Source organism: Garra rufa, chromosome 23, assembly GCF_049309525.1.
Source record: "Garra rufa chromosome 23, GarRuf1.0, whole genome shotgun sequence".
In the NCBI taxonomy this organism is placed as follows: Eukaryota; Metazoa; Chordata; class Actinopteri; order Cypriniformes; family Cyprinidae; genus Garra; species Garra rufa.
In genome coordinates, this window is record NC_133383.1 from 29,086,488 (window position 1) to 29,158,576 (window position 72,089).

At 35.6% G+C, this 72,089-nt stretch overlaps 2 protein-coding genes across 2 annotated transcripts in view; both read right to left on the reverse strand.

The window, feature by feature from the left end:
• LOC141298998 (ephrin type-A receptor 5) overlaps positions 1 to 9,328 on the reverse strand; it is a 64,766-nt gene extending 55,438 nt beyond the window's left edge. Inside the window, exon 1 of the mRNA XM_073829281.1 lies at positions 9,208 to 9,328. Coding sequence (XP_073685382.1) covers positions 9,208 to 9,328 — 121 coding nt within the window. The remainder of the gene's footprint in view (positions 1 to 9,207) is intronic.
• A 6,856-nt stretch (positions 9,329 to 16,184) lies between these two features.
• LOC141298999 (ephrin type-A receptor 5-like) lies at positions 16,185 to 50,054 on the reverse strand. The gene is made up of 5 exons (XM_073829282.1): positions 49,803 to 50,054; positions 45,803 to 45,867; positions 25,704 to 26,367; positions 17,897 to 17,981; positions 16,185 to 16,329 (listed from the first exon to the last, which is right to left on the reverse strand). Exons 1-5 carry the CDS (start codon positions 49,891 to 49,893, stop codon positions 16,185 to 16,187), a joined length of 1,050 nt encoding a protein of 349 aa, XP_073685383.1. The 5' UTR covers positions 49,894 to 50,054.
• Positions 50,055 to 72,089: the final 22,035 nt, after the last annotated feature.

Genomic DNA, 72,089 nt, shown 5'->3' on the forward strand with positions numbered 1-72,089 from the left:
AATAAATATCAATCATGTGTTAAATGGAGCTGAGCACATGCACCCTTAATAAAAAAATGGATCTGCTTTAAAAGGTTCTTTAAAGCGATGCCATAGAAGAACCATTTTTGGTTCCACAAAGAACTATTCAGTTAAAGGTAAATCTCTTTCTTACCTTTTTGTAATCTGAAGAACATTGTTTCACCATAAAGAAAACAGTTTTGTGAAACAGAAAGGTTCTTCAGATGTTAAGCGATCTTTATGGAACCATTTAGACAAAAAGGGTTCTTGCATCGTGAAGCACCTTTATTTTTTAGAGTGTAGTGGTAGTTAAAGAATGGTAAAAATGTTAAGGCGAGACACTACAGGTGAATAGGGTAAAATTTTTAGCTAGCAGATATCACCATGAAACTTTCCCAGTTGATTACCTACATTAAGATGAGAAAAAAATGTATTACAAAGTTTCTGTAATTTTATGTTTAAATATGCAAATTAGGCATTATCTAATTAAATATGCGCTAATTTGCCTATATTTAAAAAAACGAAATCTCAGAATTGGATAAAGCCAGGTTCAAAATTATTTTTTCATTGTGTTCACATATTAGATGGGGAAAAAAATTACAGAGGGATTTATGGATATCTACTTTTGTTATCCTGTAAATCAGAATATACTGTCAATAGCCTTAAAAAATGTATTTTCGCCATGTTTTTTTGAATAAAATGTTATATAAATCAGGCTAGGAATAATATATTTACAAATCCCTCTGTAATTGTCTTCATAATATAACTAGGTACAAGACTGGAAAGTTTGGTGTATATAGGTGCTACTGAAGTGGAGATTTCGGACTTGGAGTATGAGAGAAAAGTCATTTTGAGAAAATGGGCTTTAAAGATTTATATTGTAAAAATTCCACACATTTTTATATGAAAACATTGCTAACAAGCAAAACAACTGGCCAAGTAATTATTTATAACAATTTAAACTGAATAAAACAACATTGCCAAATAAGACCTTCAACTAACCACAGAGAACCACAAATACATGAACAAGCAGCCACTGTCGTGTAGAGTGCACTTTATTTATAGGTTGGCTTATATCTAAACCACCCTGGTTTCCCATCGACAGTTTACGTTCAGATGCGCTTCCCGAGGGCATTTCACTGGGTAATACATTACTAATTTTCCTTTTCCCCCTTGCAAGTGACAACTGCTGTACTCTTTTCTATGATTGACGCGAACTTATATTTTCATTCATTCACTCAAAGATACCGCGGAAAGCTAAACCAAACAAGGAAGCGTCAAAGCATACCATGTGACGATTATCTTCAGCCAATGAGATTGCGCCTTTAGAGTTAAATCCCCTCTTTTACTTTCACGATTGGTTGCTGATAAAAAGGAAATAACCATATTTGGATCCGACAGCATTGTACAGAAGAGAGAGAGCTTTCCATCAGTGTACGTGATGAATGGGTACAGGCAGAGATCGCGGAGCAGCATGTTGATTTAGAACGCCAACTTTTGTTGAATTTATGAGAAATCTACAGACGCAAACAGACAAAGTGCAGTAAAATAAAGACCTAAATGTGTATTTCGGACTTTTTTTCACCACAAGTCTAAAAGAAGACATGTTATTGAAGACAAATATCCAAAAATCTCAAAATTGACCAATTAAAAAAAAATGTTTTTGCCTGCCGTGTCTCGCCTTAAATAAACAAAATAAATATAAATAATTTCTAACATTGACAGACAAATACAGTACAATGTAAAAATGACTGTGCATTTAACAATAAAAAACTGTAAAAATGCTACGGTAAAAACCTGTGAAATGGTTAACGGTAAGTTCCCCTTCTACATATACAGTGAAAAACTGTGTTGGACATTGCATGTAATTGACGGTAGTAATCCGTTTTTTGAAAGTGAAAAAGAATGCAAAATTTACAGTGAATAACCGGAAATTGACATTCCCAGAATTCCCTGTGTTTCTTTTTTTTTATTTGTTAAAATAACTTTTTCTTCTTATTTTTTTTCTTGGCAGTTTTGTACATTAGAGTTGTATCTTACATCTAATATTGTTAAATTAATGTTTTTTGCATTATTTCAGTTTTATGTGTGTTACCATGATGGTGTTTAGTGTTTGTGTGAATGACACTGTGCACCTTCTATATATGCTATTATTTAAAACATCCTTGTGATGGGCTTTTGTTCATCATGTGATGTTGTCAACACCACCTGCTCTTGGTGGTTATCAGTGTATTACAAAGGTTAAAAACAGATTTCAGTACTTCAAAAGGTTGGTTCATTACCATTATATCAGTTAGTGAAATTATGGTATTTACCTGTAAATTAAAGTGAAAACTGTAAAACATAAAACATTGCTACTGTATTTTTACGGTAAAATTCTTGTAACCACTGCTGCCAGTTTATTTTTACCGTAAATATATATATATATATATATATATATATATATATATATTTTTTTTTTTTTTTTTTTTTTTTTTTTTTATACAGTGCTGAGAGTCTGTTCTATGATGAGCTCTCTCTGATATGACCCAGATATCTTTAAGAAAATATTCTTGGCACAGATTGTTAGCCAACAAGCACCTGTGAGCACAGACACACACACACACACACACACACACACACACACACACACACACACACACACACACACACACACACACACACACATCTGATAGCCAGCCGCTCTGTTTATCACCTCTCAAAGGCTCAGTCTTTTGTGAGACCTGCTCACAAGCTCGATTCATCACTGTCATCAGGCTCTTTCAATGCTGACACGAACACACACACACACACACACACACACACACACACACACACACACACAAGTGCGTGCTCTTATCACTCTTCAGCTGGGTGGTAACTCAATCATCACCTCTGTGTCTCTCCAACACAAGAGAGCCAGAGATGTCACAGCAAATCTGTGTTTTGCCTGTGAATTGAGAAAAATGACTTCATTGTTGTCATTCGTTCACTGGTCTGACAATGGCAGCAGAAACGTCAGCTATTTTTGTTTCATGTCGGAGAACTTCGTTGAAATTTGCATTTAAAAAAGCTGTCAGTCAATTAAACAAGTTAATCACATTTTGTACATTTTATTATGATTATTCAATCAAATTAATCAATATTGTTTCAATTTATACAAGAGTATAAAGCGATATCAGAACTCTAAACAGCCGTTTCACAGTTTGTAATCACTTCACTCCGCTTGCGGTACTTCTTACAGCGAGTGTCATGGCGGACGGCCAATTCAGTATAATTTTATAAACATAACTGTTTTTGTGTCACGGAATGTAGTTTTAACCCTTAAATGCATACCTCGGGTCTTTAGCGACCCGGGATGTCATTTACTACCGTCTCCCTCTTTAATTTTTTTTTTTTTTTTTTTATATATATTTGGCATAAGCTTCTTAGTATTCCTCAATCTATTCATTATGAACAATAAAACAAGAAAAAAAATATATAAAATGTAAAATAATATAGGATTATTATTATTATTTTGTTTAAGTGTATAGGGTCGCTAGAGACCTGAGGTGTGTAATAGTGTAAGTATACTTTTTGTGCGCAAAAATGTTAATATCTGATGACTAAATACATGCAATTCACCTTTAGTCCTCGATGTGGCACTGTTTGATAAACAATAATGATGTGATGTTTCACTTGTAATTGTCACAGGCATAAAACAAAATAATTTAATTAGCAAAATCTGAATTGCAGACCAATTACTGTAAAATAAAATATAATTGCCACTGTCATTTGATGGTGGATATGGTGAATAGGCTGCCAGCAATCAAAATTTTTAAGTCACTGAAAACGATAGTTTTGCAAATATGAGCCAGATGCTGAACGTACTGTGGAAGTGCGCTCTGAGGATGATGGCGATGGTACAATCATCTGCTCAAATTGAAACCTTCTAAGTTTCAAAAGGTAACCAAACATGCTCTATTTTATTCTTCTGTAATAGTTCTTGAATATCAAGAGAGTTTTTTTTTGTTTTGTTTTGTTTTTTGTTTTTGTGGCAGTTGAAGATCCATCTATGCTCGATATATATGTCCAGGTCGCTAAAGACCCGAATATGTAATAATTATTGGCGAAACAGTCATGCATTTAAGGGTTAACATGTTTTCAGGTGAGAATGTACTTGTTTATAGTTCAAATATGCAGTTTGCTAATAAAGCTAACATCTATATATTTGAACATTTGTGTCGAAGTTTTTGGACATGAGATCTCTGAAACATCAGCAGCCGTTCAGCGCTCATGAATCTGCATAAGAGCACCTAACCTTGGCCATATCTTCTGTACTGTATCACTGGCTCTGATGTCTCTGTAGTGGTTACACATGAAATATAAATAGTTTTGGGTAAATCTAACGGTAGTCTTTGATCTCAAACTATTACTTGTTCCAGAGAAGCTAGTTTCATGTTTATGTAAATTTAATGCTGTATATCAGAGCGCTGCCTTTGTACTTTTGACTGATTTCCCTTGCAACGTTTATGATGACTGTTATTGTGTATTGAATATTTTTATTCAATAAATAATATTTTATATAAATAATAATTTGTAATAATAGTGTTTTGAATTAAGAAATGGTGTGTGTTCGTGGTGGTGATTTTAGTTACATGGTTCCGCTATTAGATGGTGAAAAGAGACCATATTTTTATAAGTCAGCAGTAAAGACTTTTACATTGAAAAGTTGACACTACTCTCTAAAAAGTGCTGGGTTATTTCTGTAAACACATTGCTGGGTTAATTGTGCTGGGTCAAAATATTGGGTTGTTTGAGGTACTGTAAACACACAGTTGGGTTGATCATGCTGGGTCAAATGGACTGTAAGGGGTTCTTTCACTATGAACACCTGGGTTGGGTTATTTTGACCCAACCGGTTTGTTTATTTTTTTCACTTCATCGAACATTCTGGATTCTTCAGTCGTCTCGTCGCCAGGCGGTCACGCACCTTGCAGCAAGCAGGATTATAAGGTAACTTAAGTTTATAATTTGATTATATAATTATTTACCTTTATTTTTAATAAGTTGTGTTTAAGAGCACACTGATTTCACTGTTTAATGCAATATTTGATCTGTCGCTGTGCGGGGTTCGCATTTTATTCCGTGAATGACGATCGTTAAGTAGCAGCCTAGCGAGGTAACGTTAACTTACTATTTTTGCCTCAACAACAGTCGCTTTATCGTTATATAAAAGTTGTGTGTGTGTAACGTTAGTGTTATTTATAACTTACAGTATACATGGCCTTTATTTTAACGTCTTATGGAAAGAGTAGGTCAGAAATACGGGGGTAAGTTCTGTTTCTGTCTGTGTAACTGTTACTGTATGGCTTTGCAATGTTTTGTCAAAATTCGTCAATCAATTCGTACAAAAATTGATCTTTTAAGGGCATATTTTTACAAGTAAATGTCTGCGACGTGCCGAATCCAACGATAGATCCATCATTTGTATGTTGAGCATTTTCGCGCTTTTTCCCCTCAGGTATCTGCATTAGCTAAAACGCCCTGCCCCTTACTTTAATAACGTTAAACCATAATATGACTGGTACTACTATGTGTTACTTAAATGTAATGTTGTCTTAGCTACAGTATGTAAAGTTAGACTTTCTCTCTCTTGGTATATGCGGTCATTTAGGGGCCGTTCACATGTTATTTCAAATGTAGATGCGCCTTATGTATGCGTGCTCATAATAGAAGCTCGTTTTTTCCAGGCGCGTCCGCGCACCACCGCAGGACATGTGACAAGAACCAATCAGCTTCATCCTTAACAGCCAAGTTGGAGGAACAGCTTAGCATAACTGTACAGGAATAACCATTTTTAAATACATTTAATAACAGAACAAGCGATTTTTTTTTGCTGAAACTTCTGCGTCTTCTGGAGAGTGCAGGACATGGTTGCTTAGCAACGGCAGACGCCAGAGCATTTTGGAAAGGAGGAAGCGTGCCCTTTACTCTTCCTCTATTTTAGTGAATGCTTGTGTTGCTTTACAAACTAGGAGACCAGTATAAAACTAACTTATTTAACCAGATCGGTCTTTCTTTTTCAATTTTTACCAGATTTCACAAGACTTGGAAGGTAAATCCAGAGAGGCAGATTGAAGACTGGGCTACAATTGCAGACCTAATTCTTGCCAATGCTCAGCGAGGTGGATAGGTGCATTTAGAGCTGGGTGACATGACTTAAGGTAAGCTTTATCTTATAATATGTCAATATATAAAAACAAAATGCAACTGTATCTGACACATATCAACTGGTTAACTAGTTAGTTGCTTATTAGCTTGTATATTGGCTGTTAATTAGCACTTATAAAGCACATACTGATGCCTTATTCTGCATGAGCATATTCTACATCCCTGAATCTTACCCCATATCTATACTTAACCTGCAGTAGTTGAATGAGGGTGGGAATTAATTAGCATTATTTAAACAAATGAAGAAACTTTCACATGAAAGTGCTTCAATGTGTGATTATAAGATAAGTTTCACAGTTTGCATATTATTCCTATGTTTTAGATGCTAAAGAGGAGAGTGAGGAAGTCCTGCCCTCTCTGGAGAAAAGGTCTTCAGACCCACAACCACGGAAATCCCGGAAGCCATTCATTGACATACAACCTGTAAGTTTTGTTTTACTTTTTCTACTCTAATAAGGGTGTATATATAAACACAGAGGTGGCCAAAATTATTACAACAGTAGTATTTTCACCAGCTAAAAATGGCTTTAAGTCTGTGATTGTTATCTTTTGCCGTAGTGTGTCAGTAGGAAATATCAGTTTACATTTCCAAACATTCATTTTGCCATTAATTGTGATAATCCAGTGAGGTTTTTGTTTGCACAACAGTCAATCCTCCACAGAGATCTGATCTCATCATCATTCAGTCTGTCTGGAATGACATGAAGAAACAGAACAAACTGAGACAGACTAAATCCAGAAGAACTGTGGCAACATATCTAAGATGCTTCAAGAGACCTACCTGAAAAACTATATGCAAGTGCACCTAGTGTAGGGTAAAAGCTGCTTTAAACGCAAAGGATGGTCTCACCAAATATTGATTTAATTTAGTTAATCGAAGTTAATTGGTAAAGAAAATCTATTTATGCTATTATTTTTGACAGCATCCTCATTTTACAACATTTTTAGACAAGTGCTTCACACTCTTAACAGTACTGTTTCTTGAAGCATCTTGGAGACGTTGCCACAGATCTTCTGGATGATGATGAGAACAGATCTCTGTGTGGAGGACTGGCTGTTGTGCAAACAAAAATGTCACCTGATTATCACAATTAATGGCAAAATGAATGTTTGGAAATGTAAACTGATATTTCGTATACTGACACACCACAGCAAAAGATAACAATCACTGATTTAAAACCATTTTTTTAGCTGGTGAAAATACTATTGTTCTAATAATTTTGACCACCACTGTATGAAGAGTTCAGATGTAAAAGACTAAAAGTGCAGTTTGAAATTTTCTTCTGAAATGAGCATTTATTTCACACCTCTGTGTTTATGTTCATAAAATACACTAAACTTAAAATGTTAGTTATGTTGCAAGACTAAATGTCGTATAATTAACAGGTGGGGATCAACATGGTGGATTTGTGCCTTGGGGATGAGACAACGACTTCCCAGACCTTCGCCATTGTTCCAGGCCATGCCATTGAAGCGGACTTGTTGCCTGGGAATTTCTCCAGCGTGCAGTATATCATATTGATGGACATAAGTCTTCATGTGTGAAGTTTTTGAGGGCAACTGTTTTTTTCTGGCCACTTAACATTTAAACACTTACATGTTTTAAATTGTAAGTATTGTCTGGTGGACTCTTTGTTGGGCTTAGGTTTAATGGCACAATGTTTGGAATGATTCTAATGTGGTAATAATTCATTTTTGAGTGTTCTTCTGCTGCAATGTCGACATAAAGAATAGGAATGTACAGTGCCTAGTTTACAGTTTTGTGTTTTAAAAAAACTGATCTACTAAAACCGCTATTTGTGTCTATATGGGTTGGACAAAATGTGTGACAGCTGTACCCCTTTTGAAAATTATATTAAAAAGAAATGTGAAAACCCATTAAATTGATGTTTAAAGTTGCATTTTTTGTGTTGTGTAAATGTATTACAGAAAAACAATAATAATTTTACATTCCTTTGTGATTTAGATATTATTATTGGTAAAAAATAAAGGTAGCAAGGCAATGAGACAACAAATAACCCAATGTTTAGGTAATCTTTAACCCAGCAGCACAGTTAATCTGACCCACTGGTTGGGTCAAATAAACAACCCAGCATTTTGGGTCAAATGGTTCAACCCAGCACTTGGGTCAAAACAACCCAACGCGTGTTCTGTCCCATAGTTACCCAGCAGCTGGGTTATGGTTGGGTTATTTTTTAACCCAGCACTTTTTAGAGTGTATAAACAGAAGATATTTTTAGTTTAAACACACCAAACAAATGCACTGAACAGCAAAATCACACTTACCAGATACAATGATATTAATGCTACGACAAAAATAACGCTTTCCTCAGCAGTTATTCAAACGGATGTTTATTGTGAATACGAGACCAATCTGAAGAATGAATGCTGTATCAGATGCAGGTAATCACACTCGATCAGTCCATCTCTCTCTCATAATACTCTACATAATACAGTGAGCTTTTAATACAGTAATATAATAAGCTTTGAAGGAACTCAACATTCCTTCGTTACTAGTTCTAAAGTGACGTTTTCGAATTAGTAATGGAGGCTTGGGCTCAGCTGTTAATTTCATTTATTTAAGTTAATAAAGAAAACGCATTGGCAGCATCCTCATTTTATAGCATAGTATGTTTCAAATAGTATGTTTATTTTAAGTAACAAAATCATTTTTTATGGTTTTACTACACTATACTACGTTAATATAGCATTTCTAATATAGTTGACCTCTCCCTTTTTAATGTATTTTTTTTCTTATTGTGCATTATTCATCATTGCATTTCAGTTCAAAAAGTCCATGTCATAAACCTCAATGCAAATACAAAATAAATAAAAAAATCACCCTTACAGTTAAACATCGAACCAACTGAGGTCTGCTTCATTACTCCAGCTCCCACAATTTTACAACATCACCCCAGATCTAACCCAAACAACAACCCATGAACAATGACAGATGCTAAATATTATCTCACAACTCCTTCAAGCAAAACGGTGGCCATGAAATGTGGAAATCACTCTGGTGCACTTTGGCCTTGACTAAAATGTGATGTGATTTGGACATGCTCGACTGCAGCGTCTCATTGGCGATGCAGGGATGATCACTGCTCACACTGGCAGGGAGTCTAGCCAAAGTCATAATGCGCTGCGCAAAAGGCTAATAGGTAATTAATATGCAGCAAACAGTGGTGGGCCTGGCAATTATCGAGCTGCGAGGATCTCAATATGTGCGCCTTTAATAGAGAGACATTCTGAGACAAGGACTGTTGATTAATAAGCCTTTATATTTACCAGAGGAAAAACATGTTTCAAGCAAGCTTTGATAGCAGATACGTCCAATAATTGAAACCACGATGCTCGCTATAAGAGGCAGAGTAGGTTAACGATAGCTAATTGGCTGCTGAACATCATGATGAAAGCAGCTGATAAATGCCCTGACAAATAGATTCAATGCTAATTAGAACAGGAAGTGAGTGTTTGACATGCATTTAATAAAGGGCACATTCAGCTACATGTTAGAATAGATAGTCTGTTTCTTAGGGTGCTTTCACATCTGTGGTTCGGTTCATTTGGTCCGGACCAAGGGCAACAAATGATACATTGTAGCATTTTTCTGCCGTTTTGGGTCCTTTTCACACCACACTGATTGCTCTGGTCCGAACCAGTTGAAACGAACCAAAATGCAGTCATGTGACCACATCCACATCACATCATAATAGAGAATTATACAGATCAGTATATTGAACGTATTTTCTAAACTGTTAGGGGCTATTCACATGTCGCGTCTTTTGCGCGCTCAATCTCGTTATTTCAAATGTAGACGCGTGGTATGCGCGCTCAGAATGGAAGCGACGCGGTCACGACGCGCAGGCGGTGCGACGCGCATGTTTTTTGTGATGTTCTTGTGAGTTTTCGAAAGTTGGGACCTATATGATCATCAGACCAAATTTATGAAGCTCCGCACCTCCTCACAACTTTGTCCGCGAGCTGTCATGGGGCTATGTTGCTAAAGCGCTAACTGTCAACAAATATTTGTCCTCATCCCATAATGAACAGCGCAGCGGACTACGGCAGCTGGATTAGTCCAAAAAGGCGCAACTACTTTTTGCGGTTGGGTCTGTTCTAGTTCGGTTCATGTTCTCACCACAAACGAACCGCTCCAGTGTTCGTTTGAAAGCGTTCCGAGACCACCTCTTCAAAGACGTCTCGGTACGCTTTTTTGGTCCGCTTTTGGTGCGCACTCGAGTGCGATTGCTACATTCACACCTGCCCAAGACAGTTAGCGAAAGCTAAAGATTACAGTTTATAAAGTTTTAAATAAGGATATTTTTCTTACACAAACACATTGATTAACTTTGAAGGCCTTTATTAACACCCTGGAGCCGTATGGAACACTTTATATGATGGATAGACACAGGTTTTTTGAGTTTCAAGATCTCAACAGCCATTCCCTGCCATTTAAAAAGCTTGAAAGAGCCAGGACATTTTTAGTATAACTCCAATTGTATTCGTCTGAAAGAAGATGGCTTGAGGGTAAGTAAATCATGGGTTAATTTCAATTTTTGGGTGAACTATTCTATTAAAATTCCCATCTCTAGCTGAAATCTGTGAGATATTATTCATCATAGTCAGGAAAACATCAATATGTCAAACAAAAAACAGTCAGAAAACATAAACTTGCTTTTCCAAGAATGCATTTTAAAACAAAACAGACAGCAAAGTAAACCCCAGAGGGCTACTGAGTGCCGCCAATAAACATCCTTTTCCTATGTTTAACGTCCTGTGAGTGAACGCCACTGTAAACCAATACATTCAAATGACAATATGCAAACATGTGATTGGCAGAGGCCAGTGTCGCCCTTTGTGCTGGGCTATTGTCGAGGCCAATCTTGTGTATTTTTCCTCAGTGCCGTGTTTGAATAGCGGGCCGGACTGAAGCTGATTTATGGCATGGCAAATCTGCTATCTAAATTCCATTATGTCAATGACATCTAGTTGGACGTCTGCTAATACCCACAGCGTGTCATCTCTAGCCGATGCCCGCTATAGGCAGGCCTGAAAACGCATCAGAAATGCCATTGTTGGGTTTTGTCATTCATTGTGAGATATGAAAAGCGTGATGCTACAGCATTTATTGCACAAAAATGGGAATAATCAATTAGATTCTCTCCATTTTCAGCGCAAACCAAGTGAAAATGAAGCCCTGCCAAAATTATACATCATAAAATAATCAGTCTGAGTGTTAATGTTGCGTTCCATTAAACTCAGACATCCAGAATTTACAGCTTCTTTCTTGAGAAATTATGAGAAGAGAACATCACTTACAGTTTTCTGAATGCTAATCACTGCTTTTTAACGTGTTTTTGGGTGTTTTATCAAAATGGACAATGACAACCTGAATCAAAAGCTCGATATTTGTTAAATCATACAAATGTTGGTGAAAAAATAAATAAATAAAATAAATAAATAAAATAAAAAATAAATAAATAAAAATACATTTTATTTTCATAATTCTTTCAGACTTTCATGAAACCATATATATGGTTAAGAGTATAATGAATTTCAAATAATGTTAAAAATTAAATGTTGGTACCGGGTTGAGTCTTAAAGTAATTTAATACACTTAAAAAAAAAAAAAAAAACATTTTATGTTCATAATCTAGCATACTGATGAATTTCAAATAATGTAAAAAAAAATGTACTGGATGGAGTCATAAAGCAATTAAAAAAAAAAATAAATAAATAAATAAAATAAAATAAAATAAAATAAAATAAAATAAAATAAAATAAAATAAATAAAATAAAATAAAATAAAATAAAATAAAATAAAATAAAATAAAATAAAATTAAATTAAATTAAATTAAATTAAATGCATTTATTTTCTTTATTCTGCATATTGCTTAAAAATGTGCCAAAAAATAAAAATAAAAATAAAATAAAATACATTTATTTTCTTTATTCTGCATATTGCTTAAAAATTTGCCATATGTATTTCAATTTCAAATAATGTTAAAAATTAAATGTTAGTAATGAGTTGAGTCATAAAGCAAGTTAAAAAATAAAAATTAAATTAAATTAAATTAAATTAAATTAAATTAAATTAAATTAAATTAAATTAAATTAAATTAAATTAAATAAAAAAATTTTCTTAATTTTGCATATTGCTTAAAAATGTGCCATATGTTTGGTTAAAAGTATAATAAATTTCAAATAATGTTAAAAATAAAATGTTAAAAAATGAAATGAAATGTTGGTACTGGGTTAAGTCATAAAGCAATTTAATAAACTTTAAATTAAATTAAATTAAATTAAATTAAATTAAATTAAATTAAATTAAATTAAATTAAATTAAATTAAATTAATAAAATAAAATACATTTCATGTTCATAATTTAGCATACTGATGAATTTCAAATAATGTAAAAAAAAAAATGTTTGTACTGGATGGAGCCATAAAGCAATTTAATACAAAATAAAACTAATAAAATAAAAATTTAATTAAATTAAATTAAATTAAATACATTTTATTTTCATAATTAAAAAGTATAATGAATTTCAGATAATATAAAAAAAAAATGTTAGTAATGGGTTGAGTCATAAATTAAATTAAATACATTTTATTTTCATAATTCTGCATATTGCTTAAAAATTTGCCATATGTATGGCTAAAAGTATAATAAATTTCAAATGTTAAAAATTAAATGTTAGTAATGGGTTGAATCGTAAAGCAAGTTAAAAAATAATATTTATTATAAAATAAAATAAAATAAATACATTTTATTTTCATAATTCTGCAAATTGCTTAAAAATTAGCCAAATATATGGTTAAAAGTATAATGAATTTCAAATAATGTTAAAAGTAAATGAACTGAGTTGAGTCATAAAGCAAGTTAATACAAAAGAAAAACGAGTGAAAAAACACATCATAAAATAATCAGTGTTAATGTTGCATTCCATTAAACTCCAGAATTTACAGCTTCTTTCTTGAAAAACGATGACAAAGGAACATCAATTGATGTTAGATTACAGTTTAGAAACTGCAAATGAATGAAATCTTAAAAATGGGTGTTTGAAATCACACTACACTGCAGTTTTGTTGACTGTTTAAGCAAATATCATGCATTAATAAGTCAACGTTCCCACATTTGCATGACAGTTAAACCTGTTTAGCAAAGAAAGGTGTGGAAAATGCAGTAAATGATCTCCTATGCTATGTTTTTACATGCGAAACAGATGCTAGAATTGCCGTGTCGTCTTCTGATGAAAAGTCTGAATCTGATTTGAAAGAAACGCAGCATAAGGATCATGTATTTTGACTTACAGTAGTTAGCCAGTAAAAGCTAAAATATCGATGTTTCACCAACATTTGGATGATTTAACAAATGTTGAGTTTTTGATTCAGGTTTTCACTGTTCGTTTTGATAAAACCCCAGAAAAACGTGTTAAAAAGCAGTGATTAGCATTCAGAAAGCATGCGGTCGCGTGTTGCTTGTGAAAGGAATAAAGGGATTGTGTGCAGGTGCTGCAGGTATTCATAGGGAATATAATAGGGACAGAAATTGGACATAATTATGCATAATTGCAACATTTCTGTCATTTTATCTAATTCAGTTATTCTCGACTGGTGGGTCGTCACCCCAAAAACAGGCTGCAGATCTATTCTGATCAAGGACAGCAGGAAGAGAGAGGGAAAGAAAAGTAAAGTGCTAAATACAAACAATAACATGCCGCTAATTTTACAATATATAATTATGCACAGTGAGGATAGCCTTATCAAGTTTTCAGAGGTATGAGAAAATGCTTTCCATTTATTTTTTATTTTTTATTTTTTATTTATGCCTTATGCATATTAGTTTAAAAAAATGCCATATATATGGTTAAAAGTATAATGAATTTCAAATAATGTTACAAATTAAATGTTTGTACTGGGTTGAATCATAAAGCAAGTTAATACTAAATAAAATAAAATTAAATTAAAAAAAATCATGTTAATAATTCTGCATTCTGATTACAATTTAGCCATACATTTAGTTAAAAGTATAATTAAAATTCAAATAATGTTTAAAAAAAATAGTACTAGGTTGAGTCATAAAGGAAGCTAAAATAAAGATTAATAAAATAAATACATTTTAGAATAGAATAGAATAACAATTTTCATAATTCTGCATATTGATTAAAAAATAAAATAAAATAAAATAAAATATTTTATTTTCAAAATTCTGCATATTGCTTAAAAATGTGCCATATGTATGGTTAAAAGTATAATACATTTCAAATAATGTTAAAAAATGTTAGTACTGGGTTGAGTCATAAAGCAAGTAAAAAAAAAATTAAATTAAACACATTTTATTTTCATATTTCTGCATAATTCTTAAAATTTGCCATATATGAGGTTAAAAGTATAATTAATTTCAAATAATGTTACAAATTAAATGTTAGTACTTAAATTAAATTAAATTATAAAATAAAATGAAATAAAAAATAAAATAAATACATTTTATGTTAATAATTGTACATTTTGATTAGTAATTAGCCATATATATGGTTAAAAGTATAATACAATTTAAATAATGTTTTAAAAAATGTTAGTACTAGGTTGAGTCATAAAGCAAGTTAAATTAAATTAAATAAGTTTTATTTTCATAATTCTGCATATTGCTTAAATAATTTGCCACATGTATGGTTAAAAGTATAATAAATTTCAAATAATGTTAGAAAAATGTCAATAAGCAAGTTAAAAAAATAAATAAAATAAAATAAAATAAAATAAAATAAAATAAAATAAAATAAAATAAAATAAAATAAAATTAAAATTTATTAAAATTAAATTAAATTAAATTAAATTAAATTTAATTTAATTTAAAAAATGATAAAACTGGTCAATTTCATGTTATAATTCTGCATATTGCTTAAAAAATTTGCCACATGTATGGTTAAAAGTATAATAAATTTCAAATAATGTTAGAAAAATGTCAATAAGCAAGTTAAAAAAATAAATAAAATAAAATAAAATAAAATAAAATAAAATAAAATAAAATAAAATAAAATTAAAATTTATTAAAATTAAATTAAATTAAATTAAATTTAATTTAATTTAATTTAATTTAAAAAATGATAAAACTGGTCAATTTCATGTTATAATTCTGCGTATTGCTTAAAAATTAGCCATATATATGGTTAAAAGTATAATGAATTTCGAACAATGTTAAAAATTAAATGTTAATACTGGCTTGAGTCTTAAAGCAAGTAAAAAATAAATAAATAAATAAATACAATAAAATGATAAAACTGGTCAATTTCATGTTCATAATTCTGTGTATTGCTTAAAAATTAGCCATATACATGGTTTAAAGTATAATGAATTTCAAATAATGTAAAATAAAATAAAATAAACAAATAAATATTATGTTTTAATAAAATTATAAATCTATATAAAATATAATACTTTAAATAACTAATATATTATAAAGTCAGACTAATAATAACAATAATCAAGAAAATTTTGTTCTGGTGATGTTATTGAATTTTTTTTACAAAAGTCACTGAAACACACATGTAAACAACAATAGCTTGGTTTGTTTGAATAAGGCAAACCCTGTGGTTGATTTGCATTTGACTGCAACTGCAAAATAACCTCCAGGGACCTTGCATTTCTTTAGTGTCAATGCAGACCTAGTTTGCTCATGAACAGCCTACATACCACACTTCAGTGTGCTCAGATCAATGTTCACCCACACATAATCACATCAGAAACGCTTATCCCACACAGAACTGCCATCTAAAAATAAGACGAATCAAACCACGGACAAGTTAGACACGTCTGACCTGTGAAAAACCTGCAACCGTGAAAGTCGGCGTCGACTAACAAGATTGTGAAGTAACTGTGGAAGGGTATGAAGCACACACATGGTGTGCAGGAGGAAATGCTGAATTAAACACAACCCGGGCGGCTTCACGCGCAGCGGCGAGTGTGGACGGCTCAGGCTGTGTCATTTTCACTTGTGTGTGTGAAGCTGGGCTTCTTTTGCCAGCAGGGCCCACAGACGGGGTGAGAAGACTTTCTGGATGAAGCTGTCATTTCCTGAGTCTCGAGAAGAGCCGGCGTACCGCTTTTTCACAGCCACATTTCTGCACTGCAGTCTGCACCGGTGGGTGAAATCACAGGTAGAACGGCTTACAAATGAGCCCATAAAAAATCCTATTAAATTCTCATACTGACGGCACTGGGAAATGTAGTCAATCACTATAAAATTACCATCCTACTGAAGGAGCAAGCCGTTTATGAACAGTGCATTGAAATCAATCAATCACTAATTGGGTTTCTATAGTGCTATGATATCACATGCCACAAATGATTGGGAGATTGTCAGCTGATATGAAAAATATGAAGAATAATTCATCCAAAATAGAAAATTCTGTTATGTACTTTCCTAAATGCCGTTCCAAACCTGTATGAATTACTTCTTCCATGGAACACAAAAGATGTTTAGCAGATTTATTTTATTTTATTTTATTTTATTATTTTATCTTTTCTTATTTTATTTTATGCAGACAACAAATCCCCTGAAAGTGCCCTCAATAATAATAATAATAATGAGTTTTTCAAATGTAATAATTTTTTTTTCTTATGTGGAAGTCAAGTGAAAAGTGAATTTTTTTAAAGGTTTTATTTATTTATTTATTTATTTATTAGTATTTATTATTGTTTGTTTGTTTGTTAAAGGTAAAACTATTTATTTTATTTTTGTTTGTTTGTTTGTTTGTTTGTTTCCTTTAGGTAAAATTATATATTTATTTTATTTTATTTTATTTTATTGTGTTTATTTTTATTTTATGCAGACAAAAATTCCCTTAAACTGCCCCAATAATAATAATAATAATAATAATAATAATAATAATAATAATAATAACAAATAGTTTTTCAAGTGAAGTGTTTTTTTTTTCCTTCATGTGGCCTTTGATAATTCTGTCTTATTTTATTTTATTTTTATTTTTTTATGCAGACAAAAATTCCCTTAAACTGCCCCAATAATAATAATAATAATAATAATAATAATAATAATAACAAATAGTTTTTCAAGTGAAGTGGGTTTTTTCCCTCATGTGGCCTTTGATAATTCTGTCTTATTTTATTTTATTTTATTTTATTTTATTTTATTTTATTTTATTTTATTTTATTTTATTTTATTTTATTATTTTATTTTATTTTATTTTATTTTATTTTATTTTATTTTAAATAGGTGCCCTGATAATAATAATAATATCTAGTTTTTTTGTTTGTTTGTTTTTTCCAAGTGTAGTGTTTTGTTTTTTTTTGTTGTTGTTTTTTTTCTCATATGGCCTTTGATCAGTCGAGTTGAAAGTGATTTTTACATAGTGATACATAAATAAATAAATAAATAACACATTAATACATAAAAAAATGCCAGTTATTGTGCAAGTTGGAGATAGTATGAATATTCTCCAAAATCCCTTCTAATGTGTGTCATAAAAACAAAGAAAGTCATGGATTTGGAACGAAATGTGGATAGCTAAATAATGACATATTTTCATTTTTGGGTGAGCTATCCCTTTAAAAATCTGTAACAACTTATTAATATGTTTTCTTATTGCCAGACACAGTGGAAATAACACCCTCCACATTTCACTAAAGCCCAGCCAGTCCTCGTCTCCCGATGCTGTTAACATGATGTCCTCTCCAAAATACCTTTGTCTTTGGTATATTTCCACAGTAGCTCGATCCTTTGGTATGTAGCGAGTGACCGGATCGAGTTTGACATCCGCAGCAACGGCTGAGAGAAATGAAAATAGAGGGAGATCATTGGAGATCCAGCTCTTTCAGAGAGCTTCCGCCCCGGAGAGCCGACTCAATCCCACGGAGAGCCGAACGCCGCACCATTCACCACACTCCTGTACCTCAGTCCATCTCTCCCAAACTCACACCTCCACAGGCCCAGCAGGACAGTCTTTGCCAATTAGTTTGTCCAGCGCTGTTCATTTGTATGAGACACGGACTGGCACTTCATTTGGTGCAAATGACATGAATTCTCAATTCAGCCGTGTGTGATATGAGTACATCGAAACAGCAGATTCCTTTCTCTACCATATCAACTGCTTTATTAATCTTTGTTCTGACATGCATTGAGGATTTTAAGAGGACATGGTGATATTAAATTATACTGAGACTCTGGATTTAGTCTAGATAATTTGTTCTTGCTGCAGGTGAATAGGGTAAAAAATTAAGAGTTATCACCTTACTTACCCAGTTGATTGATTACATTGATAATTGCAAACATTTTTTCTATCACAAGTTTTCTAAAATGTTAGGTTTAAAATGTGTATCCATTTCTAGTATAAAAATCTAAACACTGGATAAAGTCAGTTCTTTTTTTATTTTATTTTTTATTTTTTTTGACAAATTAGAGTCAAAAGTTTTTACAGAGGGGATTTTGGGTATCTCATTTTGTTACATAATTCAGAAAAAACTTTGAACAGACAGAAAACCATGTATTTTTTTTACCATTTTTGGGGGAGTAAAATGTTGTAAAAAATCAAGCAAATTGTATATGAACAAATCTCTCTGTAAAAACAGGAATAAACATGTAAAGTTTGGTGTGTGTAAGTGTTACTGAAGTGGAGATTTCTGGCTCAGTGTAGGAGATAAAAAAAAAAGAAGATAAAAATATGGATTGTAATTGAAATCTATTGACACAAATAGATAAAGTGCTATAAAATAAAGACTTAACAGTGTATTTTGGGTGTTTTCTTTCCACTAGTCTGAAGAAACACTTTATGAAAAAGCAAAAAGCCCAAAATCAGGTGCTGTGTTTTTGCCTGCAGTTTCTCTCCTTAAACAGAAAACGTTTTAAACGTTAACCGAGTGTTTTAAAAAGATTAAAAAGGGTTGAACAAAACTAACATCTGTCATTCAAATCTGTTCGTTTTTAACTGTTGGTAATGATATCAAGCAGGTGGTAAAGTGATAACTTCTGCTAATTAATCAGCACGAGATGTCAGATTATTGCTGTAAATAGCAACTTTTCTATTTTTGTTCTCTGTTCAGTTTATTTACGCAGGTTTCTTGGTTCCAGTGCAGGTACAGTTGAGGTCAAAAGTTTACATCCCCCTTTCAGAATCTGCAAAATGCTCATTATTTTACCAAAATAAGAGGGATCATTTATCATCTATCAATTTTATCATCTATTGTTTATTTAGTACTGATCTGAATAAGATATAGAAAATAATTGATGAATTTATAAAAATGACCCTGTTCAAAAGTTTGCATACACCTTTTTTTTTTTTTTTTTTTTTTTTTTTTTTTGTGATAGTTAGAATTCTAGGGTACGAATCCCGTGAAAAACATGACTCACAATGAAAGAGCTGAAAGATGAGAGATCAAAAAACAAACTAAAATGGCAATAGCTTGCATTTTTACGACATAATTTATTTTTCTCATATTATCGGCTAGGTTTAGGTGTAGTGCAGATGGTTCGTTATTTTAAAACGTCATAGAGCATTAGTTATAGCGCCACTCAACGGACATTTTAAGAACTGCGGTGACACGTACAAAACCAACGTCACATAAAACATACCATATGTACGTTCTATCTATCTATCTATATACATATATACACATATATACATATATATATCGGGGGCAGCCGTGGCCTAATGGTTAGAGAGTTGGACTTGTAACCAAAGGTTGCAGGTTCGAGACTCAGGTCCGGCAGGGATTGTAGGTGGGGGGAGTGAATAACCAGCACCCTCTTCACCCTCAATACCACGACTGAGGTGAGTCCCCTGAGCAAGGCACCGTACCCCCAACTGCTCCCTGGGCGCCGCAGCAATGGCTGCCCACTGCTCTGGGTGTGTGTTCACGGTGTGTGTGTTCACTACTGTGTGTGTGCACTTGGATGGGTTAAATGCAGAGCACAAATTCCTAGTATGGGTCACCATACTTGGCCTCACTTCACCTCCTCCATATATATATATATATATATATATTTGTTAATTCAATTCATTTAACACTACCGTTAAATTCACCTACTGTTCCTGAAAAATAAATCACTGTTTGTTTTATTTGTATATTGTGTACATTTGTAATGTGCATTTTTGTTCTTGTTTTTTAATAGATTAAATAATGACAAATGTTTTTATCTTCAAAATAGGGAAAATTGTTTGGCTGTACTTGCAAAATAGTAAAACCAACATGACAAAGAATCATGATAAAATCGTGATATGATATTTTTGCCATATCGCCCACCCCTATGTTTTTCTCCCAGCTGATGAGCAATAAAGTAAATGAGCATTTAGAATAAACAAAACATTATCATCTGTTGGTGTGGAGGCTAATATAGTTATCACTACAGTTGGCTTTAGCGTTCATGGTGTAAAATGGCCCTTAAGGCCTTTCCTGCTGGGTAATTGCAGATTTTTTTTTTGAATACCACAAGCTGTTGTAGTTTAAAACTCATAAGGTCTATTGTATTCTAATTGCAAGAGGCACAAACTCTCATCTAAGGCATCAGTCTCTGTATTATTTCTTTTCTACTCTGATAAAATGTGACAAACAGAATGCATTCAGCACGTCTCCCTAAAGAGCAGTCAGACAGCCCCTTTCCTCTTTATCTCAGGTGACTGTCATGTTTACATTAATTTTATAATTGCCTGCACGAAACATCTGAATAGGAACAGCGCTGCACACCCACACCCACAGCTCCGACTACTCATTGTACCATTTTGCCTACTGAATTGCCGCCCGTCCTCCAGACAAAAGCCCTGAAAGCGTTTCCGACACTTTGTCGCCTGGTCTGCTTGGAAACCTGGCCAACTGCACAAACCAACTCCCTGTAAAGCTCACATTGCCGAGGCACCGGACATTCCCTCAGGACAGCTCAATGGAAATTAATTCGCACAGAAATATCACACTGTGCTCAAAAAGAATCCTTATCGCAAAGCGCCAACTCTGGCAGCAGACAAAGGAAGCAATCTGAGGAGAGGAGGAGGAGGATGAAGGCACCGTTTCATTCACAGGACACGCTGCCCTCCTCCAGCACTGAAGCGTTTACCCCTTTATCACTTCCTGTCTTCTCTATCCAAACCATCATTATGTTCTCTGGGCTACAGTGGTGTGGATGGGGGTTGGGTAAAGCCATCAAAACTAAGACTTATATGACACAGAAGCAGCACCTCATTTATAAATGGTCGGATAATGATTAAAAGGTGAATGATTGCTACTACTTTGTGCAAATTTGTGCATTATTCAGTAGCATTTAAAAAGAGAAATTTATTAGAATATTCACGTCGCTCTTTTCCATATAATAACAGTGTATATAACAAGTGCTCATGTAAGCTCCAAAGACAGTATTAAAGGGGTCATCGGATGCAAAACTAACTTTTACATGTTGTTTGAACATTAATGTGTGTTGGCAGTTTGTGTACACAGCCACCCTACAATGATAAAAATCCACCCAGTGGTATTTTTTTAATCTTTAAAAGTAATATCCCCTTTTTAAAATCAGGTCATTCTTAGCTTTTTGTCAGTGTGACGGCACACAAACAGAGGCCGCTCCCACGATAGTTGATTGACATGAGCACCTTACCTTAGACCCGCCCTCACCGAGCTCAAACAGTCCGGCTCCGATCGCCATTGACTCAGGTGCAGGGGAAGACAAGAATGTCTCTGACTGAGCGATTGAGGTGTTCTGTTTTTAGATGTAATAATGAACATAGCAGTCGTTATTAACATCTGAGCCTCTGAAGACGCAGAGGATAACGTTACTTTCGTTTTTAAAAGGAAAGCGCTGATACCGATCTACATATGCGCCTATGTTTGTGCGAATTGTTCCTGAAGCAGCTTCACCAACAGCAGAAGTGAGTATACAGGTTTTTTATGCATCTTTGCAAACAGCCTTTCTTAATAATGTGCTTGTTGGCAAGTTTAGCCGTTAAACGCGGCTAAATGCAGCTAAAGTAAACATTACGGCTCATAATCCAACAGCAGAGAGGGGCGTGGCGAGCAGAGCTCATTTGCATTTAAAAGACCATGTAATAAAATGAGTTGATTTTTTTGCAGAGCTGATTTTGGTAAAAGGGTGTTTTACACTACTATTGAGAATTTTTAACCAAAGTATATTATAGACTTTTCATTAAGACCCTAAATAATCATATGAACTTGTGGAAAATGGGCATCCAATGACCCCTTTAAAGTATGATAGTCCATACAATTTATGTGTAGTGCATCAGTCAGAAATCACATGATAGGTTTATCTAAGAAACAACTTGAAATTTAAGATATTTCTGATATTTCTTAAAGGGGTCATCGGATACCCATTTTCCACAAGTTGTTATGATTCTTTAGGGTCTTAATGAGTCTATAACATACTTTGGTTAACATTTCTCAATGGTAGTGTAATAAACACAAAACACTCTTTTTATCTTGTCAAAATCAGCCCTTTTTAGAGCGAGCTATTCTGTTGCATGTACCTTTAAATGCTAATGAGCTCTGCTCGCCCCGCCCCTCTCTGCCATGGGATGGCAAGCCGTAATGTTTACTTTAGCCGAATTTAGCTGCAAAACTTGCTAACTAGCACATTATTAAGAAAGGCCATTTGCAAAGATGCATAAAAACCCTTATACTCACTTCTGCTGTGGGTGAAGCTGCATCACAAATGATTTGCACGAACATAGACGCATATGTAGATCGGGATCAGCGCTTTCCTTTCAAAAACAAAAGTAACATTAATCCTGTGTCTTCAGCGTCTCAGATGTCAGGAGTAAATAACGACTGCTATGTTATGGCGGAATATCCTATGATGTCCACTTCGAAGGGCAGTAACGTTGGAATAGAACAAACGTCTGAAGCGATATGCGAAACACACAAAATATGCAGAGCGGTGGGGCGCGAGGACTGGAATTGAGAACCGCTGGTCTAAGGTAAGGCACTAATGTCAATCAACTATCATGGGAGTGGCCTCTGAAGAAGCTGAGAATTACCTGATTTAAAAAGGGGATATTACTTTTAAAGATTAAAAAAATACCACTGGGGGGATTTTATCATTGTAGAGTGGTTGTGTACACAAACTGCAAACACACATTAATGCTCAAACAACATGTAAAAGTGAGTTTTGCATCCGTTGACCCCTTTAAGATATTGAGATGAAACCGAATGCTACTAAAAATGGCACTAAAAACAAGTAAGATGTGTGTTAGTATTTCAAGAAGGATGATAAAGAAAGGGTAAGAAAAACAACAGAACATTCATCGTCCTGCAGCTAGCTCGCTAATTGATGAATCACTTTAAACATTAAAACCATTGATGATCAAAGACTGACTGCGGTTGGTGCAGAAGAACAAAGATTTAAAGGCAACATGAAATTTGTTTTGCACAGCATCAAAACAATATAAGACAACGGCTACTAAAGAGATGAAGAAATAAACAGGCTAATAGCGAAAGACTGGTAAGTCAACTGGATGTTTGATTACTGAGCAGACATTGTGGATTTTTTGTTTGTTTGTTTCTTGTAAACATCAATTTTATGTAATTTTATGTATTTACTATTATTGAACGGTCATACTCATACTGCCATTATATATGTCACTGTTATATATGTTATATACTGCCATTATATGTCAACAATTACAGGCAACTAATGTCAGCTAATCAGGAAGAATATAATTCATAATCTATCTTTGAATGATTAGTTATTGATAATAATGATTAATAATTATGATCTATTCATAATTTAATTTTGTGTACATTCATATTGTAGTGCAAATGTAGCAAGGTAATTGTGACTTTTTATCTGACAATTCTGCCTTTTTTCTGAGTTTGTCACACAAACTTGCAATTCAGACTTTGCAAGATACAAAACTCACAAATGTGTTTTTTTTTCTCTCGGAAATGTGAGCTTATATTTCACACTTCTGACTTTATAACACACAATATATAAACTCGCAATTCTGAGAGCATTTTTGTATTTTTTTCATAATCTAGCATAGCAAGGAAAAAAAGTCACATTTGCGAAAAGGGTATTTTTAAAAAAAAGTGTTTATTTCCACGTTATTTCTCACAATTATGAGTTGATATCTCACAATATTGAGGAAAAAAAGTCAGAATTGTGAGTTTGCATCATGCAATTCTGAGAAAAAGATCTGAATTGTGAGATAAACATTTGCAATATTTTTTTGTAAGTTATGTCAGAATTGCTAGATATAAAGTCCGAACTGCAGGATATGAACTCACAATTGTGAGAAATAAAGTCAGAATTGTGAAACAAACTTGAAATTCTGAGTTTTTTTTTCTTGCAATTGCGACTTTGTATCTCACAATTCTGACTTTTTTTCTGAGAATTGTGATATAAACTTACAATTATGAGTTATTAAGTCCATTTCTGAGGAGACAAAAAGACTGATATGTTCACAGACTTGCGAGTTTATATCTCGGAATTTTGACTTTATAACTCAAATTGCGAGTTTATATATCACAATTCTGACTTTATTTCTCAGAATTACTAGTTTATATCACGCAATTGCGACCTTATTTCTCCAAATTGCGAGTTTATATCTTGGAATTCTGACTTTATAACTCAAATTGCGAGTTTATATATCACAATTCTAACTTTGTTTCTCAGAATTGTGAGTTTATATCTTGCAATTCTAACCTTGTTTCTCAGAATTGTGAGTTTATATCACGCAACTCTGGCTTTATAACTGAAATTGCGAGTTTATATCACGCAAATGCGACTTTATTTCTCAGAATTGCGAGTTTATATCTTGGAATTCTGACCTTATAACTCAAATTGCGAGTTTATATATCACAATTCTAACTTTGTTTCTCAGAATTGCGAGTTTATATCTTGGAATTCTGACTTTATAACTCAGAATTGCGAGTTTATACCTCATGAAGACTTTCCTGTCAAATCCTAAAGACATACCCTTCCAAAAGGTATTATTTGTGAGACACAAACATTTTGCACACTTTCCGACCAGATTGTCTCAACGCAGGTTTACTTGCAGCGTAAGTAAATGGTGTCTTTTAAAACAACATCACTACAATATCCAGCATGAAGTGGGCTGCTATCCAGTTAGCTTCATTGTATTGTTCAACTCAGTGAATCATCTGCCTGTCATTCTTACACTATCTGACAGCTGTTTCACTACCAACCCACTTCTACCATTTCCTCCCTGATTAGCGCTGCCTCTCAGCACTGAGTCACGTAAACCCTTCTGAGAAAGTATCCTAAATACCTGCTGAGGGCTCTAAGTACCTTAAACATGCACACAACCATTATAAACATCTTAAATATAAACTCCATCTGCCATTATACATGAGAAATGAAAACCGTAAAATCACTAGATTGTGAAATGAATGTCACAGTCTGCCCACGCCACACAAAGAGGTCAGGTTCTCATCAGCGCATGTGACATTCAGAGACGCAGTTCAAGGGGATACGTCACACACGTGCGGCATCAGCAGCGCTCGCATTTGCATAATAATGAAGATGTTCACCAACCTTGACAGGAGCCATTAACTTCCTCATGGCCCGCCTGGCACATGCACCTCCCAATGGGCACCAGCCACTCCCCCTCCGCGCTGCAATGCATTCTGGGAAGTTCATCAGCCAGTGAGTTGTTGACGCAGGTCCCTGACACCTCCAGAAGCTGGGAGGAATCTGCCCCAGTTATAGTATCCGGGAAAAGGGCCAAATTCCTGACAACAAAAGGACACTTTTTGTAGAAGACCCGCACGGACACCAGCGCGATGCACGCGCCCAGGTCTTGGAAAGCCAGGTAGAAGCCTTTCTTTGTCAACGGACCCAGATCCCGAACTTCCGTGTTCAGCTTCATGACTCTGTCTCCCAGATCAAGCTCCGTGAAGCTCTCGTCGGCCGCGATGGTGTCGATCTTCGTGTATTGGCTTTCCCGAATGTTCCTCCTCTCCTCGTCGTTGGTTTCATAATAGTAGACGTTGAACGTCTCCTTGCACGTACCCAGACCTCCGGGGAGACTGTTGCAATCCCGTAGAGTGAATTTGAGCTCCACGAACACTCGTTGGGCACCTTGGTTTAATATAAAGTTTGTCTGCAACCAGTTGTTCTGGTTGTGCTCCATCACCTTACACACCTGGTACGTGTGGATGGGTGCATAGTTCTCATCCACCTCTCCAATTTCTTCCCACTGAAATATAAGATAGGAAAAAAACAGATCAAAAAGAGTTCATTTCTAATTAATTTTTAACATGACTCTATGCAGACTATTAGGTCTTGGCGAAATAGATGTACTATGCTGCTGAATTGCAGCTGCTATTATTTACCTACTGTGGCATAGTGCTGCAGCACAAATAGCACATATAATAATTAGGGATGCACCTAAATTAAAATTCTTGGGCAAAGCCTTTTTTTTTTTGCGTTTTCCCCCATGTATTTCGCCTTTCTTTTTTTCAACATTGCATAAATTAAATAGCCAAAATTTGCTTTTTACAGTTTTGTCTTGCTTTTCAAAGAAAAAAAATAAAAAATAAATAAATATATATATATATATATATATATATATTACAAAACAATTTTTAAATATTTAACACTGAACATTTTTAACATTCTAGTTGACATTATAGCCTACTAACAAAGCATAATTTAACTAAAATTAATAAATTTAAAATAATATTCTTTGTCCGTTTTTAAGATCCCCTTCTTGAATCAAGCATGTGTTTTTATTGTATAACTAAATGCCTTGCTGAGCAAAGGAGAATGTTATAATAAATGTATTAATAGAGATGTTGTAATGATTGTCATTATTATTTTTGTGTTATTTTTAATTTTATTTTAGAGAAACTAGCCTAATCTCATTTCTGCAGGGATCCTCTATCGCTAAATAGTTGGGCGATAGATCACTTTAACCCATGACAACAGTGTAAAAGTACCCCAATTCTGGGTGAAAACTGCAGACTTGGCAACGCACTGCCCAGAAAAACATCCATCTTGACATAATTGCCACCATCACTTTTTCAGTCCAATCTGCCCACTTACATGGCAGACACAAATGCACATGTTTGATATGAAAGAGGCCTAAAATTGATTTGAGAGTATCGGAATCCATGTGCTTTTTTTTTCCTACTTGCACATTCGTGGGTCATATCCAATCTGTGCCACATGGGAGAAAAACTCTTGAACCATGTATGAAATGTGGCCAAAAAGAGACAGGAAGCAATAGGTGAGGAGCGAGGGGAGTGGAAGCAGAAAAGGACCTCAAGTCAGGACTCGAAATCTAGTCACTCAAAGTGCCATTTCACTATCTTTTGGAGCACTTTCCACAAGTCATGGCGCTTACAAAAACAGTTCTGACAGAACCTCAATGAATCTCTGTTTTAACACATTCTCGCGTCCAACTTGGCACATATTGACGCTTGGTCAGGACCCCTTGGCCTCACTTTTTGATGCTCAGGGTACCCCTTTAGCATCACTTTTGGTTATCAGGGTCCTCCATTGCTTTTAGTTGTTTGCATTATGCATCAAATTTGGTTTGCATGCATTTGCAAAAATAGAATTTTATATGCATTTATACTTTCATAGATATTTGGAGTACCTAACCCCACCTCTAACCTAAACCTACCCACTTCTGAACAATATAAAACACGCAATAGGCAAATAAGTACAGAAACAGGTATTAATTGCAAAAACCGACCATAAAAAGCAGTATTAACATGTTACAAACAAGTCTCGCTGCATTCCAAGTCCTCCAAAATGCAAAGAACAGAGTAAATCATAAGGGTTTAATCGCTGAAGTTCATCTCGTTTAGCATGACACAATCAGTCACGAGACACAAGATCCAATGGCATTTCACAACCAAAGCTTACATACTTCTTCTGGTGGCAATTTTTAAATTTGTCCACAAACTGCATACAGGATGAGCTTTATGGTGGATAGAGACAGCGATTGCATCTATTCCCTCTTAGAAATCAATCATTTTGCATCAGAAGACTTGGGATATTAATATTTTTTTTAAATAAATTGTGACTGTAGTTGTATCTACCTGTTATATTTTGTTTTATATTGACTATGGTTAGGTTTAGGGGCAGGGGTTGGGTTATCTACTCATAAATGTGTAAATAGTGTAATGTAAATAAAACTGTTGTGACTGTTTACATTGAAAAATAACAACATATATGCAATAATGGCAATATTATTACCCAATATGTAATTTAATCATGACAATAAAATTCCCAATGTATTTCGCGTCAGCATATTGACACCAAAGGTTTCTTATTTAAAGCAATAGAGGCTCCTGAACGTATCCTATGCGTCAAAAAGTGATGCCAAGGGGTCCTGACTAAGCGTCAATATGGGAGTTAAGAGTGAGAATGTGTTGTCTGTGTAGAAAAGTAGCTGTTTCCAATCCTAATCCAGAAGTAATCCCAACATTTCTCCCTAATCAAACTCTCCTGAATCTACTCATGAGCTCATTAGTAGAGACTCCAAGACCTGAAATGGCTGTGGATCTATTGTTGAGGATACTCAATCCAGGACCACGGTTTTAGAAGAGTATAGCAGGCCCCGTCCCAAATACAGGTCCTAATTTGGGTGCTTGGCAGAGGGGTACACTGAGGGCACATTATTATTATGCCTGCTAAGGGTGTATTCGCCCATCTGAATCATGAAATTACAAATTGTACACCCTGCGGTCTAGTGGACTTCATGGACATGTCATTTGGGTCAAGTGCAGTCTGGGAATTATATATTACAATATATTCAGTGGCTGATGCAATATCAGTGGAACTGGGTGCTTCTTCAACTATGTGCACTTTTGGCGCTGTGGACTGATCCTTAATACTTGCTTTTATACCCTCATTAGGGAAATTTAATTTATCTGAAGGATCAAAGGTGAATTCTGTTATTTTTATTTATTTTTTTTTTTTAATCAACATTTCTAAAGGATGTGAAACTGAAGATTGGAATAATGTCTACTAAAAATTTAGCTTTTTTAATCACATTTTAAAACTGCCCTGCTGAAAAAAACTGCATATGCTGGTTAGGTAGGTTTTGGTGCCAGGATGCTGGTTTTAGCTGGTTTATGCTGGTCCTTAGCTGGTTAATGCTGGTCCTTTGCTGGTTTATGCTGGTCCTTTGCTGTCATGTTGCTGGTCAAGGACCAGCATAAACCAGCTAAAACCAGCATCCCAGCACCAAAACCTACCTAACCAGCATATGCTGTTTTTTTCAGCAGGGTGGGTGAACAATTTTTCTTACTCTGAGACAAGGGTAAAACAATAAAATCTATACATAAAAGACATTTTAAAAATACTAAGTCTTTGTAAAGAGAACCCTGCTGAAAAAAAAAACAAAAAAAACAGTTAAAACCAGCCTAGGCTGGTTGGCTGGTTTTAGCTGGTTTAAGCTGTAAGTAGCTGGTTTTAGCTGGTGGTTTCCCAGCCTGACCAGCTAAGGCCAGGCTGGAAAAGTGGCCAAAACCCCTCTAAAACCAGCTTGCTGACCAGCTAAAACCAGGCTGGTTGACCAGTTAAAACCGGCCAACCAGCCTAGGCTGATTTTTTTTCAGCAGGGAAAAACAAAAAAAAAAACCAAAATAAATATTTTGCCAGTGAAATTCCATTAAACACTATACTGAGTACTTTTACATTATAAGCATGTCAGGGAATGTTATACTGTAACATGAGTATGAAACCCCTAAAGCCCACTGTGGCACATTCACACACCACAACCGCCACATCAAACAAAATATGGCTGCTATGTTTTGCTGTCCGTAGAGATGCTCAATAACAATACATCAGGTGGCAGAGAGATTGGAAAAACAATCTGCCAGCTATAATCTACGCAGTCAGGAGGCTTGTAACATGGCAGTTAACAAAGCAAGACCTCAGAATGCACCCTGAGGGCCCGAGCGGCCCTTCAGCGCTCTTCAAACGCACAGTCAATGACCAGAGAGACCCTCCCGAGGCCTCATATTACCTCTGCCTGACGCTCTCTGAATGTGAGCGACTGTGAGCTGTGTGGACAGTAGAAGAACTGAAGTCTGGACCGCTGGGAGTCATTCAGTGTGTGCTAACAGTCTGAGTCTCGCAGTGTACACACTCAAAACACACTGCCTATATTTAGTATAGCTTAAGGTATGGTCACAATGCACTTTTTGTTAAATTGACTTCTATACGCATACGAATGCAGGAGAACAAAATGGAGGCTCATTGAAGAAATTAGCTGTTTCCAGACTGTATGTTTTTATATTTGGATTAATTAAGCTGGCTTGAGAAAGATGGATGAGGAGGATCGTTAACTTCATCATCACTGACTCGGAAAACACTAGTTTATAAATAAATAATTTAAATATCTCCTTGCTATTTCACAGTCATGGTAATTACTTTTGCCGGTGCTTTGTGGCAAGCTTTAGCCTATTACATGCACTTGAACGCAAAACACTTCCGGCTGCGCTGAAGATGCGCTCAATACTGCTGACAGGACCGTCCGAGCCGCTCTTGATCATATTCATTGTACAGTAGTCATGCTAACATGGTCTGGTGTTTCCACCAGCGCTGCAATTTTTTTTAATCACCATTGAATGTCTAAACTATAATTTTAGCCCGCATTTGATCTATGACGGGCTGAATGCAGGGCTATAATACGTCTTAAAAGTGGAACATGGAAATATAATGGATGTACTGCGAAAAAAAGTTTTATATACTCTGTATTGTTTCCTAATAGTTAAATGTGAGATTCTGGAAACGAGAACTAAATTTAGCGGGAATGGTCGGGTCGGGAAGAAAATTATTCTAAGCGGGCAGCGGGTGATCAAAGCGTGAATATATAGCGGGAGCGGGTGGGTGCGGAACAAAACCTCGCGGGAGCGGGACTAGAAATGCAGTCCCGCGCAGATTAAAAGTGGAACATGGAAATATAATGGATGTACTGCGAAAAAAAGTTTTATATACTCTGTATTGTTTCCTAATAGTTAAATGTGAGATTCTGGAAACGAGAACTAAATTTAGCGGGAACGGTCGGGTCGGGAAGAAAATTATTCTAAGCGGGCAGCGGGTGAACAAAGCGTGAATATATAGCGGGAGCGGGTGGGTGCGGAACAAAACCTCGCGGGAGCGGGACTAGAAATGCAGTCCCGCGCAGACCTCTAATTTAAACTTCTACTTCTGAGACTACATTTTCTGACTGTTTCTCCTGTAAAGCTTTTTACAAACTCCAAACTCAGCCTAGATCTTCAGACTGACCTGAAGTTAGTTGCTATATCTTTTCTAACTGATCAGACTAACGATTTTCGAATTTCAAAAAATTACGATTAAAACTGGGGAAAATCTCATAGACTTGCATTGACTTGCATAGATCTATCTATCTATGCCTATAGCAACTAGAATCATGCTAGTAACTTGCTAATTTGCTAATCATGTTAGAAATATGTTAGCAACAGACTAGAAGCTTAATCATGCTAGAAATATGCTAGTAACATACTAGCAACTTGATAATCATGCTAAAAACATGCTAGCAACTTGTTAATCATGCTAAAAAATGTTAGCAACATGTTAATCATGATAGCAACTTGCTAATCATGCTAGCAACATGCTAACAACTTACTAATCATAGAAACATGCTAGTAACTTGCTAATCATGCTAGAAACATGCCAGCAACATGCTAACAACTTGATAATCATGCTTAAAAACAGGCTAACAACATGCTAGCAACTTGTTAATCATGCTAAAAATGTTAACAACATGCTAATCATGCTAACAATTTGCTAATCATGCTAGCAACATGCTAACAACTTACCAATTATAGAAACATGGTAGAAATTTGCTAATCATGCTAGAAACATGCCAGCAACATGCTAACAACTTGATAATCATGCTAGAAACATACTAACAACATGCTAGCAACTTGTTAATCATGCTAAAAAATTTAAGCAACCTGCTAATCGTTGATAGCAAATTTGCTTATCATGCTAGAAACATGCTAGCAACATGTTAACTTACTAATCATGTTAGAAATATGCTAGCAACAGACTAGCAACTTGTTAATCATGCTAGAAACATGCCAGCAACATGCTAACAACTTGATAATCATGCTAGCAACTTGTTAATTATGATAAAAATGCTAGCAACATGTTAATCATGATAGCAACTTGCCAATCATGCTAGAAACATGCTAGCAACATGTTAACTTGATAATCTTACTAGAATCATGCTAGTAAATTGCTAATCACGCTTGAAACATGGTAGTAAGTTGTTAATCATGTTAGAAATATGTTAGCAACAGACTAGCAACTTGTTAATCATTCTAGAAATATGCTAGCAACAGACTAGCAACTTACTAACCATGCTAGAAACATGCTAGCAACAAGCTAACAATTTGCTAATCATGCTAGAAACATGCTACTAACTTGCTCATCATGTTAGAAACATGGTTAACAACTTTATAATCATGATAAAAACAATGCTAACAACATGCTAGCAACTTGTTAATCATGCTAGAAACATGCCAGCAACATGAAAATCATGATAGCAACTTGTTAATCATGATAACAACTTGTTAATTTTGCTAGCAACATGTTAACAACTTGCTAATCATACTAGAAACATGCCAGTAACTTCCTAATCATGCTAGAAACATGCTAGCAACATAATAACAACTTGCTAATAATGCTAAAAACATGCTAACAACATACTAGCAACTTGTTAATCGTGTTATAAACATGCTGGCAACATGATAATCGTGATAAGAACTTACTAATCATGCTAGAAACATGCTAGCAACTTGTTGATCACAATAAAACATGCTAGCAACATGTTAATCATGCTAGTAACTTGCTAATCATGTTAGAAAGATGAAATTACAGTTTAGTAGCCTACATTTAAAATATAGCATTAATTGTAATATTACATAACACTACAGTTAAAATTACTATCAAGTGCTTTGCGTGTGCTTTAGTAAGTTAAATAATTGCACTGCTTTGACTGATTTTTTAAACAAAATGTACTTTGAAGAACAAAAAAAACTTTTAAGTTGACATTATTACAAAGTGCATTTTATTATTTTTTTAAGTGTACTTAAGTGTGTTAAGAAACACAGTCATGAAAGTATATATTCTAAGTACACCTAAGTGGCCTTATTTATTTATTATAATATATAGTACACTACAATTATACTGTTATACACTTCTTTTTCATTAGCTTATATAGATCATAATTTACTCTATTTGTCAGAATATGCAGTATACAACAGAACACACTAAATATTCTAATGTTTTAGCTAAGAAATCAGTATATGTGTTATTCAAAGCACATCTAAAACACATTCAATAATGAACTGGTTTTATGAACCATTCAAAGCACTTTTAGTTTAGTATGAATTCTCTGAAATGGGTTCAAAGTCATGCTGCAACTAAGAATTGCTTGTTTTACTCTTTGTCCACTAATGTATAATACTGTCATGAAGTTATATGTGACCCTGGACCACAAAACCAGTCATAAGGTTAAATTTTACAAAACTGAGATGTATATAGAATATGGAAGCTCAGTAAATAAGCTTTCTATTGATGTATGGTTTGTTAGGATAGGACAATATTTGGCCGAGATACATCTATTTGAATATCTGGAATCTGAGGGTGCAAAAATATCAAAATCCTGAGAAAATCACCTTTAAAGTTGTCCAAATTAGGTTCTTAACAATGCATATTACTAATCAAAAATTACATTTTGATACATTTACAGTAGGAATTTTACAAAAAATCTTCATGGAACATGATCTTTACTTAATTTCCTAATGATTTTTGGCATAAAAGAAAAATCAATAATTTTGACCCATGCAATGTATTTTTGGCTATTGCTACAAACATACCCCAGCGACTTAAGACTGGTTTTGTGGTCCAGGGTCACATATACGCTGTTTTGTATTCTTAATAAGGTTTCAACATGAGCTGTATCCAGTTTCAAAGTCACAAAGCTGAACCATTCTGAAATCCATTTTACTGTACCATTCCCTTTTCTCTCCCTCACGTTCGACAATCAAAGGACATTCATGGCATATTTTAATTTCATTCCAATCAGCCAAACGTCCACATTACCATCTGAATTTTACTCAAGGTGATAATATTTAGCGAAGAGCCCTGTGGTGATACATCAGGACCAGAATGATACAGAAAAGTGCGTGTCACAGATTTCTCCAATATGAGTCAGTGTGGCCACGATCTGGTAAATTGCATTGGCAAAGCTGCAATTTAGGGAAAGCCGGCATTTGAAATGAAAATGGGCCTGTGCGAATTTGGATCATGCAGATATCCAAGGGCGTTTGGATATTCGTTTCAACCTCTCATGTGAAAATGCATTACTAATACCAGGCACTCTGGGACGACAACATTTCTGACACATGGATGAAGACGAATAGATAATTCCAAAAGGCTTTCATTACAAAAACACACTGAGAAGGGAGATTGCACAAGGATGTGTGTCACATCTGTGTAGTGATGACATGAATCATCTCAAGCCAAAGATTGAAATGGCACACCTGGACATCGGTCTATATTTATATTCCGTGGCCTTTGCGCATGCTAATGCCATTTATTAAAAATCTGACAATCCATGAATCCATTGTTTGTTACATACAATATGAATCTAAAATGACTTTCTTGTGACTGATTTCAAATACACAAATAGGTCAAAAGTTTACATCCCCCATCAGAATCTGCAAAATGTGAATTATTTTTTTACCAAAATAAGAGGGATCATACAAGATGCATGTCATTGTTTAGTAAATTTAGAGAAAATAGTAGTTTTTTAGAATTTATAAGAATGACCCCATTCAAAAGTTTTCATCCCCTTGATTCTTAATACTGTGTTGTTACCTGAATGATCCACATCTGTTTTTTTTTTTTTTGTTTGTTTGTTTAGTGATAGTTGTTCATGAGTCCCTTGTTTGTCCTGAACAGTTAAACTGCCTGCTGTTCTTCAGAAAAAATCCTTCAGGTCCCACAAATGCTTTGGTTTTCCAACATTTTTGTATATTTGAATAATTTCCAACAATGACTGTATGATTTTGAGATCCATATTTTCACACTGAGGACAACTGAGGGATTCATATGCAACTATTACAGAAGGTTCAAACGCTTACTGATGCTCCAGTGTACTGTTTAGTACTGCAGAAGAAAACAAAAGTTAAATCTTCAAATTTAAAAAAAAAAAACATTGTTCTTCTTAATGCATGTTTTTTTCCTTCTGGAACATCAGTAAGCATTTGAACCTTGTGTAATAGTTGCATATGAGTCTCTCAGTTGTCCTCAGTGTGAAAAGATGCATCTCAAAATCATAGTCATTGTTGGAAAGGGTTCAAAAACACAAAAATGCTGGAAAACATTATAATTAATTTAGAGTGAAAACCGTGGCTTTGTGGTGCTATCAAAACATTGCTCTGTTAAATTAAAAATTTCTAGAGCAACAATGTTTCAGGCAATAGCATGAGTTTAGGGTGGAACTATCTAATTACAGGGACTAATACTACTAATTTTCAATAATAAATCAAAAAAATATATTGAAAAAAAAACTCAGAAGCCTTGCCTATTAAACGATGGTCACGTCTGCTTTAATGTTAAAAATGAGGTGGATAATTATTCTGCAGTTCTATCTTTAACTCCTTCACAAATACTGCTTGTGTAAAAACAGTGTAATTGTATGAGAAGTTCAGACTTGTGTTGGACACTGGTCCAGTTCTTGGGTGAGGGAACAAATCTAATTAGTGCTGGTAAATCAAGGGGAGGTTAACAGACTGGGTTTGACTTTAAGATAGCTTAAAACCAGATGGTGCATTTAATGCGAAGACAATAAACTAGTTGAGTTGTTTAACCTATTTAACCTTTGTTTCAAAGTTCTCTGGTCAATGTATACTTTTATACAACAGTTATTTCTGGTTCTCGAATCTGATTAGCTAAGAGTAGTGCAATATTTAAGCGTTATCGAAACTGCAACCGCTTCACCGTTTGTATCACTCCATTTGCGGTATTTCTCATGGCGAGAGCCATTGCGGACGCCCAAATCCTCTACAAATTGTGTGTCTCAGAATGTAATTTTGTAAGTGATAATGTACTTGTTTAGCCTGCAAATATGCAGTTTGTTAATAAAAATAACGTCTATTTGAAAATTTGCTTTGACGTTTTCAGAGATTTGAGCTCCAGGGCATTAGCGGTTGTTCAGTGCTCATGAACCCGCTGAGAGCAGCCTTACATCGGCCAGATCTTCTGAAATTTTGGCTCTGATATACAGTCATATTGCACTGCTACTTGAGTGATATTGCTCATTTATTGTATGGAAAGGAGTGGCATTAACAGTCTACTAAACTGAACCCCTTATGTTTTGTAAAAGACAGTTGGAAAGGACGTGAGAGTGAGGGGGACAAGCATTTCATTTTTGTGTAAACTTACAGTTAGATAGTTCATCCAAGAATGAAAATTCTGTCATCATTTAGACATTTACCCAAACCTATAAGATTGTCATTCATCTTCGAAACACAAATGAAGATATTTTTAATATAGTCTCAAAAATTTCTGTCCCTACGTTGAAAGTCTAGGTAACCAAAACTGACGTTTTCAAAATTCATTGTAAAATCTAATGATTTAATCTAATTCTTCTATGGACATAATCGCTTTACACACTGTGATAAAAATGTTTAATTTAGACTTTTATTCACATACTGTATCAATGCCCATACATAGAAAGCATCAAATTTGATAAACGGAGGTTCAAATGTGCTTTCTCACCATGCACAACAAATCTCATTAGCTTGTTTTAAAAAAATACCAGAAGATGAACAAAAGTCTTAGATGTTTGGAACAACATTACAGTGGAAAACTGATAGCATAATTTTCATTTTTGGGTAGACTATTCCTTTAACAACAGCAGTCAGTGCCTCTACATATCTACTATTATGTGTCAACAAACCATATAAAAACATATAATTTCCTTTTGTCTGGCCTTTTGTCAGGCCTTTCTTCATACAAATTTCTGTATCATTCAAACTCTCTTTCCTACTGTCCCCTACTGAGACCCTCTCAATTTTCTCGCTCTCGCCGTCTAAATCCTTCCCTCCGCTATCCCGGCACACTTATTTACCAATGCTTTCTGCTCCTAAAACCCTCAATTCTCCCAGTGTGAGTTAGTGTGTGCTATAAGCATGCATTTACCCATAAACCCCAGCTCCCAGGGCACTTCCTTCTCGGCTTATTACCGGCGCTACACTGCAGAGAACGAGCAAGAACGAGCCACTGCCTTTCAAACAATAACCCATCATTACCCACCAATCACCATCAGCCCAGCCATCCCTGTCATTGCCGCCCAGGGTCCACGGGGGGCGGAGCCGAACATGACTGACAAGTATGGTTGAAAACAACTCCCTGCTATGATTGTGGCTAAATGTCTTTGCGTGAGAGTGGGGTTGGACGCATGAATGTGACTTTTCAGGGTGGCTGGAGCGGTCCCTCTGTTGAGCATCACGTCGATGCGTTTTTCCCCTTTGGTAACAGACATGAAAAAAGGACAGCGGTGTGAGCCAGAGGTGCCCTAGGCCTGCACAAAGCCCGGATTTAGCTGAGCTCCTGTAAACCGCTTCGTTGACTTGGCAAATCTGGCCCGCTCTGACAGCGGTTAAAGCAGCATGAAGCCAGGGTTGAAAACAAACAAACCGGGGAGAAAAGATAATCGCTGGTGTTTTGTGATGTACCTGCCAGTACAGATTGCTGATTGTAGATCCAAAAGCCTTTGAGTCTTCAGAAACGAGCATTTGACCCAATTGCGTTACCTACATGAGTCATGCAAACAAGAATTTAAACTGTTGTTATTTAACAGCTCCGTTCCAAAATCTAGTGAGCTGCCTACTTAGGCAGCATTTTAGGGAGCAACATTATGCTACTTTATACAACAGTTCTTTCTGGTCCTCGAATCTGATTGGCTGGTAGGAGTGTGATATTAGAGTGATATCAGAACTCCAACAGCCATTTCACAGTTTGTAAACGTATCGCAAATACAGTATCATTTTATAAATATTACTGTTTTTGTGTCAAATAATGTAGTTTTAAGAGGTTTCAGGTGAAAATGTAAATGTTTATAGCTCAAATATGCAGTTTGTTAATATTTGAAAATGTGCGTCAACGTTTTCAGACATGAGCTCCAGATCCACAGCAGCCATTCTGCACTCATGAACCCGCAGAAGAGTGCCTCACCTTGGTCAGATCTTCTGTAATTTAGAACTGGCTCTAATGTCTCTATAGTGGTTAAACATGAGATAGAATTAGTTATGGGTAGATCTAACAGTCTTTGGTCTCATTAATCTATTATTTGTTCCAGAGAAGATAGTTTTGGCAAAAATGTTTAGGTAAATTCAACGCTGTATATCAAAGCACTGCCTTTGTACTTTTGACTGAATTGCCTAACAACTTTTATGATGACTGTTGTTGTTTACTAAATATTAATATTATGGATTTAGCTTTGCTCCTGTAAACCACTTTGTTGACTTGGCAAATCTGGCCCGCTCTGACAGCGGTTAAAGCAGCATGAAGCCAGGGTTGAAAACAAACAAACCGGGAAGAAAAGATAATCAATAATTGTTTTGTGATGTACCTGCCAGTACAGATTGCTGATTGTAGATCCAAAAGCCTTTGAGTTATCAGAAACGAGCACTTGACCCAATTGCGTTACCTACATGAATCATGCAAACAAGAATTTAAACTATTGTTTTTAAACAGCTCCGTTCCAAAATCTAGTGAGCTGCCTACTTAGGCAGCATTTTAGGGAGCAACATTATGCTACTTTATACAACAGTCCTTTTTGGTCCTTGAATCTGTTTGGCTGATAGGAGTGCGATATTAGAGTGATATCAGAACTCCAACAGCCATTTCACAGTTTGTAAACGTATCGCAAATACAGTATAATTTTATAAATATTACTGTTTTTGTGTCAAAGTTTTAAGAGGTTTCAGGTGAAAATGTACATGTTTATAGCTCAAATATGCAGTTTGTTAATAAAGATAACGTCTATTTGAAAATTTGCGTCAACGTTTTCAGACATCATCAGCGGTCGTTCTGCACTCATGAACCTGCCCAAGAGTGCCTAACCTTGGCCAGATCTTCTGTAATTTACCGCTGACTCGTTATGGGTAAATCTAACAGTAGTCTTTGGTCTCATCAATCTATTATTTGTCCCAGGGAAGATAGTTTTGTCAAAAAATGTTTATGTAAATTCAATGCTGTATATTAAAGCACTGCCTTTGTACTTTTGACTGAATTGCCTAACAACTTGTATGATGGCTGTTGTTGTTGTTTACTAAATATTAATATTATGGATTTAGCTTAGCTCCTGTAAACCGCCTCGTTGACTTGGAAAATGTGCCCACGGGTGCACAAATATGCATTAGGTCATGCTTAATTAAGGCACAGATAATCACAAGCTAATGTTTAATTCATGAACTATACCATTTAACAATTACTACATCAGCAATTAATGAACATTCTATATGATTCATTGATTAAGTAATCAATAAATTGTTATTAGTTAAATGTGTCATAATGTATTAATTCCCTAATAACTTATTTTATTAACTAATGGTGTAAGTTCATGTTAGTTACCACAGTGCTCAAAGTTATGTACTTCAACTTCCAGTTATCGGCTTTAATTTATCATTAGCTAATGATTTGCAAAGATATCATTATGTTATGCCTTTACTTGTTGAGGCACTGAACTATTAACTAATTGTTAAGTAATATAGTTATAGTTAATGATTAATTAAAGCAGACAACTGGAAGTTGTAATGCATGGCTTCAACCCATTGTGGTAATCAACACATGAATTTACACTATTAGTTAAAATAAGTTATTAGGGAATTAATACATTATGACACATTTAACTAATAACAATTGATTGATTACTTAATCTATGAATCATATAGAATGATAATTTATTGCTAATGCAATAATTACTAATAAATTGTTTGATTCTTACCGATAAATCTATTATTTGTTCCAGAGAAGATAGTTTTGGCAAAAATGTTTGTGCAAATTCAATGCTGTATATCAAAGCACTGCCTTTGTACTTTTGACTGAATTGCCTAACAACTTTTATGATGGCTGTTCTTGTTGTTGTTTACTAAATGTTATTATTCAATAAATAATATTTATATAAATAGTAGTATTTAATAATAGTCTTTAGTATTGAGACCTGGTGTGTGTTCGTGATGGTGATTTTAGTTACATTGCTCCGCCATTAGATGGCGATAAAAGACTGTTTTTATGAGTGAGCAGTAAAGACTTTTACTTTGAAAAGTTAACGCTATAAATGTTATTTTTAGTTTTATCAACAGATTTTCACCCATACCCAAAATCACCCTTAACAGATGAAAGGATATTAATGTTACGACAAAGATAATGCTTTCCTCAGCAGATATTCAAACTAATGTTTATTAGTTTGATGCCTATAGCCTAATCACAGCATGCCAATATACAGCCATATCTCACGACTACTTGTGTGATATTGCTTATGTATGTTGTAAAAAAAATCCACTAAAAGAAGATATTTTGTAGAGTGTGGGTTAGGACACATTGTTAACACAGTTTAGCAATATGTTAACTGTGAGTTTCTGCCAATGAAGAGCACCTCAGATCAGTCAGTTTTAGTCAGGATGCTGCCTTGGAAGGTATTGAGACACTTGGTTTTGAACAGAGATAGCAAAGCTAATGCCTGACCTCCTTTTAGAGGTGTTATATAAGAATGCATACTAATCCTTAGGTGGTTTAGGCTTTTCTTTATATGTTAAAACCCTAAATAGCTGTTAACCAATGCCTAGATAAATTAAGAGGGTTTATCCGGCATTTTTCACATTTGCAGTGTAAGTGAGCGGCTTTACTCAGCCTCTTGAAACTGCTGAGCTGTTGCTAAATCTCACACTCCAGACGCTCTGTTGAATTAATATGATTGAGAGTGTAGTCGACTCTAACAGCATAACAAACATCCCAAGCCTCCCGGAAACCAGCATCTCCTCCCTAACTCACATAATCAATCCAAAATCTCCTGGGAATTTTCTAACCTTTACTACACACACACACACAAAAAGAAACACACTGAATTATATAACATTTCACGTGGGAACTCTCTCTAACTGCAATTTGTGTGACGTACATAATACTTGCTGTACACATGCGCCGCATTACTTTTCTTCTACAACCACCAAAAATAAATAAATAAACTTTTTGGATTTGCACTATGGTAGAAAATGGCAATGATTCAGTACAATGGTACATGTACACAAAGGTAATGTTTAAAAACAATATGGATGTACAAACAGCTAAATAGTTTAACTAAACTAAATTGGAGTAATATTTATTATTTTATTATTATTTTTATTATTATTATTATTATTATTAATTATTATTATTTTAATATGTATTTATTTATTTTTTTATTTTATTTTATTTTTTTTATTTTGCAAATTTGCATTTTATCTTATTTAAAAAAAACAAAAAAAAAAACAATAAGAACAAATTATGCCAAACAAAATGTATGATATTTAAACTAAATTAATTAATTCCTCGGAAAATAATTATATATACTATAATTCTATACTACTGTATATTTTTTTTTATGTATTTAAAACAAATTAATAAATAGGACCAAAAAAACATTAATATTTTAATATTAAATACTACTATTAATAATATAAGATTATTCTAGTTTATAACATTAAAATTAAGATTAATAGTATGTTTAGGATTGTTGGTTATCTAAAAAATAATAGACTTGAATGAATGACTGATGTCACAAAACAAATCTTTTTGAAACAACTATTATATTATATATCTGTCTCTTTAAATCATGACTTGAAAAATCAATGAAAAATCAATGTACTAAAGGCTACGGTTTGCTTTAAAATCAACTGTTCGATCAAAGCTCGACACGTCTTGCATAATAGCAATACTACTTAACATCCCAGGCTTGCTGACATAATCTCAGACTGCTCGTGTCACCCTTGAGTAATTTGAAGATCTAATAATAGGGCAAAAATCATTTAATTTCAATAGCCATTGAGGAGGATGTGAAAAGCCCTGTGCCGTATCTGACATTGATTTATCGCTCCGCAGATTTCACGTCATATTCAGGATATCATGCAAGGATGTTTGCATTTCCATCTGAAAGGGAGGAATAATCGTCTCCCTTAACAGGTGTTATCCAGCATGCCTGGAGACTTTAGCATCTATTGTAAGCCTGTATTGTTGCAGTGGAGGGCAGGTGCAGGTAAGCACAATGCAAGCGCTCTTTTTTACCATCACAACAGGAAACTGAATTAAGCTATAACTGCACACTGTCAACACTGGATGCAGGCCACGCTAGATCACAATAAAGGCCTCTAAACAGCAGCTGGGATGAGCGAGCTGATATAGAGAAAAATCACAATGTTTGCACAGTCCTAAAGCAAACACAATTTTAATCAAAATCTTGAAGTCCAAAACTAGTTTGGTGCTAGTTTTCATCTGCAATAATATCATAAATGCAAGCTGAAGTACTCAATATTATTGAGTACTGTATATATGTGAGTACATATATGAAACCTATTAGAATGCAGTTAAAATGCCCCTATAGTTACAAGTAACATCACACAAGAAACAGTGCCGTTTTCCTCAATATTAGCCAACCAGGTCTCATGACGAAAATGTAACTGTGGGAACGTTTTCACGAGACACGAAATACAAACCAATAAGTACATACCACTGCAGTTTCCAACATAAATGTCCACTGAGAAATGTCCACTGATGGTATGTTTTATGTGACGTTGGTTTTGTAGGTGCAGTTCTGACTTGAAATGTCCGTTGAGTGGAGCTATAACTCCTGCACTACACCTAAATCTACTCCATAATATGAACAAAAGCTAATGTGACTTAAAAACACAATCGCAAGCATGTCCTTTTAGCTTGTTTTTCGGTCTCTCATCTTTCAGCTCTTTCATTGTGAGTCATGTTTTTCACGGGATTAGTACCCAAGGATTCTGCATCCTAAGTCCAATTTTGTGCCGGCTAAGCTACCAAGCAAGCTTGTTGCATCCGGAAAGTGAAACATATGGATCTGTAATCATAAATGTGTATGAAAATGATTACAAATGCTCATTGTTTTACCACCTCGAGTGTTCATTTCTGTTGGAAACTGCAGTGTCTCGCAAAAATTATCATAGAGGTACATTTTCGTCATGAGATCTTGAGATCACTTTAAAACACAATATTAGCTTTTTTTGCGCCAACAAAAAAGGTTCCAAACCAAGCCAGAGCAGAACATCTGTGCATCTCAGAGCAACACTTCAGTGTTTAGTTCCTGAATTAATCTGTTTTTGAACGAATCATTTGGAAGCCCATTCCTACCACTGAAGAAAAAATACAAACAGCTTTTTCCTCAGAATTGCACGCTATAAACTCGCAATTGTAAGTAATAAAGTCATAATTGCATGACAGAAACATGCTATTTCAAGAAAAAGTCAGAACTGTGACATACTAACTTGCAATTGTGAGAGAAAAAGTCAGAGTTGTGAGATATAAACTCAAAATTGTAAGAAAATAGTATTTTTTATCAGACTTGGACTTTAACTTGCAATTGCAAGTTCATATCTGAAACATATGGAGCTGTAATCATAACTGTGTATGAAAATGATTACAAATGCTCGCTGTTTTACCGTCTTGAGTGTTGGAAACCGCAGCATCTCGCGAAAACGTTCCCACAGGTACATTTCCATCATGAGATCATGAGATCGATGATTCCGCCAACAAAAAAAGATTCCAAACTGAGCCAAAGCAGAACATTTGTGCATCTCAGAGCAAGACTTCAGTGTTTCGTTCCTAAATGAATCTTTTTTTAACAAATCATTTGAGTGAGTGATTCAATGATCCAATCGTAAAGACAGTCGCTTGCTTTGTTTCTAAATGAATCAGCCATTTCCAGTGCCACCTACTGGCAGTTTTAGTGTCATATTTATTCATCCATATATTTTCCCACCACTGAAGAAAAAATACAAACAGCTAACTGCAACTTTTTATCTCACAATTCTGACCTTTTTTTTGCCATTCTGACTTTTTACTTAGTTGCATGTTATGAACTCACAACTGCGAGTAATAAAGTCATAATTGCATGACAGAAACATGCAATTCCGAGAAAAAATCTGAATTGTGGGATTTCAACTCGAAATACTAAGAAATAAAGTCAGAATTGTGAGATATAAACTCAAAATTTAAAATATTGTTTCCATTAGAACTGGGCTTTAACTTGCAATTGCATGTTTAAATCTCACAATTCAGACATTTTTTCTTACAATTGCAATTCTGACTTTGAACAATCTGACAATTGAAATTGTGACTTTATTTCCCACAATTCTGACTTTTTATCTAGCAATTGCAAGTTTATATCCCAGAATTCTGAGGGGAAAAGTCTGAATTGCAAGATAAAAAGCAATTGTTATTATTTATTTATTTTTATTCTTACATAGGCTTCCATATAAACCAGCCAGGGTACCAGCACAAAAACACACTTAACAAAACATTCTTTTAGAAAATCCCAATAAATATTGAGATATCATTTTTGGCAATATCACAAACATCTAGTTTGTTCACTATTCTCATATCAGCAAGTCATGACAAGAAGTCAACATGACGGCATTGCTTGTTTTTTGGGTATAAAAATAATAAATAAAACGTTTAGGGGGAAAAACACCCTTACAAATGTAAATGCCCCTGAAAATGAATCGCAGATGGAAAATATTATGCATCCAGACACTTCACTTGATGTAAATACCTGCAAAAACAAATAGCTCACTTGGGCTTGTTGCGATATTGATCTAAACGTTTCTGAACAATCATTTGAAAATGAACCCTATAGAAAGTATGAAAGGACATGGAATAATATCGGTTCAATATCTGTATATTTTTTGTCAATATTGCAAACCCCTAGTTGGTGCACTATTCCTGCACAATATCAGCAAAGTGGGTGATATCATGACGAGAAGTTAACATGACGCCGTTGCTTGTTTTTGGGGGTATAAAATCAGTGTGATACTGACAGACCTGAAGCAATACTGGGATATTTATTTTCATGTTCTGTTCGAGTTTGTAGCTGCTTATTCCTGTCATCCTGTCAAAAACAACTGCGATACTCAACACATGTTCCTTTTTCTGCTGACAAACCGTTTCATGTAGCTTCAGCTTTCTTTACTTTGGTATTCTCAATGGAAATAGGAAACAGAAAAACAGATACGTATATAAAGTTGGCCATGTGTCATTAAAATTCAACAAGGTGTTCAGCGGGTTTACCAATCGGCTGGCTCGACAGAAATGAATTACACTCTGAGCGTCACAGAGAAATTAGAACAGCAGGTTTAGTGTGTCTTTGTGCCTCTTTTAGAACAAAAAAGGGCTTTCCCTTCTTCTCTGTTTGTCTCTGACCTCTCGTAGTCCCTCTCTCTCTGTGCTGCACTCTCCACGTTCTATTATTTTTCACTTTGAAACTGTCTTTTCTGCCGTCGAGGGAATCGGAGACCTTGAGATGTTCTCCTAAGCCGGCTCTTAACTCAAGAGACAGGAAGATGTGTGGAACTTACCCCATTCTTTGGGTAGGCGACCCACCCCAGGTCACCAATTACAGAGCGAGAGTCCAGCAAGTTCACTGCGGGAGAACGAGAAACGAGGACAAATCAATGAGCTGGAGTTGTAAAAGCGATACAGGAAGAGCATTTATATGCACATTAGATGTTATTTATCACAATATAATCAATATAGTTTGTTTTTATAGACTTCCGTAGTGCTTTATTTTACAGTGCTACGTTATGCAATTAAATTATGCGATTTACAAGCAACTATCCGCAAACCAAATGTTAACTATATAGTAAGTACATGCTGTTAATTAATATACATAGTACTTACAATGTTATTACACTGTAATAATGGCATCAAAAATAATGTGCAAACTAGCTTTCTGTACACACATTGTACACCCATTCTTCAACATTTTTTAAAGAAATGTACTTAAATTATAATTATTATCACAAGCATTGTCCTTTATCACAGTATAATCTATAGTTCAGCATTATCGCATTAGATTTTAAACTTTTTTGTTCTTTACTAACAGTATTCATATTGAGTCTATTTGTTTTCATAAGCATTCATATGTAAAGTATATACATGCACATATTAATATAATGCAAATAGATTTTAAATGTCATGCCATTAAACATATATAATGTCTTTTATAAAAAAAAGTAGAATAAAATGACTGCATGAATTACATGAATGCAAAAATATATGGCTGTTAAAGGAAGGATGCATGTTTGTAAAAATGTTTTAGATGCTGTCGAGTTGTTAATATATGGCCCTGGACCACAAAACCAGTCTTAAGTAGCACGGGTATATTTGTAGCAATAGCCAAAAATGCATTGTATGGGTCAAAATTATCGATTTTTCTTTTATGGCAAATCATTAGGGTATTAAGTAAAGATCATGTTCCATGGAGATTTTTTTGTAAATTTCCTACTGTAAATATATATTAAAACTTAATTTTTGATTAGTAATATGCATTGTTAAGAACTTAATTTGGAGAACTTTAAAGATGATTTTCTCAATATTTTGAATTTTTTGCACCCTCAGATTCCAGATTTTGAAATAATTGTATATCGGCCAATTATTTCAGCTTTTAGATAATTTATATTAGTTTTTAAGAATTGGCACTTATGTCACATATTTTAAAAAAGGCCAAAATGAATGAGGACTTGCAATGCAATGCAATAAAATACAACGAAATGCAATGCAATGCAATGCAATGCAATAAAATAAAATACCCTTATATATGTAAATGCCCCTGAAAATCAATCCCATACAGAAGAAACTATGTATCCAGACACTTCACATGTGAATGCCTGCAAAAACAAATGAGCTCATGTTGGCTTGCTGTGATATTGATCTAAATGTTTCTGAACAGTGCGTACAATCATTTGAAAACATACCCTATAGAAAGTATGAAAGAACATGGATTAATATCTGTTGTATAATCTTTGCCCTTGGTTAAATTGAGTGCACATTCTATGTGAGATGTCTATTAAACAACGCAGTCTTTCTAGATTATCGTGGCTGTATTTGATACCCACAGTAGGTCACAGGTTATTTTTTATCTGCTGGAACCTTTTACGAATGAGTACCGCCACAGCTAATTAGATGACCTTTACATTCACAGTCCGATCAGGGCTGAATTTTAATTTGACCTTGCGTTGATCAAAGGTTGTGTGGCGAGACTGTTTAGCATGTGTGAGATGACTCACAATAGCAATATCATTTCTGGCATCAAAACAAAAGCTAGTGACTAAGGAACCAACACAAATGTCACAACACTGCTAAAAAAAAAAGATGCAAAAGGGTAAAGATTAGTTCATCAAACTTAGGATTGTCTTTTCACTCCATGCACTAATAAACAAGACTAACAACTGGATGTGAATGATGGTTATTGATCTTAAACGTTATGTAACATCAAAAACAGAACAAACATTCAGATAAGAAAAAACACAAATACACTTAAATTTAATTCACTTGTGTCCTATTTAAGTTACATCTAAATGTGTTTCTTTTGACAGACATTGATGTGCATTGTCCTACTTAAGCTGAAAAATATCCTGGGGAGAATCACATAAATCTAATTAGCAAGAAGAAATACAGTTCTGAACTAGATAAAAGAGAGGATATGTCCATCCTTAGGCAAATGCAAATGCGAAAGAGGTGCAATATTTCGAAATCTAACTTTCGGAGGGAAAAATACTGAAATACTGACATTTCAAAACTGAAAAAAGAAAACATTTGTGTATGGCCGATTAGTATATGGCAGGACATTTAAAGCCGTTGCCTTGGTTTGGAGTACTCAAGGTTAAACTGTCCAAACGTAACAATGACAAAAATTGTTCATGTTCATTTGAAAGTGCATTTCCCTACAGATTACAGTTCACTGCAGGTCTCAGCTTCAGAATCGACAGGTTTGTTCGAATTCTACCAGACTTGCCGCTATTGTGATTTTGGAGTGGCCGTTGTCCTTGCGCATCTGCTGGGCCATTGTGCCAGTCTGTGTAGGCACCCGAGCGCCCTCCCCCATCCTGCTCTCATTTTTATTGTGCCATCATCAGCGCACAATCAATCAACTCATCCCCACACTTGTCATTGCACTATCCATATGCTGACTTCTGCTCATTAGAATATTTACATATTCTAGAGTCTGCACACTTCAGCCCGAGTGATAAATGGCAACACATCAATTTTACTCCCAGATAATTTGTTGACATTTCCCATGGTAACACCGGGTGAAATCTTTTTTGTACACTACTTAAAACGTCTAGTAACTTGAAAGGGTTTCATAGGAATACACTTTTGTATCTTGGGAAATAAAGCTGTAAAATATGGAATATGATTTGTAGTCGGTGCCTGCTGCGCTCTGACCACTACAAAGCAAATTTAGGGAACTTTGATGAAGCCATGTCTGTGTTTCCTTTGTCTTTACGCCTCTAATGCAAATGCTCCATCCCACGTGTACACATCTGCTATCACATAAAAAAGATGTCATTTTTTTACAGTGTGGTCCAATGCAACAGATATATATTTAGTTATCAGATATTTTTAACATTTTAGAAACTTCATCCATCATACATCTTTGTCTTGTAGAAATCATATCATAGGCATTCATTTTCAACTATCGTTTAATATCTGTCTTTAAAGAAAATGCTACAACAGGTCTTTAATAGACGGTTGAATCCACATTGATAACTCTTGTAAAGCTTGACGGTTGAGCTTCACTGAACAGTGATTGAATGGATGTTCTTACTGAACAATACAATTCATAAAATCTTTAAAGACTCCCATTGAACATGTTCAAAGGCGATGAAGCGATTCACAATATCCTTTATGCATTCACATTTTCAGTCAGTGTGCAATGGTGAACTGAGGTGTTTAAAAACCACCTGGCTGGGAGATTGGTAAACTGTAATCACCGATGTCCAGGAACTTCTGGTCCATTAAACAGTCTGGAGTAAAATCATTGTTGGCTTTAGAGATGATATATTACATAATGTCTCACACATGACATGACATTTCACGCTTAGAGATCGTTTTTGTACGGATAAATACGTTGTATACCACAAAAGACATATAAAACAGCTTCTGGAGAAGATCTGATGGGTTTTTGATGATACTTTCCCATGTGTATATTGTGAAAACTGTACACGGTTTTATTGAAATCAAAGGGTTTCATAGTCTAATGCTATATAAGAACCTTATTTGAAGTTCTACAAACAACTTTTTACAAATATGTTCTGGTAATTTAAAAAAACACCATCGCGATAATACAGAAAACTCAGAAACAAACGAACGAATCGGATGAACCTTTGATTTAACATCGAGAACTTTTGATCTAATGTCCAAACAACCACATAGCAAGAACCTTATGGCGCCTAAAACGGTTTTGATCAGAAGAGCGTTCTTTCCTCAATCTTTATTTCCAGAACTGTATGGAATCCAGTGACTGTCAACCATCAATCCGTGCAAATAGCACCGTTCCCACATCCCGCGTCTTACCTTCATTACTGGGAATGCAGAAAGTGCAGAACGCGCCGAGGCTGAAGACGCAAATCCAGGCGATGTAACTCCACCGTGAACGCATACTCATCGACTGAAGAAATGTGTCAAACGAACGAATGTACCGGACTCACATCAGCACCGACACGATCCGGAGAGAGTTGCGGAGGACATGAGGAGCGCGGAACCTAGGTACGCAGGAATAAAAGCACATTTGAGCTGAGAGCAGCGGCGCGCGCGTTGCGGTGAGTGTTGAAGCGCTCCGGTTTGAGACTCACGGAGCTGTCAGACACCCACACAGCCGACAGCATGAGGAGGAGGAGGAGTAAACGATTACAGCTCTCCAATAGACATCAATGACTGCTCATGACACGAGACTCATCCAGACTAATGAAGGTGTAAGTCAGACGAATCATGCTTATTGTATCAGTCGTATGATATATTGATTGTGTTCGACTGATATTACACTGTAATTTCCCTAATGCGATTAATGAAGCAACACTTTCTATCAAGCCTGTATGACATATGCTGTATAGTTCCATACAATATGTATGTATTAAGGTAAAGGTGATAGACTCAGTAGCACTGTATATCATTTACAAACATTGCAGTATTGATTACATAATCTTATTATGTTCAATATTAAATTATTTAAATTGATTATTAAATAATCTTAATCCATTATAAATTTACAAAATCCAACAAATTGTAATTACATGATATAATCATAATACATAAAAGATCGATCTATCTGCCCAATCTATCAGTTCATCCGTGCATGTTTCTATCAATTTATCTATATATTTATCAATCGATTGATCTATTCAATTCAAGTTTATTTGTATAGCACTTTTCATGATACAAATCGTTGCAAAGCAGCTTTACAGAAAATTTAAGTTTCCACAATATATTTAGTAGTAGCTTATAAGTGGCGACTATGTCAAGTTAATGTTCATATGGCAGAAATGTACAGTAAAAATCAGTTACTTAATGACATGTAATCAAATCTATCCATCAATTAATTTATCAATTTATTCATCTGTCTATCCATCCATCTATCCATTGATCTATCAATCTATCCATCCATCCATCCTTCTACCGTTTGCTTTATTGATCTATCAATCCATCACCCATCACCCTTCCTTCTTTCAATCTGTCTATCCATCCATTTATTGATCTATCAATCTCTCCATCCATTAATCTGTCTATTTATCCATCCATACGTCTATCCATCTATCGATTGATCTATTTATCTATCAATCTATCATCCATCCATATATCCTTCTATCGCTTGATCTATTGATCTATCAGTCTAACCATTCATCCATTTATTGATCTATCAATCATTCCATCCATCCATCCATCCATCCATCCATCTATCCCTCTATCAACTGTCCGTCTAACAATCCATCCTTCTATCGATTGATCGATTGATCTATCAATCTAACATCCATCCATTTATCAATTGATCTATTGATTTATCAATCTATCATCCATAAATCCATCCATCTATCCATTGATCTATCAATATATCCATCCATCTATCCATCTATCTATTGATCTATAGCATTCCTCTATCTACTGATCTGTCTATGCATCCGTCCATCTATCTATCAATTGATCTACTGATCTATCAACCTATCCATCCATCCTTTTATTGATCAATATATCAATCATCCATCTATCCATTGATCTACCAATCTATCCATCCATCTATTGATCTATCCATCCATCCATCCATCCATTATATATCCATTGATCTGTCAATCTATCCATCCATCTGTCTGTCGATCTATTTATCATCCATCCATTCATCTATTGATTGATCTGTTTATCTATCAATCTATCCATCCATCCATCCATCATTTGACATATAGATCTATCTGTCTAACCATTCATCTATCCATTCATTCATCCATCCTTCTATTGATCAATCAATCTAACCTTACATAAATTCATCCATCCATCTATTGATCTATCAATCTATTCATCCATCTATCCATTGATCTATCAATCTATCCATCTATCTTTCTAGCCATTCATCCATCCATCCATCCATCCATTATTCTATCAATTGATTTGTTCATCTATCAATCCATCCATTCCTCTTACTATCGATTGGTCTATCCATCCATCCATCCATCCATCCATCCATTCTTCTATCGATTGATTTATTGATCTATCAATCTATCAATCCATCCATCCATTCTTCTATCGATTGATTTATTGATCTATCAATCTATCAATCCATCAATACATCCATCCATCCTTTTATTGATTCATCAGTAGATCTATCAATCCATCCTTTCATTCATCCATCCATCGATCTATTGATCTATCAGTCTAACCATCCATCCATCAATCAATTCTTCATTCATCCATCCATCCTTCTATCGAATGATTTATTGATCTATTAATCTAACCATCCATCTATCGATCCATGCATCCATCCATCCATCCATTTATTGATCTATCAACCCATCCTCCCATTCATCCATTCCACCTTTTTATCGTTCCATCTATTGATCTGTCAATCTATCGATCTGTCTATCCATCCATCCATCTATAACATAAAATAAACAGTTGGAATAATAAGCAAACATGTTAGTGACAATGATATTGGGTTAGTTGTATATCTGTTTATTAGGCCATTCCATTAAATGTTTGCCAAAACATTTAGGGTTAAAATGTTTAACTGACAACTAATGTTTGATAATGTGGCTGATGTAGTACTTTGCACCATGTGACCTACATTAAACTGTAACTACTCCAAAAAACAACATGCTTTTGCAACATAAAATGTAAATGTATCGAAAAGCAGGATTGTATTCAGAGCAAATGTGATTTAAGCTCACATGGCCTTTTTTTCTGCAGCTCTATTTTTCACTGCATTCCTAAATTCCAAATTTAAGCCGAAGCAGCACTTCCACCCACAAGATAAATGTGGCTCAATGACTGCAGCTCAATCTCTTTCATCTGCATGATTATACATATTCCCGTGCCGTGCCCTCCCGACACAACCCACGCTCCTCAGCACTTGTCCTCATTCACCAGACTCTCAGAAAAATTCAGCAGACGGCATCAGACCCAGCTCCTCCTGAGTTCAAATGACAAGCTGAAGAACAACAGTGATGGCTTTGTCTTCAGATGTCAACAAAAACAGAGAAGAAAAGAGATGGGATATATAAACTTATCCATAACAACTTTATTGTCTCTACTGAACTACAAACTCACGGTCAGGTTCTGATGTGAAATGTCTAGAAAAAGAGCACAAACCCCCCGCAAAAGCCTTTAAATCTGATTAAATGCATTAAAGACAGGTCCTGTCTAATTTAAGGTGTTCACAGTGGATTTTAGAGCACACCCATGCATTGCTGAGTCATTGATAGGTGGTTACTGCTGTATAAGCTGCCAAAAGTCACCTCAGAGTCTCAGGCCCTTCCTTCAATAAGCTTAACTCATCTTTTGTGAAGCTGGACTAGATCCACCAAGACATGAACATGCTAACAAAGTGTTTCATGGTCTTGTTGTAACATGATAATAATAGTTAAAATGTTCACAGTGGATATTAGATACTTGGAAATATGTTATATCAGTTTACCTACTATTAATGCGCTTGTGAAATTTGTGGAACAGGTTTGTGTTTCTCGGTTGGCGGATTTCATTGGCTGTTAAATTTGGGTTGGGAAATTCAGTGGCAAAAAAATTCCTGGTGGAGCCAGGTGAAGTAGAGTTTGCACTGGATGGTAGTTTTAGAGATCTTTGCAAATCCACTGATTTCAATGGGAAAGCTGGTTTGATGAGAAAATAATGGCAAAAAATACAAAGTAAAAAATAACCATATGTACTGTTATATTTTTAATTCAGTAAGATTGTATTAAATCCTTAAAGCCTTGGTTAGCATAAAGAGACTTCTTTTAAAAACCATTTTGAACAGTATCTTTAGGCCAATGAGAAGTAGTTTTAGAAAAGTAGGTCTCATTGTGCTTTACAACTCACCATATTCCTGTTCAGTTTCAAACTGATCCCTTGAAATGGATCTTAGACTTAACTTTTCATCAAAACGTTCTTTAGAGTGTAGAAAGTTCTTCCCTCTTGTTTTTGTCCACTTGCCATAACTTGTAAGTTTGATTGCCTAACCCTAAGCATGACCAATTATATCAGTGATGCTTGCCTTAACAAGCAAAACATATGACAAAAACAAACTGAAAAAAGATGAGCTATATGTTTTCTTGAACTATGCACCTTTTTTTTTTTTTTTGGAGTGCAGGTTTAGTTATATCTCATTTAAAATAAACAGGCTGCTGCTTCTAAATGAAAGAGTGAACTGGACTTGTCATGGACTTGCAGAGAAGCCCAGGCCTGTGTGATGGTGAAGCAGCAGGGTCTTTGCCGCTGCACTCAGAGGGGAGGCTCGATTTGGGCAGACACAGCTGAGCTGTCGCTACTGATAATCATGTCCTGGCATTAAAGAGAGCGAGGACTTGGACAAAAGTACAGGAAGAGGAACAATTTGAGAGTCAGCACACAGTCTGAGAGCAGCACACTGCTGCATTGTGGGATGCAGAGGGTGACTCAGAAGCCAGTGGGTAACTATAATGAGGTTAGACATAAGAGGACACTTCACATAATTTACACACTAAAATGGTTTGTGAGGTCAATCTTGTTACGGCTCTCTTGAGTATGTGATTCTGATTCTGATGAATTTTAGTATTTTTTGTCCAATGCAAGCAATATTTATTTGATAGTTTCATGTCTCTCATACAACAATTTCAACTCAAAACAAAATTTCATATCCATTAATTTGGTCAGTAGCCAATTTTTTTTTTTTTTTTTTTTTTGCAACTGTGACTGGCTGATTCAACATTATTTGATATATTCAACCTGACTATGCTTTTTTTTCTTCTTCAATGCATTTAAAGGGTCACACTTTTGGGTTTGGTGACCAGTGCATACTATTATCTAACTATTAACTACGACCTTTGTCTCAATAAACTTATTTGCTGCTTATTAATAGTTAGTAAGGTAGTTGTTGTCACACCTCTGGACTATCCTAGTCGGTTTCTCCCAGTGTCTCCTGTGTGTTTTGGTTACTCCCCTCATCAGCTTCATTCCCTACACCTGTCTTTGTTAATGAGTATGTCTTCATAAGTTGGTGTCTGTGCTCTACTGGGCTCCACCCCGGCTCTCAGCCCCCTCGTCTCCACCGTCGCCCGTCGGTCCACCAGCTCCACCGGGCTCCATTGTCCTTTCGGCTCCGCCCCAGTCAGCCGTCATCCCACCTTCTCCTCAGGACTCTACTCCTCCGGCTGCGCCTCGTCGCTCCGTCCCACTGGTTCTGGTGGAACTCCTCACTCCCTCTGGCACAGCCTCAGTCCTCTGTCGCTCCGGCTCCCCCGCGGACCTCCGGATCTCCCCCTCTGCCTCGGTCGCCAGAGCTTTGGGCTCTGCCTTGGCCCTCTGGATCCTCGGTGTCTCCGCCTTGGGCTCTACCACCACCTGCTCCACCTCCGTCGGTCGGCCCCCTGGAGTCGTCAGCCTTTCCTCCACCGTGGCTCCTCCCTCCATCTGCTCCACCGTGGGTTTCCATCATGGCTGCGGTCTGGGCCTCACCTGCTCCTCCTGCTCCAGCTCCCTCCTGTCTCCTCCTTGGCTCCTCCCTCCGTCATCACCTCCCTGGACTGTTCTGTCTCCACCCTGGATCCCGTTGATCGCCTTCCTCCAGGGAGTCCATCCTCCGCCGAAGCCCCCTCCTAAGACTTTGTTCTGTCTTTTTTTTTCTGTTTGTCGGCGCGAGGATGCGCCTACCAGGAGGGGGAGGTAATGTCACACCCCTGGTCTATCCTAGTTGGTTTCTCCCAGTGTCTCCCCCCGCTGTACTGTGTGTTTTGGTTCCTCCCCTCATCAGCTTCATTCCCTACACCTGTCTTTGTTAATGAGTATGTCTTCATAAGTTGGTGTCTGTGCTCTACTGTTGGTCAGGCATTGTTGTTGCTACCCTGTGTTCCTGTGTTTCCTGTTCATCGCTGTGGATTATTAAAGTCTTTTCGTTTATTTCACGTCGTCGTTTGTCAGTTCCTCGTCTATATATATCAGAGGTCGCGTTAACCGAAAATTGTCCATCATTGACGGATTTTTTTAATCAGTGACAGAAAAATCTGAAGGCTGTCCAACATTTTGACAGATTACACTGCGGGTGATCTGTTGTAAATTGTAACTGTAATTCCCACCCCTGTCCAGTTGGTGGCGAGCGCGCTCCATTGTGGCAGCAGAGCACTGGATACAGAACAAAAACGAAACTGTCACAACGAATCTTTTGCTATGCATTTGATACGCACATGCGAGCACCCAGTATAAACTACAGCGATCTATCACGCCACATTAAAGAGCGCCAAAACGGTATTTATTGCTTGAATTTCTTGATGAAATAGACATAATTTGAAATCTGAGACTTTTTCATATTGAAAGTAAGAAAGCACAGAGCTTAATCGCTTATTGTGATTTATTAGATATGCGCACTACTGTTAATTTGTGAACTGAAAACAGCAAGATCCATGAGATTCATCTGTTCTTTTAATAAATAAGTGCATAAACCTATACAGTATGCTTGCCCTGTAGGTTCATGATTAAAAATGAAAATGTGAACAAAAATAAAAGCAATTAAATGTGTTATTATAATTAAAATATGAAAATTAATTACGGACAATGTTGAAGTCTAACGCAACCTCTGATATATATATATATATATGTATATATATATATATATATATATATATATATATATATATGTGTGTGTGTGTGTGTGTGTGTGCTTAGCACACACATACTAAATTAAACCAACCCAACTCTCTCCATGTTTGGTGTAATTGATCGTTCACTGCTGTCACGCTTTGCATCCGCTTAAATGATAAACTCTGGATCAAACCCTGACTTGGCAGAGAATTTTATAGTGAATGTTGTGAACTTGCTGAACCTGATCTGGATATGTTTGGTTTTGTCAACTCAAAACGTTCACACAAACTCTAAATTTGCTCAACTATGAATATCTGGTCTCAGATGCGTACAGAAATATTAATGTTTTTACCTTCATCTCTACTCCTCACTTTTGTAAACTTAGCAAGTGGCGCTGAAGTTCCTAATTGTGCATTTCACTTTCTTTGTGTCTCTATTCTCCAAACATGAAGCTCACTGAGTCACTGGTCACTGGCCACTGCCAGATTTCTCTATTCAAAGAGCTTGACAGTGTGACAGTGAAGAATAGCAGTGATTGATCACCTCATTGTTACACATGATTTCATTAACAATGAAAACAAAAGCAGTTTGGAAGCTTTCAAACACATTCCATTTCCAAGGGTGATTTGGTCGTTCAATGAAACCGAGAGGACTTCTTAATGAAATTACTTTGAAACAAGACTGTTACATTTTCTGAAGACAATGGGAATGGTGCTTGTTCATGTAAAGTCACTGGTTGCTGTGTTTGTGGTATCCAGGGTGTTGCTAGGCTAAGTCCTCTGATGCTGCGTCCCAATTCGCCTGCTTATACTATGCCCTAAAAGTATGCACTCTTTTTGTAAAGAAAAAGTACATACTTTTGAGTATGTAGCAGAATAGTAGGCAAGCTTTGGGACATACTACTTCGTCATAACTGCTTCTTTAACAAAAGTCCCTTTAAGACAAGTCATGTCACTCAGCGGCCAACTTTGAAACGCTACTCGGGCAGGCAAGTGCAGCTCCTATCTCTTTGAATGGGTAAACATCAATTTCTCCAAAACTGTTCACCAAGCTTAAGATTAAATTTCATATTTTAAATCTCCAAAGAGATCCAACATGAACTGCCTCATAAATATGGTTACTTGAGCTCCAATAACGTTTAAAAACGCTTATTTTTTATTTTTTCCGGCTGAGCGCACGCCTTAAAGCGCCGATTGTTTCTATAGCAACCAGGACTTCTACGGCAGCTGCAGTGACGTGCTGACTTTACTAATCAACGATTGGCTCTTTCACTAAGAAGGTGGGGCTTCGCGGCCATAATGAACGTTGCATTTTTCCCCATTCAAAACTACACGAGTGACATGTCTTGGGTATTCTATAGTCTTTGCTTTAACGGACGCTCTGTTGCTTAGTTACCTGAATCCTGTCACTGTTTAAACTGCTTTGTCAATAATCACAGTTAACATTATCTACATTTCATTTAATTTAATTTCCTACAGTATTAGAGAGAAGTCTTTCATGCCAAGAACTCTGCTCTTGTGTTTGCATAATTATGCATTTAAACGTTAATGACCAAACCTATCATTATAAAAGTTCATAATGTTGCTGCACATGAAATATAACGCGGATAACATAAAAACATATTTTTTATAGGGTTACACATTGATTATTCATTATTCAAACCCCTTTCTCTACCTGTCCGTTGGCCGCGCATATCCTCCATGTTTGTAGTTTTTTAACACTTTTTATACGTGTTTGTAGTTCTAATCGAATCCTCGTTCACCAAGCAATGTGTTGTGGGCAATATTAGCCGTTAGAGTGTGCATTGATCCGCACTTCAAATTCCGAAGTTAAGTAGTAGACCATCTGGGAATCTTTGGAATACTTTTTTAAACATACTACGATTTGGGACATACTAAATCTATCTTCGAATACTATTTAGGATGGATAGTATGCGAATTGGGACGCAGCTTGAGTGATATTTAGACTAGTGCTATGCAGTTGCTATAGTGCTATGAGTGGTTTATTTAAGCAATAAGGTACGAGAGGCCGTGCTGTATCATGAATAAATCCGCTTCGCGTCGTGCCTAACAACGCCTTTCAGCCGTGATTTATTCATGATACAGCACGGCCTCAAGTACCTTATTGCTTTTATAAAACGGTTACCACACAATAAAAATATTAAAATCAAAAATATATATTAATTTATATATATTAAGTTGTACGTTTTCATAAAGTAAAATCATTAACTGCCTTCCGCTGTAAAAAGTAGTCCCTAACTGCTGCAGCTGTGTTTACGTTGCTAAGGGTGGTTGCTAAGGGGGTTCAATGATACACAAAACCGTTGAGTGAAGCGGTCATAGCAGTGCCGTATCATGAATACGACACAGCTGCTGACCAATCAGAATTGAGGAATGGAACTAACCGTTTTATAAGATGCATTGCTATGCAGTTGCTAGTACTGTAGTTGCTATGGTGTTCTGGATAGTTGCTAAGGGATTGTTTACTGGTTTAAAGTCCCATTTACATCAGAAACGATAACTTTATATATATATATAACTATAATGGTAAATGTATTAGCATTCACACTAACAGACAATAGCATTCTGTTAATTATAAGCACAATGTGAAATTTTGTTATATGTTGCTTTAAATTATTCTATTTGAAGCATGATGAATTCTTATTGGCTGTAAATTGGTGTTGTTTCAGCATTGTGTTATCATTGCAGAACTATTACATACAGCCATTACTGTCAAAATAGCTAACAACAAAAGTGAGTACATCCTATGTGAACTTGTCCAAAGTGTCAATATATTGTTTTAGCACCATTGTTATCTGGCACTGCCTTAATCATCCTGGGCATGGAATTGACCAGAGCTGCACAGATTGTTTCTGGCATTCTCACTCCTCACAGAGCTGCTGGACGTTAGACACATGGTGCTTCTCCACCTTACGCTTGAGGATGCCCCACAGGTGCTTACAGTTTTTCTCAATTGCTAAAACACTATAACCAGTCTTTTGAACTAAAATTTCAAAACTATAACACAATTTTTGAAAAAGCACACCCATTTCCCTAAACTATAAACACTATTCCCTGCTTTGACACATGAGTTATATTTGGTGAACTGTTACTGCAAAACTCTACACACAAATCCCTACATTTCTCAGTGCTTACACCATGTGGTCATTTACGTTCACTCAAGTCTGCGAAGTTTGAGCTCAATTAGCACACAATTACCCAAGTGGAAACACTAGGAGTCAAAATTTAGCACACACCAATCAGAATCTTTGATGCAGATAAAAGAGCCAAAGTCAGCTTACAGTTTTTTTTTCAGTCACTTTGGTGCATTTCTCAGATCAGAAATGAAATTGTCAAAACTACTTGTTCAACATCCACATCATCTAGTCTCTTGTGCACATCATAAAAAGCTTCTCATTCTTCTGATCAAGTTGCGATTGCTTTGGTATATTCATACAACTGATTATATACATTTGTCTGCGGTTTCCTACATTATCAGTTGCTCTTGTCATGTTGCTCAAAATGTATTATATAGTTCTCTGTGCAATATTCTTACCCCTCAAAACATCAAGTCATTAGCTCACCGTATAAGTCATTACCTAAATGCAAAATTTTTGATATACTGTAGTTGTCATAAAGTGTCAATCATATATTCTACACATTTCTATTAGAATTTTTGTAAATTTGCCAAGAATTATTCAAGTGAATCTTGACTTTCACTAATGAAGATAATATAGATCAACCAATGATAAAGCAGTTCTCTGAAATAGATCAAAGGTACATCTCATGAACCTTCAATTAGAAAGCATATATAGACAGAGGACAACGCAGGAGTTACAAATTCTGACAGTGGACTTTCTAAGTTTTATTTTCACCTTTGTGCCCATATTTCTTTTCCTTTTCTATTTCACAATGATGTTGTAATTATTTTTTATTTTTTTATTTTTTTGTCAGACCACTAGTACAAGTGTAACTGTGAATCCTATCCAGTCTTTTTCAATCAATATCCCAAATACAGTAATGTGTAATTTTGAAGAGGAAGAGTAGGAGGAGAAAGAGGAAGAGGAGGAGAAGAAGGAGGATGATGACGACGACAACGTGGAAGAGACAGAGGAAGGGCAAGGGCAAGAAGACAAGCAGTCTCCTATATTTTAGTTGGGTGCCAGGGTTGGGTCAGGCATGCAAGAGGATTTTACCCCTGCTGCCTGGCCATGGCTAATTTAGCCTGTGATGCTGAAGAGGTTCTTTGGCCTGTCCCAGACCAAAGACAGAATTTGGGCAGAATAATTATTTTTGTTGTTGTTTGCTGTTTTGTACTGTAGTCTACAGTACATTAAATTAAGGAATAAAACACTTGCAAATGCATACATTTGTTGTGTTCATCATGTGAAAAGTTTTATTTTTAGTTTTTAGTTTCCGTAGTATTGTTTTAAATTTATCTCATCAGTGTGCAAAACTGTGTTGCAGTGTGTGTGTTTTTGAGGATTTGTGTGTCATGTCTGAGAGCAAAGTTTGGTTTTTCAGCAAGATTGAGTTGTTTTGAGTGGAGAGCTTCATTTTGACCTCAATATAGGAAGTTTAGGGAATTAAGTTAGAAGTTGTGGATTTGTGTTTAGAGTTTCGCAAATAAGAGGCATAATTTCAAGAAATGTGTTTAAGCAATTGAGAAAAACTGTAATAGGGTTCAGGTCTGGAGACATACTTGGCCACCCCATCACCTTCACCTTCAGCTTCCTCAGCAGTTGCCATCTTGGTGGTGTGTTTGGGATCGTCATCATGTTGGAAAACTGCCGTTCTGCCTCACTGTAAAAAACAACGTATAGAATCTACTCAATAAAATGGGGTAAACTAATGTAACAATTTACACTCAGTTTGTTTGGGTAGATTCTATATATATCTGAGAAAAGAATACCTGAATTTAAGAATCTACACAATAAAATGAGGTAAATTGTGGTAACAATTTGCACTCAGTTTGTTTGGGTAGATTATAGTCTATATATTTGAGTAAAGAATACCTGAATTTATCAGCTAAGAAAAACTAAAAAAAAGTAGGTAAAGTCTACACAGCAAAAAGCCCAGTATTAAATGAACTCTCCCGGGATGAACACTGAAGCAGTGTCAAAGCTAATGAGGTAATTAAGTGATTCATTGAGTGATGATTGAAAATTATTGAAGACACCTAAAATTTTATGTCACCATTATAGTGGTCAGTGTTAGCATTAGTTGGGCTCTTTACCTGTAACTGTTTAGCTAAGCCAGCCAGGCAAGCTAAAGAGCACAAGTCATGCAGTGGTGACAATACTGGTTTAAAATAAAGTTAATTTCAGCCACTGAAATCGTTTAGAGTGTAGTCTTTGAGTTCTATATTATTTATTTATTACAACTGCCTTGTGGATTCACAGCAGCAAAAAAAGTAATAATAAAGCCTGTATTTTCTTTAAATTTTGAATGGTCTTTTTTAGGGTTGTTCCGATTCCGATACTAGTATCGGAAATGCCGCCGATACCACAAAAAAATCCAGCATCGGAATCGGCGAGTACTTGAACCCACGTACCGATCCGATACCATTTTCTTAAGTTATTCCCACTAGCAAATCAGAAGCCAGTTCTTCTTCGCGGCTCAGAATGCAAACAGTGTTGCCACAAGCAACCACTGTTTAGAGCAGCGAAGAAGAAATACAAATGTGCTAGCAGTTTGTCCGATAAAACGGCGGCATGTCTCATATGTAGGGCTTTATGATTTCTGCGATGCGGAAAACACGGACGGAATCGCGGAATCCAGTCAAAATGGAACTTACAGTTTAACGCGGAACGTCACGGAATTTGTCAAAGTTTGATGCATTAATCAAAGGTAGTTCATTACACTTAAATCAAATCGTGATATGGACTAATATTAAGCCAAAAACCGACTGTTTAAATATGAATTAATGCGTGGTTCTGTGTTAATGAATTGTACAGGCGCGTGGTTTGTTTACTCCTTGTACTGAAGCGCGCGGGACACTTGCGGTAATATTAAAGGGCTCCAGACTGTGACCAATTTTTCTGCCAGTGTTACTAATTTTCGTGAGCGGTCACACTGGCGCGACCACCGCGTTGTTCAACTCATAAGCTCTGCCATTTCTGTCTCAGATGAGAAACATAAAATGGCACGCGAAACGAAAGTGAAACTAACACGACACGTTTGAGCTGCTCAGCACTGACCGTTTATCAGCTTGGACTGCAATGCAAACAAACTTGCACAAACCCCGAACAGCTTTATTCGGGAGCCAACGTTGATTTTGCAACACTGTCACTGCTGCGAGATGCAGTGAGGAGCATTTGAAAATGCCGCACAATGAATAAGGTTGCTGCGAGATCTAGTGAGAATCTTTCAAATTCTGGCCAAAATTCTCTGTTATAAACAGGGCTGATGTACGTCAGAAAACCAGATTAGTAATACTAACTATATGAAAAAAATATTACTGTCAAATGTATGTCATATAATAGAAATACTCTAGTTCACTGTATATGTCATATAATAAAAGTTCAATGTATGTCATATAATAAAAATACTCTAGTTCACTGTATATATCACTGTATATTTGTTTTATTAAGGAATAAGTCTGAAGCACACAATAAAATAATTTATTAGTATTATCTACAGCTGTATATACAATTACACACCCAGGTATTGGATTAGTACTCGGTATCGGCCGATACCCCGAGCCCAGGAATCGGTATCGGGAAGAAAAAAAGGGTATTGGAACATCTCTAGTCTTTTTACAAGCTCCTCTGATCAAAAAACTTTTAAAAGTTGTTCTTTTAGGCGCACACACAGACATCAGGAATCAGCATATGAATCTCAACAATGGTGACAAACAGCATATTCAGAAACAGATCAACTCTAAACATCACGGAAATCATCAGCTCATAATTTATTCATGCCACAATGCATGATGGGAGACATGGATGAGTTTTGATTGGCTACAGCATATGTTTTTGATGGTCACCATTGTTGTGATTCTCATGCTGATTGTTGATGTGTCTATATATAAAAAATGTGTGTATATATATTTTTTGTCTAAATAAGCTTTAAAAACACCTCTCTGATTAATCCAACATAATTAATAAATAACACATAACTCAATTATTCAGGTTACTACATTATGACTTTGTCAAAGCATGTTCAGCACCACATAATCTAATTTCTTCTGGTTTGTCTGACTGTTATAACTCAATTAGAACACCCAAACAAAACGTAATATTAAGAAGTTAATGGTAAGGAGCTAAACTAATGCTAACACTGACCACTATAATGGTGACTTACAGAATTAGATTTTCTCCTTTTGGTGATTCTGCTTTTTAACATCAGGTCTTCACCACAATAATGGCCAATCACCACTCAACGAATCACTTAATTACCTCAATAACTCCAACACTGCTTCAGTGTTCATTTTAATACTCTTGAGTATGGACTCAAATAAACTCCCGGGAGAGTTCATTTAATACTGGGCTTTTTGCTGTGTAGACTTTACCTACTTTTTTTTTCTTAGCTGATCAATTCAGGTATTCTTCACTCAGATATATAGGATAGAATCTACCCAAACAAACTGAGTGTAAATTGTTATATCAGTTTACCCCATTTTATTGAGTAGATTCTAGGTTGTTTTTTACAGTGTAGTTTCTGGAGGGAAGGCATCATGTTCTGCTTCAGAATGTACAGTAAATAATGGAATCCATGTTTCCCTCAATGAACTGCAGCTCCCCAGTACCAGTAGCACCCATGCTTGACTGAAGGCAAAACACAGTTTTCTTGGTACTCCTCACCAGGGCATCGCCACACATGCTGGACACCATCTGAGCCAAACAAGTTTATCTTATAGTCTCATCAGACCACAGGACATGATTCCAGTAATTCATGCTCTTGGACAGGTTGTCTTCAGCAAACAGTTTGCAGGCTTTCTTGTGAGCCAGCTTCAGATGAGGCTTCCTTCTGGGCCGACGTCTATGCAAACCAACTTTTTGCAGTGTGCGGCGTATGGTCTGAGCACGGACAAGCTGACCTTCTACTTCTGCAACCTTTAAAGTAATGCTGGCAGCACTCATGCATCTGTTTTTTGAAGCCAAGTTCTGCACCTGACGCACAGAACGAGTGCTCAACTTTCTTGATTGACCCTTGGGAGGCCTGTTCCGAATCCATCTTGGAAAACCTCTGTATGACCCTGACCACTGTAGTGTAACTCAGTTTCAGGGTGTTACTAAACCTCTAATAGCCTTGGCCATCTTTGTGGAAAGCAACAATTCAAATTCTCAAATCCTCAGAGTGTTCTTTGCTATGAGATTCCATGTTGAACATCCAGTGGTCAATATGAGAGAATTGTACTTAAAGCACCTAATTTTAACTGCTCTAATACAAAATACACAGCTTTGTATGGTCCTGTCAAGCAGACAAAAACATGAACATGAAGAATTACAAGTTTACACCTCACAATTCTGAGTTTACAGCTCACAATTACAAGTTTACAACTCACAATTACAAATGTACACCTCACAATTATAAATTTACCGCTCACAATGCTCACAGTTACGAGTTTATACCTCACAATTCCAAGTTTACAGCTCACAATTCTAAGTTTAGTTTACAGTTACAAGTTCACAAATCACAATTACAAGTTTAAAGCTCACAATTCTGAGTTTACATCTCACAATTACAAGTTTACAGCTTACAATTTTGAGTTTACATCTCACAATTCCAAGTTTACAGTTTGCTATTCTAAGTTTAGTTCACAAGAAAAAGTTCACAAATCACAATTCCAAGTTTACAGCTCACAATTATGAGTTTACATCTCACTATTCCATGTTTACATCTCACAATTATGAGTACACAACTCACAGTTATGAATTTACAGCTCACAATTACAAGTTCACAAATCACAATTACAAGTTTACAGCTCACTATTACATGTTTACTTCTCACTATTAAGTTTATAGCTCACATTTATGAATTTACACTTCACAATTCCAAGTTTAAAGCTCACAATTACAAGTTTACAGCTCATTATTACAAGTTCACACCTCACAATTACAAGTTTACAGCTCACAATTACAAGTTTACAGCTCACTATTACAAGTTTACAGCTCACTATTACAAGTTCACACCTCACAATTACAAGTTTACAGCTCACTATTACAAGTTTACAGCTCACTATTACAAGTTCACACCTCACAATTACAAATTTACAGCTCACAATTACAAGTTTACAGCTCACTATTTCAAATTTACAACTCACAATTACAAGTTTACACCTCACAATTCTGAGTTTACACCTCACTACTTCACATTTAAAGCTCACAACTACAAGTTTACACCTAACAATTCTAAGTTTACAGCTGACAGTTACAAGTTTATATCTTGCAATTCCAAGTTTACAGCTCACAACTATGAGTGTATATCTCACAGTTCCGAGTTCATATCTCACAGATCCAAATTTATATATCACAATTCCAAGTATACAGTTCACAATTATGAGTTTACCTCTCACAGTTCTGAGAATATTACATCTCACATTTCCAAAAATATATTTTGAAATTCTGACTTTAAATGCTGATCGTGTTTTATTTTTCTTGCAACTTTTACAACTCACAGTTCTGTTTTTTTTTTTTTCTCCAGTGGAATATAAAAAAGGTAATTGCAACTTCTAATCTCACAATTGCCAATTTATTTCTAACAACTGTAAGAATTGTGAGGAAAAAAAGTCCTAAATTATGAAGAGAAAAAAAAATACAATTACCTTTTTCGTTGTTTTTTTATTTATTTATTTATTATTTATTTATTTATTTATTTTTATCCTGTGATAGGAACAAGCTTCCAAAGTCAAGATCCCACCCTTCAAGTCTTTATTATATTGGTTCAGATACTTAATTTATAGAAAGTGTTTATCAAGAAAGTGTACACTCTCTCATAATGCTGCAGAAAGAACTAGACTGGGATTCAGAGGAGGTTATGTGTTGTGCATAAACTAAGTTCCTTCACTGTGGCATAAACGATGATGATGAAACATTTTCTGCCTTCAAATATTTGCAATATTTACTTAGGCAAAATGTGGGAAAGCAAATGCATATACTGTTCCTCATCATCCCCCTCATCATCCCCCTCACATTCACTATGCAGCAGGATCTCAATGAGAACGCAATGAGCTCAAGGGAGGGTCTCCTCAGAGAAAACATCCCTGAGTAATAGCGATGCTTGCCTTTTTGCTAATAAACCTTCCAATGCAAATCTACTGAGAATTTACTAACCAATTTAAAGAGTTTGTGCTTCAAGTTGAGATTAATACAGTCAATGAGTCTTCACATACATCTCAATATAAACTGAGATATTGAGAGTAATCCATGGCAGCATGTTTTTAAGCCGGTCCTTGAGCATGTTGGAGGCTCCTGAGGTAACACTGTGAAACTCCAGCATATGGTGAGTGTGTGAGCTGCATACGAGCTGCTACAGAGGAGAAACAGACCAGACGTCTGCTACACCACGTCTCTGTATGACACCACTGCCAGCTGCAATTCACTCACATACAAAGACGTTATTTCCATCTCAAATGCTAATTCCAAATGCGTACTTTTTATTATTTAATTGCAGAACCCGATTCTTTGTTACAAGTCAGCCCCAGAAATCTCTGTTATCCAATGCAATTTGCAAAATCCCACTTGCTGTTGGGATTGTGGGTGAAAAGCTTAACCCCCTATGGTGAGGTTCAGCTGAGTTCTTCCTATGACGTTATATAACACCAATGCCTGGTAACTAGTCAAACCACATGACTTCATGACTGTATATTTGTGCTGTTAAATTTCTTCTATTCAGTATGAGGCTTTATATCTTTTAGTACAAGGTGTGGCAAACTTTTGCAGATAAAAAAGGTTTCTTGTCAATAGTGTGATGTATGAAGCAAACCAGGCATATCTGCACGACTAACATAAAACCGTTGTGAAATCTGCAAGAAGAAGTCTGACGCCCTCTCTTGAAATTTCAAATTGCATGGATTACTCTTGAAGTGACTGGATTATTTCTCCAATTTTGTCTCCGAACATTGGTCCTACCATGGATATTGATCTAAGCAGTGATCCCCACTTTCATAAAATACTGCAAATGATGTAACAATGACAATCTGTCTACATTCTGAAGCTACCTATATTTGTTTATATCTAAACATTTTGCAGCAACATTAAAATACGTACACTGGTGGCATCTTTTGTTTGAAATGCATTTTACTTATATTCACAGTCAGTAGTTTTATATTTTAAAAGTTGTCCTGATTTTATTGCATTTCTTTAGTACTGTCAAAAATTGTGATTAATCACATCCAAAATAAAGTTCGTCTTTATATTATATATGTGCTGCTGTGTGCCCACTGATTTGCCCACTGATTTGCATTTTAATGAGTAAAATAAGTATTTGATTGTCTTTCACTCAGCAAGATTTCTGGCTCCCAGGTGTCTTTTATACAGGCAACAAACTGAGATTAGGAGCACTCTCTTAAAGGGAGTGCTCCTAATCTCAGCTTGTTACCTCTATAAAAGACACTTGTCCACAGAAGCAATCAATCAATCAGATTCCAAACTCTCCACCATGGCCAAAACCAAAGAGTTGTCTAAGGATGTCAGGGACAAGATTGTAGACCTACACAAGGCTGGAATGGGCTACAAGACCATGGCCAAGCAGCTTGGTGAGAAGGTGACAAAAGTTGGTGCGATTATTCGCAAATGGAAGAAACACAAAATAACTGTCAATCTCCCTCGATCTGGGGCTCCATGCAAAATCTCACCTTGTGGAGTTTCAATGATCATGAGAAAAATGAGGAATCAGCCCAGAGCTACACAAGAGGATCTTGTCAATGATCTTAAGGCAGCTGAGACAATAGTCACCAAGAAAACAATTAGTGTGCCGTGAAGGACTGAAATCCACTGAAATACAGTGTCCGCAAGGTCCCCCTGCTCAAGAAAGCACATGTACAGGTCCATCTGAAGTTTGTAAGTAAACATCTGAATGATTCAGAGGAAAGTCGTGTGGTCAGATTAGACCAAAATGGAACTCTTTGGCTTCAACTCAACTCGCCGTGTTTGGAGGAGGAGGGATGCTGCCTATGACTTCAAGAACACCATCCCCACCGTCAAACATGGAAGTGGAAACATCATGCTTTGGGGGGTTCTGGTAAGTGGCAGGACAACTGCACCGCATCAAAGGGCCAAATCTTGGGTGAGAACCTCCTTCCTTCAGCCAGGACATTGAAAATGGGTCATGGATGGGTATCACCCAAAACACACAGCTCAAGAAGAAGCACATTTAGGTCCTGGAGTGGCCTAGCCAGTCTCCAGACCTTAATCCCAAAGAAAATCTGTGGAGGGAGCTGAAGGTTCGAGTTGCCAAATATCATCCTCGAAACCTTAATGACTTGGAGAGGATCTGCAAAGAGTGGGACAAAATCCCTCCTGAGATTAGTGCAAACCTTGTGGCCAACTACAAGAAACGTCTGACCCTTGTGATTGCCAAAAAGGGTTTTGCCACCAAATTCTAACTCATGTTTTGCAAAGGGGTCAAATGCTTCTTTCACTCATTAAAATGCAAATCAATTTAAAACTTTTTTAAATGCATTTTTCTGGATTTTTTTGTCTCTCACTGTTCAAATAAACCTACCATTAAAATTATAGACTGATCATTTATTTTTCAGTGGGCAAACATACAAAATCAGCAGGAGATCAAGTACTTATTTTCCCCACAGTATGTATTTATATATGATTTATATTATATATAAATATGAATAATATATTACATATATTTCTTAAATACATGTATGTGTATATTTAAGGTATATATTTAAGCATACACATATATTATGTAAACACAAACTTATTTTGAATGCGATTAATCACGATTAATCCATTTGACAACACTACAATTTTGTACTGCTTAATGAGGTAAGAACTCTGGGAAAATAAAAAAAAAAGTTCACAGTTATTTACAAAGAAACACTTTGAATAAGATGTGAAATTTTGAATTTTGACTAAAATAGTATTTTCTTGCAAAACATACTCCAATAATACTTGTTTTATTTCCAACTTATTTTTACAGTGTGGTTTGCTCCTTTAAAAAGAATTAGATGTTAAATACAAAATTGCAAGACTGCAAGACAGTGCTCTCTAAAGCAGCCTCCCGAGCATAAACAAAACACAGCACGTCTAACAGCTGTATTTTAGTTAAAATTGATGGACAAAAAGAGCCTTTAGCCAAAAAATGGCATAAAACAAATTGCTAAAATTATGGAACAATAATTTCCGGAACTCATTCCCGCATTTCAATGCGGTTGTCCCTGAAACTTGCAGTGTGTACGTGCCCAAATTAGGAATCTGAGAGTTTAAGAGTTTCATGTGAGGAAAATGTACTCATGTGGATTTTAGTAGCACTTTCGTTTACAGTCCTGTTTCTCGTGTACATACTATGTACTTATTAGATTAATTACAATTACTAGGTAATAACTAGGTACTAACCCTGAACCTACTCCTAAACCTAACCTAACCTAGCCCAAGTAGTTACCTTATATTAATAGCACTTTCTTAGGTAGGTACACTGTAAGTACACACACTGTAAAATAAAGTGCAACACAGATTTCAGATGTTCAAGTTGGTGAGCCAAATTTGCAGTGATGAACAGTAAGCATATTGAGAATGATATTGACGTATTCTCCTGTGTTTGCATTGGTTTATAAATGATTAACCTTACAAATCTGGTAAAAATAGCGCATGTTGCGTTTCCAGATGAACGTAATAATGAACCCAAACTCACAACAACATGCAGAAATGGAGTTTGAGACACTGTACACATTTAAACGATAACAGTTTGTGTGGAGCAGCATTTACTGTGAACAGAGCCTCTCTGAGATGCATGTACATAACCTACATGCATGCAAATAATTAAAATGCATATATTAAACCTGCATCGCATATATTTATTTAATTGAATCATAGCGTCTGTGAATTCTTACACTGTAAAAAACAATTTGTTGAATCAACTTAAAATAATTTGCTACCTGGCTGCCTTAAATCAACCTTAAGTTCAATCAACTCAAAAAAGTTTAGTCAACTTGAAATATTAAATTGCACTAAGTGACAACTTGGATATTTGAGTTGATTCAACTTAAAATTTTAAGACAGGTGGGTGACAAACTCAGCTTTTTTTTTTTTTTTTTGTTAAATCAGCTCAAATATCTAAGTTGTCACTTAGTACTACAAAACATTTCAAGTTGACTAAACATATGAGTTGACCAAACTTAAAAGTTTAAGGCAGAAGGGGGAAAATATATATTTTAAGTTGACTCAACATTTTTTTTTTTTTTTTTTTTACAGTGTTACAGTTATGATTTTTAAATGGGTATTTTTCAGATTATTTGATACGGGCAAAATGCAATTAAGGGTTTTTAAAAATCGAATGCTCAATTACATTTGTGGAATCGTTGCAGCCCTAAACTCAATCAATAAACATTGCAACACGACACATCCCTGATACTGCCAGGCACACATTTGATATGAGGGTCATTCATCGCTTCATTATTCAGAAAGTATGTCAGGAAGACGTTCTGTCTCTAATTAAACCCACCATAAACAACATGTGTAGGGTGGAAATGAATAATAGATGTAGACAGCACTCAGTGTGCTACCTTTGAACCAGTGGCTGTGAATAATCATATACAACACATGTATGCATTTTGTCGCAAAGACATGATAACATTCTGCATGCAGTGTGCAGAAATTGTTACAACATTATACACATAATTCCATTAAGATTTTCAAAATGTAACTACAAAGTTCATTCATCACGCATGTGAGCAGATATTTGCATATTATCCCAATCTATCAACTGATAATTACTCCGAGACGCGTCTGGGGTTGCTGGTAAATGCTGAGGAGGGTTGGTTTGGGCCATGAACTGCCAGACCCAGCTGTCTGAACCACAAATCTTCTTAGTCCAAAGGGAGGGGGAGGAGACGAGCGTGTCGTTAAAATGGCAAGCCCGTCTGTTAGTGTGTGAGTGTGCGAGTGTGTCTCACATAGAAACATCCCTGTCCCCGTAGTACAACGAAAACCTTCTGATTTATACTCTAATCCTTTGCCACTTTGACAGTGGCCCTAGGTTTTGGGCTGGAAAGAGAAACCGGCATCATTTGGATCGTGGTTACAGTGGTTGGTCTGTGTTTTCCTGCAGGATAAGCTGAGGTTGAAAGCGTGTGTGGCTGTTGAGGTTGCACATGCATGTGACACTTCTAATCACACGACCCACAACAATGATTGGACCTCAGGGATTCGGGAACATGAGGAGACTTAGCTGATGAGTGTATTCATCACTTGCTTTGCATAACGCTTCAGCCTGTCAAAATACTTACATTGTCATTAGTGCCATATGGATTAAAGGCATATGAAGCACCATTGGCTTTACACTTGGGCAGGACTATAAACAAGGAACTGAATGTATAACTATGTCATAACTGTGTTATTAATATTGTATAATAATTATATTAAGATACTATTTA

Coding starts and splice junctions, on each gene's coding strand:
- LOC141298999 (XM_073829282.1), bottom strand. CDS start 49,893: ATGAGTATGCGTTCACGGTGGAGTTACATCGCCTGGATTTGCGTCTTC. Junction 45,868..49,802: donor CTGCATTCCCAGTAATGAAG/GTAAGACGCGGG, acceptor GTTCTCCCGCAG/TGAACTTGCTGGACTCTCGC. Junction 17,982..25,703: donor AGTTAATGGCTCCTGTCAAG/GTTGGTGAACAT, acceptor CATTTCTCTCAG/CCGTTGCTGCGGATGTCAAA.